Source organism: Mytilus edulis, chromosome 13, assembly GCF_963676685.1.
Source record: "Mytilus edulis chromosome 13, xbMytEdul2.2, whole genome shotgun sequence".
Classification (NCBI taxonomy): Eukaryota; Metazoa; Mollusca; class Bivalvia; order Mytilida; family Mytilidae; genus Mytilus; species Mytilus edulis.
The window spans coordinates 33,832,531-33,889,134 of record NC_092356.1 but is presented as its reverse complement, the minus strand read 5'-3'; the positions used below and the strand labels follow the sequence as shown (position 1 = coordinate 33,889,134).

Here is a 56,604-nt window from a genome sequence, read left to right as displayed (position 1 = left end):
ATGAAAATGAGGTCAAGGTCAGATGACACCTGCCAGTTGGACATCTACACCTTACAGTCCTTCCATACACCGAATATACTAGCCCTATTGCTTATAGTATCTGAGATATGGACTTGACCACCAAAACTTAACCTTGTTCACTGATCCATGAAATGAGGTCGAGGTCAAGTGAAAACTGTCTGACAGACATAAGGACCTTGCAAGGTATGCACATATCAAATATAGTTATCCTATTACTTATAATAAGAGAGAATTCAACATTACAAAAAATCTGAACTTTTTTTTCAAGTGGTCACTGAACCATGAAAATGAGGTCAAGGACATTGGACATGTGACTGACGGAAACTTCGTAACATGAAGCATCTATATACAAAGTATGAAGCATCCAGGTCTTCCACCTTCTAAAATATAAAGCTTTTAAGAAGTGAGCTAACACCGCCGCCGCTGCCGTAGCCGCCGCCGGATCACTATCCCTATGTCGAGCTTTCTGCAACAAAAGTTGCAGGCTCGACAAAAACCACTTACATTTTTCAAATTTTCCGGAATTGCTTTCCCAGTCAGCAGGAAACCTTCCACTAACTTTGACCACTGAACCATGAAAATGAGGTCAAGGTCAAATGACACCTGCCAGTTGGATATGCACACCTTACAGTCCTTCCATACAATGAATATACTAGACCTAATTGCTTATAGTTTCTGAGTTATAGACTTGACCACCAAAACTTTATCTTGTTCACTGATCCATGAAATGAGGTCGAGGTCAAGTGAAAACTGTCTGACGGGCATGAGGACCTTGCAAGGTACGCACATACCAAATATAAGTATCCTATTACTTATAATAATAGAGAATTTAATATTACAAAAAATCTTAACTTGTTTTTCAAGTAGTCACTGAGCCATGAAAATTAGGTCAAGGACATTGGACATGTGACTGACGAAAACTTCGTAACATGAGCAATCTATATACAAAGTATGAAGCATCCTGGTCTAAAATATAAAGCTCTTAAGAAGTGAGCCGTATCCGTCGCCACCGAATCACTATCCCTATGTCGAGCTTTCTGCAAATAAAGTCGCAGGCTCGACAAAAACCACTTACATTTTTCAAATTTTCCGGAATTGCTTTCCCAGCCAGCAGGAAACCTTCCACTAAATGAACACAATACTCTACAGATGATCCTACCAGTATAGACAGGGATATAGCTTCTACTCCGCCCATCTCCCAACCAGCCAGGTAAAATATACCAGCTACCAGGCAAATCATTTCTGTAATACAAAAACAAAACAATGTATAGACTTTTCATATATCCAATTAATCTTATCTCTTATCTTCATGGCAATTTTTTTTTTTTTAGATAAATGGGGAATGCGTGCATGGGACACAAATGATGCCCCCACTTGCATATAACATTTTAAAGAGACATAACTCTTGTTTTGCAGTTATAAGTATTGTGTGTTAGTTTCATAACATTTGGTTGACGGTAATTTTGAGTTAGAGAATGAAGACCAAAATTAGCAATTTTTCAATTGGTAAAGAGGCATAACTCTAAATTTAAAATAGTGCCACCAATATTCAAATCTGATCTGTATTTTGTGTAAATAAGCATTGTGTATAAAATTCATAACATTTGGTCAGGGCATACTTAAGTTTGAGAATGGAAAAGAACAATTCTGCTTTTTTTTCCATATGTAAAGGGGCATTACTTATCAGTATGGGCACCCTAGATTTAAACCCATTTTATCACAGAACCATCTATTATATAAAATTTTAACTTTACTTGTAACACTTAGAATATTCTAAAAAAAAACAACCTACCACATATTTAATATACAATAAAGAGATGTGGTATGATTGCTAATGAGACAACTTCCTTCATTGACAACTGACTTTTGTTGAGGATTTGTTCTCAGTGTAAGTAATAATATTGAAATGTTCAATTGACAAAAAGGTATATGGCTCTGATGTTTTTATGAAAAATCAATAAAATCATAATAACAAAGTCATGAAATTATGAAGCGTCAAAAATTGATAAGTCTACTGTATAATAGCACATTTACCTAATATGGTTATGAATACAATCAGTAATAAAGTCACATGACTTGTAAAGATGGCTACTGCTACTAAACATATCACCATCGAGAAGACCAAACTATAGATGGCGCTGTTTACTGCTACAACTTCCATCATTACCTAAATAAAATATTTAAATTCGAAATGTAATGCTCGGTTGTAATTAAATGAAGTTTGGTGCAAAATTAAAATGAATGGTACAAGGCAGGAGGTACTTTTTAGGCATTTTGTTGACAGGTTTACAACTAGAGGCTCTAAAGAGCCTCTGTCACTCACCTTGGTCTATGTGAATATTAAACAAAGGTCGCAGATGGATTCATGACAAAATTGTGTTTTGGTGATGGTGATGTGTTTGTACATCTTACTTTACTGAACATTTCTTACTGCTAACAATTATCTCTGTCTATAATGAACTTGGCCCAGTAGTTTCAGAGGAGAAGATTTTTGTAAAAGATAATTAAGATTTACGAAAAATGGTTAAAAATTGACTATAAAGGACAATAACTCCTAAATGTAAAGGTCATGTTGACTTATTTGTAGATCTTACTTTGCCGAAATTTATTGCTTTTTACAGTTTATCTCTATCTATAATAATATTCAAGATAATAACCAAAAACAGCAAAATTTCCTTAAAATTACCAATTCAGGGGCAGCAACCCAACAACGAGCTGTCCGATTCATCTGAAAATTTCAGGGCAGATAGATCTTGACCTGATAAACAATTTTACTGCATGTCAGATTTACTTTAAATGCTTTGGTTTTTGAGTTATAAGCCAAAAACTGAATTTTACCCCTATGTTCTATTTTTAGCAATGTCGTACATCTTGGTTGGTTGGCCGGGTCACCGGACACATTTTTTAAACTAAATACCCCAATGATGATTGTGGCAAGGTTTGGTAAAATTTGGCCCAGTAGTTTCAGAGGAGAAGATTTGTGTAAAAGTTAACGACGACAGACGCAGGACGACGACGGACGACGGACGACAGACGCCAAGTGATGAGAAAAGCTCACTTGGCCCTGTGGGCCAGGTGAGCTAATAAAAAGGTTCAATTTTGTGAAACAGTTTTTGGCAGGAAAATGCATATGTATGTGTTACTTTACTGTGACTTAAAAAATAAGAAAGAAGTTTATGTCACAAACTGGATGAGTCAATGAAGAAATCAGAAACTAATCTGAAATCTAGAAACCAACCTAGAAATAAGAAACTAATATTGAAAAAGAAACTGCTGTAAATTAAAAAATTGTTGCAATGTTTTTGTTATTGCGATTGATGCGAAAGGGTTATAATCACAATAATTTAAACTCGCATTTTGAATTTTTGTATATGATAAACAGGTTTTTTCTCAATACTGCAAAAATAAAAATTGTATTTAAGTCTTACATTACTAAATCCCAATAATTTCTGAATTTACAGTAATCTGGAAATCATAAACCTAATCTAGAAATTAAAATATAGTCCATGAACCAGAAATTAATCTGAAGTTAATCCAGAAACGACAACTAATAAGGGAACCAAAAACTAATCTGGAAAACAAAAACTAATTAAACACCAGAAACTAATCAAAAAGCCAGAAACTAATCCGAAAATAGAAACTAATCTAGAGAATGCTTTTAAAGACCTGTAGAATAGCAATTTGTTTTCTCATCTAGTAAACTAGGTAATGAATTTCTCGAATTCCCTATTGTTTTTCAAATGTAAGTAGAGAGGACAGATTTTATTAATGTTGCCATTTGATGGCTTTGATGGCAGAGTGGTCTAAGAGGTTGTGATTTGAATCCTACACATGGCAGGTGTATTCCACTCCAATATTAACTGTCTTGAATTTTCAGTTTTCCACTTGAAATAATGGTTCTATCTGGAGGATTCCATCAATTAAAACTGACTAACACAATTTTCATCACTGATAATACTTACAGATTCAAAAGCAAATGCCCACCACTGTAGAGAATTGTTCTGAAAACCACCCACAACATGAGCTTGTGCTTGTCTACCATAAGATGTTACAGGCTTAGGTAAATCATGGCAGGCTGTGATACGATTAAGTATATATTGCACTGAAAAACAATATTATTTTTAGGTTTTATATGTTTTATTGTTGTGAAATACACCAATAGTGAATAGCAAATATGTAAAGTTTAAAAGAACCATAATTCATTGAGGCTACATGATTTGGAATTGAAAATGCATGGTAAGATTGAAATTAAATTTAATTTGATTAAATTCACGTGTAGAAAATAGATCAGCGGTTAGCATTAAACCCAGCTGATGATGAATTTTAATAAAAGCCCTCATGTTCGATTATTTGTTTTGTCAATGCATTTAGCAATCTCTTCAACTATAATTTAATTAACATGTGTAAACAGTTTTTTTAGTCGTACACCTTGCACAATCATGCCATTATAAACATTTCCTTATCATGCCATTATCATGATGTGGTATTTTTGTTTTATCATCGCAATTAAAGAAACTCTCTCAATGACCCGGATGCTCGTTAACATAAGACTCAACTGTAACGCATGAGTAGAATAACCACTATTTATATAAAATTAAGAATGGAACCCGAAGAAGAGCAGCAAAAAATCCCATATATGTAATGTTTTCAATTATAGTCGTTATATACAACTCGTCTAAACATCAACCCAACAATGTTAGATCTGGTAATTTGCTTTCGCAAATTTTTGGTTCTTCCCTCGCCGGGATTCGAACCCATTCTTCTGTGATATCGTGACACCAAATCGCCTGCACTGATGGCGATCCGATGGATACATCTGTTGTAGAGTTGTCACTGACTCAGACGTACTTACAAATCCCTATAAAGCCACAAACTATAAATAAGGTATAACAGGGTCTTTCTTTACTAAGGAACGTATTGACTGTCTCTGGGTGTAATCGGTTTCGATCAATCTAGTATTATATTTAAAGGTATACTGATGTGTTAATATTTGTAAAATGTTGATAACGTGTCTATTAGCTTTCTATTCTACATATTCTTTTTGATTAGATGTCTAGTCTCAATATTCTTTTATACTTGCCTACAAGTTTGTAAGGTACATCCTTCTAAATATGATTTTGGAGCATGGTTCAATTGAAAACTGCTATAAAACCAAGAAAATCTGACAAGGTAAAAATGTTCATAATGTTGAGTTCTACCAGGACCATTTACACATGGATAAAAGTATTGAAATTTAAATTAAAAAACGACTCTTTATTTTTTTGTGATAGAATTTGTTGAAATAGAACTAGTTAAACATTATTTAAATATCATCTGAGTTTAATCAATAAATATCGACTCGATAAGTTCTTATCTGCGCATGCAGCTACTGAACTCGTAAACAATAAAACAGATATTTTAATCCTCATTGTTTTCAACACTTTAAATAACCAAGTTTATAAAGTTATGTGATTGACACCTTGTAATTGGTCATTTACAACTCATAACTGCAGCAAGATGGCAGATAATCAGCATGAGAGAAGCAGGTATGTCGCTGTGACAATTGCATGTATTGTTGGTCATCCCCATTCCGCTATGAGTCATTTTGAGAATAAAAATCAGGCAACAAACGATGTTAAAGACATTCCGAGATAAAGAAGACCCCATATAACATCTGCTAGGGAAAATCAAGCATAATGAAGGTTGGTCAGAAGGAAACCCATTGCAAACAAGACAATCCTAAAAAGAGAGTGATGACCATACAGAAGCCTTTAAACAAGAACTGTTCGAGATCGGCTCATCGCTACTGGTTATTGTGCGATGTGCGATAAAACCATTTCGGGGACCTTCGTCTACGAACAGACACACAATTGTCCGTATCAAATATAGGGCAGAGCTCGCCAAAGTTGGAAATTAGCATTGTGGAGGAAGATCCATTGTTCCAATGGAATTCGGTTTATCTTCCTTGGCCCGATCGTAGACCAAATTTGAACCATATCGAGCATATATGGGACACTATTGGACGTAAAGTGCACGACAGGACACCCCAGTTCAAACAAGTCATGAAATAAACAATACCCTTCGTCAGGAATGGTTGCTGCTACCTTTGTAACAAATTAGTCGACTTATGGCAGGAATCAGAAGACGTTAAGATGCTGTTATCCGTTTGAATGGAGGCTGCGCACAAAGTACTAACTCTTTGGATTATAACGATCAACCATAATGTGAACAATCATCTAAAGATTAATTTTGAAATGTTTGACGTTGTAAAGTTCGACTCCAGTAAAAGTTGTAAAATAATTTTTTTTGTAATAAAAACACTTCTTTTTGTTATAAAACTTTTGGTTAGATAAAACATTTTTTTTTTCATATTTTTTTTGTTCGTTTTAATGCCAATGTTATTATTAACTACGTTTCAATATTATTTTACAAACATTTTATCATATTCCATCCAAAATAAGAGGCTGATTTTCAAGTCTTAAAAAATACATTTTTCCATGTGTATATATACTGACATATAGATATAATGTTCCCAGGTTCTACCTCATTCATATTATTTTGTTTTTTTTATTCTTTAAATTTCGTACTGTGTCTTCTCTGAAATATTTCCATGTCTTTAATAGTAACAGGCAGATATATTGTAAATACGTTTCATTTATTGCAGAATTAATTTGTCTGAAGCCTTGAATAGAAATGTGAATACAAGTTGATGGAGTCAGACAGAACAAATAAATTAATTATCGTCTTAATATCTAAACCGGAGTGTCAATCCAACATGTTTAATATTTAAACATTTTGACTTTCGGCTTTATTTGATCTTTGGTCGTGTTGTTGTTTCTTTGACATAATTATTCCCCGTATTCATTTTACATTTTATGTTGTTATCTTTTAACGATTTAAGATTTGAACCGCGATGTTGAAGTTGTATAAATGGCATTGTTGTAAATAAAGGCAACAGCAGAATACCGCTGTTCCAAAGTCATAAATCGATTGAGAGAAAACAAATCCGAGTTACGACAAACTAAAAATGAGGGAAAACATCAACTCAAAGAGGATAACAATAGAACAAAAGAAACCATGAAATGCACACAAAAAACACACGCCAATTTATTGAAATGTGTTTGGTTTTCAATGATCCTAAGAGGAATTACATATATGAAAGGATTACACAAACTATCTTTTGGCCTTTTTTTATTCATTAAAAATTTCAATGATGCCCCTAAAATGACACATTTTTAATACAAGGTTCAAAAACTCCAACATCTGTGATAAGAACGTCCAACATATATCGAATCATCCTTTCAAGTAAAACACTGTTGGATTTGATATATTGTATATTTCATTTCCGATTGAAAAAAGTATACAAAGTTCAGATTCGGAACTGTTTGAAACAATAAGTTCTCAGTGTTTTCCACTTGTATGTTATACATGTGTGTTGCAGTATAGAAACTGTTTGATTATTCAATACACAACACAGTTTCAATCATTTATATCTTATGATAATTGATTTTCATTCAATTTATTTTAAAAACGGTTATAATCATGGACACCAGATGATAATTTTATTAAACGTACTATAATCTCGCTAAACAAACAGTTTTATCAGATTGTACATTACGTATTTGACTAGATAGTTATACTATTAAAATATTAAGATAAAATCATTTGAATTGCTTGACGTTTTAAAGCTTTGATATGAAACTGAAACTACGGATTGTTTTGCGAATGCAGTGGAATTATAATATATACAACCAAAACTTCATAAATTAGTTGTTCACTTCAGGTTTGTACATAACTATGACAAAAACCTTACTAATAATCCTTATTGCATGAGCGCATTTATATTCATTTGTTCAGATTTTCTCTAATACCTCTATTGACATACCCTAATCTTGATACAAGAAAACATTCCCTTACTATTGAAACTGAAAAATATTAAAAATAGTCCATGTCCTCAAAGACTTTGTAATAAGTGCAAAGTTATGGATGATGAATAAAGGCAACAGTAGTATACCGCTGTTCAAACTCATAAATCCATGGACAAAAAACAAAATCGGGGTAACAAACTAAAATTGAGGGAAACGCATAAATATAAGAGGAGAACAACAACACAACACTACATATATAATATATACTATAATTTATGCTTGGTCCGTTTCTGTGTTACATTGTAGTGTTGTGTTGTTGTTCTCCTAAAGGATCAGACAAAATCCCACGAGAATAACAAATATAACATCAAAACCAAATACATGAATTTGGGATAGACAAGTACCGTGACACGTCTTATCGCAATGTCAATTTACACTCAAAAATAAGAGAAAACAAACGACGCAACGTTAAATTGTAACACACACAGAAACGAACTATAATATAACAATGGCCATATTCCTGACTTGGTACAGGACATTTTTAAAGGAAAAAATGGTGGGTTGAACCTGGTTTTGTGGCATGCCAAACCTCGCACTTTAATGTTAAATATAACATAGAAATGACAACATAATATTACAGGACTACAATACAAATAAATAGGAGAATATATTAGACAAATAAACACATGATTAATGAATAACAAAAAGCATCAGGTTTAAAATTTAATACGACAAAAACGCGCCTCGTCCGCACAAGACTCACCAGTGACCCCCAGATATAAAAGATCGAAAGCGAAAAAAAGTACAAAGTTGAATAGCACTGAAGATCAAAAGTTGAAAAAGGTTGTGTCAAATACGGCTAAGTTTTTATGCTTGGGATAAGAACATCCTTATTATTTAGAACAATTAATGCTATTGCAAACAGTAAATGTTATCAAATGAATATAACAGATATACATAATGAAACTGAAGTATTAACTCATTACATAAAACAAACACGAATACATAGTGCATAACCAACACAGAATAGACACACCCGACTCAGTCGAGGCCTCAACGCAGTAAATTATGAAAATGACGTCACATAAATGGTGAAAATGCATTAAAAATTACGTCACATACGATGGTGAAAAGGCAATACAAATTACTTCACATTTGAATATATGAAATTTCTGAAACAGCAGAAAAATTACGTCACATATGAAAAGCTATATCTCAAAAGTAAGATAGAATTTCCATTTCTTTCTAATATGTAAAATAAATGATGATCATCATAATGTTGTTGTTATTACATGTAATTGTCATGCCTTTGGTCCTTTTATGGATGTAATTTCTGCTTAAATAAAGTTATAATAATTAGGGGAAATGATTGTGATGATCAAATTGAGATATATTAGAGGTGAAAAATGCAATTAGGCATTGACCTTGAAATGTGTTTAAATGTATATGAATATCAATAAAAAAAATCAAATGTATGGCGAAATCTGTAATCGACTGTACCTGTTGCTCAATCCTTTTCATATTGTAATGTTTTATGTTTCCCACGGTTTTGTTTTGTAACCAGGATTGGTTTTCTCTAAATCGACTTATGACTTTTGAACACCTGCATACTACTATTAACTTTATTAAATGAATAACATATGTTTAAATTTTCTCAAAAAGCAATAACAAAACCCTTTTAGTTTAACAAATCAACACTAAGCACTCTAAGGCATACCAACTTTTAGGTGGTTGAAGTGTTTTTGTTAACAGTATTGTTTTGCATCCTGATGATGCTGGATGCGGTTTATAATACCGGTATCATAACTTCTTTAAAATTCAAATTTTACTTCATTAGTTTATTTTTGTTCAAATGATCAGTTGATATGTTTTTACATAGTAAACAAAACGACCGATGAACATGTGAAACAGGATTCGCTTTCCTTCCTGAGCATCTGAGATAACCCCCACATTTTGGAAGGGGTTCCTGTTGCTCAGTTTTTAGTTTTCCATGTTGTGCTTTGTATACTATTATTTGTCTTTTGGTCATTTTCGTGGTTTTTTTAATGGCATTGTTAGTATATTCTCAACTTGTGAGTTTAAAAAGAAATTGAATGAATATTTTTATTTCAAAGGTTTGTACAAAGATGCAAAATGAAGAAAAACTGGAGACTGTCTCGCTTAGACTATACGAATACTTATGTGAAGAAATAGTTGGTTCAAAAAACATTGTCAATTACAGACGATTGTATTACAAACTTCACGATGACATCTCCAATGAAACCCAGTATGAATTGATTAGCAGTGGAAGCAAGGCTGAAGGTTTGGACCTTCCAGGAAGCGATTTTGATTTGATGATACTGTGGAACTCATGGGAAGTTTATGAAGATAAGCCTAAAGACAAAGAAGACATTCTATTGCTTGATACAGAGAATGCGTTACCAGGTTTTGCATTATTGAAGAAAGCAGATAGTTCATCTTTTCCACTTTCTCCAACACTAACTGATTATGGACATCTTATTTCCAACAGTGATTTTTTTATGCTTACCGTAAGCGAAATAGCACTTATAGACCACACTTATAAAACTCATGGACCATGTATTTCGAGTTCGTTTCTGGTCGATCTTGACGTTTTGAATTGTTTAAAGTGTCATTCATGGCCAACGGTAGCAAAATCATGGTTGTTAAGATTTAGGCCTTCTGGATGGCCGTCACAGGATATCATTTCGAAAATAGTTTCACAAGGATGCTTATTAGTACCCGTTGGAAGCAAGTCATCATGCAGCGAAGGCAATCCTTTTGAATGGCGATTTTCTTTTTCCATTTCCGAAAAACTATTGATTCATTCATTTAATCACACTCAATTACTTTGTTATGTGTTGCTGAAAATCTGGGTAAAGGAAATTGTAAATAGTGATAACAAACTTAACAATAAGTTATGCTCCTATTTTATGAAAACTGTGCTTTTTTGGATATTAGAAGAAGATGAAAATTTGAATTGGATTCCCCAAAATCTAATGCACTGTTTTCTTTTATGCATTCGTCGTCTTCATTATTGGATTGTTTGTGGTTATTTTCCAAACTATTTCATTCCTGACCATAACATGATTGATGGGAAACTCTCTCATGACGACCTAGCAGATCTTTCGTTATTTTTTGAAAAAATGAATATACATGCAATTTGGAAAAACATGTTTTCAGCTCCGTCATTACGCAATTTTTGTAACCTTCCAATAATTATTCGAAGAAAGCCCCACCATCGTTTAAGTGAATTTGACGGAGTGATGTTGTCCCTTAAAACTTTCGGCAGTTTTATGATATCTTTATTGGACGGATGTAGAGACAGTTTATCTGCATGTATTATTTATAGAATGGTCAATAAGCATCTACCAAATTCTGCAAGAAAAATACTTATTTTAATGTTTCTAAAAGAGAATAAGAATATAATAGCGTTTCTGGATATTGCAAATCGTAAAAACATGCAAAGCTATGTCGATAACAAAGAATGTTTATCTCGCATTTTGTTAAATACTGTTTTCGAAACCGAGTCTGGCTGGTTAATTCTTGCAGCTTTTTTTTACTCCACAAAGAGGTATCATGAAATGTCATGTATATTACAGCTGTCATCGAACTACTTATCGTTGAAAAATCACTTCGTAAAAAACGATGTTAACATGCAATCGTTCAGAGAAATATCAAAATTCAAGAGAATGGTATACAGTGGATCATTTATCAAAAGGATGAGATATGAAAGTTCAAGAGTTTTTGATTTAGATTATAAAAGTTTCATGAATGAAAGTTATCCATTTTTATCTGCAGACATTCCTAACGCAGGAATCGTTGGAGGAATTCAATCGTGTACCTTTTTCTTTTTTCTTAAATTTTTGAATGGTCGTAAACATGGAAACTCGCTTGAAACACAATCTGCCTTACAAATGCTTAAAAAGATCTTAGAAAAAGAATGCGATAAATCGACAAATATTATATCTTCATTTACATCCAATGTACTTCTAATGAAAGCGTTTGAACTTATGGATGATGCAATAGGTTATATAAATTGCACTTTAAGATTTTTAAAAGCATTTAAAAGATATATATTTAAATCGGATGGTTTTAAGGCAATCATGCAAGCTATACAAGGAAACGAAGATTTAAAAATGATATTGGATAATGTGTAAAAATTATATGATTTGCAGTACATCATATAGACAATCAAGTAGCACAGCTTACACAAACTATGTAGTGATCATATTCATGATTTCTTAAAATACGGTTACTTCTGTAACTTCTGCCTCGCATCATAAGATGAATATAAATACTATTTTTTAATATTATTTCGAATCTTTTATTGGTAAAAAGATAAACGTTTTGTTAATTTTTTTATTATGGTAAAATGTACATTATCATGTGAGATTTTTGGATATTGATGAAATTGTGTATCCACTTAGAACTCGTTGAGATGCATCTGGGTCTTTAAAAATGTATGACAACATCCAAAAGTATATATAAAAATACATAACAGTATAAAAATATATTAAGTTATAAATATATGTACCTTGAACTAGACCGACAGTCTGAAGCAGAGTTTTAGCTTACTATTATACAATACAGTAAACCACAGCAAGACATATCACCTGTCCCAAACACATTATACTTACTCCGATCTGACAGGCATATGATCTTACTTCTTGAAGCATCAAATACCAATTGTTTCGTCTTCGGTTTGTCCCGGTAAGGGGTAAAACCCTGATATCCCACACTCGAATTGAGCGTGTTATAAATATTTTGCATGTTGAGATTTAGCATTTAAGATCACCCTTTAAGTTAGTGTATTGTAGAGTTCTTGTTGCTCAGTCTTTAGTTTTCTATGTTGTGTCTTGTGTACTATTGTTTTTCTTTTTCTTTGTTGACCCATGGCGTTGTCTGTGGTTTAAGTATTTAATAAGTTTTAATAACTTTCTTAAACGATCCTGGATTTCTACCGAACTTGGAAAGAAGCTTGTTTGTGTTCAGAAGATAGTATCCAGAAGTAAATTTTGTAAAAACAAAATGCCATTTTTTTCTTATTTTACTTATAAATGGACTTAGTTTTTTTCTGCCAGGAAACATTACATTCACTCGTTGGATAAAAAAATTTAAAATTCAATAACGTTCTTAAACTATCCTGGATTTGTACAAAACTTGGACATAAGCTTGTTTATGAGTATAATATAGTATACAGAAGCAAATTTTGTAAAAAAAAAAACAATCCTTTTTTTCCATATTTTATACTAATAAATTTTTCTTCCAGTTAACATTACATACAATATACAATTAAAGTTTTTAAAACATTTATAGGATTCATATAAACTATCCTGGATTTTTACCAAACTTGGACAGAAGTTTCTTACAATCAAAAGATAGTATCAAGAGGAATATTTTTATTGATTTTTTTCCTCATTTGTATTAAGTGTGCGATTAACAGCAAAAGTGTGCGAGACAATGGGTTCCGCGGAACCCTTACGATTTTTTTTATTAATCCTTCAAATATATTTGTAGGATCCTTTAATATAGATATTTCAGCTGATCTGTAACTATTCCATCTTCATGATTTATATATCATGTACTGTATTAGGATGCTAGAATAAAACTGACGAGGAAAGGTAACACCCGGCCACCAAAAGCTTTATTTTTGTGTAGCCAAGATGGTCGAGTGGTCTAGTATGTCGGATGCAATGCAGGCGATTTGGTGTCACGATATCTCAGTAGCATGATTTCGAATCCCGGCGAGGGAAGAACAAAATATTTGCAAAAGCAAATTTACAGATCTAACATTGTTGGGTTGATGTTTAGACGAGTTATATATTTATATACGAGTCTAAATTGAAAACTACGTTCAAACCTAAAACAAAAACTGCAATTTTTATACGTGTGCATGAAAAACAAATTTCGTTGTAGAAGGGTCTAAATACAACACAAACAACATTTTCCAAAAGACCAAAAAAGATAAGAAGTATATTTAAACAAAACCCATTTGACTAACAGGTCGAACAACTGATGTTCTTTAACCCTGCTGACTGCCATTGGCGATTGCCAAATAACATTGATCACAAGATGTAACCAAATGGATCTTAATATCAATTTAATACTAAACAGAAAACAAGTAACTTGTGGTCACGATGTTATGCCACAAACATAAGGTGTTAATATTTTTTTGTACACCAGATCCGTATTTCGACAATAAATGTCTCTTCAGTGATGTTAGGGATCGAAACGGTATTTGGAAGGCAATATAAAATGTACCCTCATTTTAAGATAGACTCTTGAATTTGAAGAGTCAATAATATAGGATGAACGGATCATATAAACCGGAGGGAAAATATGATACAAGCTCAGACGAAAAAATATAAACGAGTCTAAATTGAAAACTATGTTCAAACCTATGATTGCGTTGGATAAAAACCGCAATTTTTATACGTGTGCATGTAAAACAAATTTCGTTGTAGAAGGGTCTAAATACAACACAAACAACATTTTCCAAAAGACCAAAAAAGATAAGAAGTATATTTAAACAAAACCCATTTGACTAACAGGTCGAACAATTGATGTTCTTTAACCCTGCTGACTGCCATTGGCGATTGCCAAATAACATTGATCACAAGATGTAACCAAATGGATCTTAATATAAATTTAATACTAAACAGAAAACAAGTAACTTGTGGCCACGATGTTATGCCACAAACATAAGGTGTTAATATTTTTGTTGTACACCAGATCCGGATTTCGACAATAAATGTCTCTTCAGTGGTGTTAGGGATCGAAACGGTATTTGGAAGGCCATATAAAATGCACCCTCATTTTAAGATAGACTCTTGAATTTTAAGCGTCAATAATATAGGATGAACGGATCATATAAACCGGAGGGAAAATATGATACAAGCCCAAACGAAACCAGATGTTCCACAGGGCGCAGCTTTATACGACCGCAGAGGTTGAATCCTGAACGGTTGGGGCAAGTATGGACACAACATTCAAGCTGGATTCAGCTCTAAATTTGGATTGTGATTAAATAGTTGACACAGCATAGGTCTCTGCCACAGAATGAATGTGGCCTAATGAACTTAAAATATTTGTTTTGCTTTTGAGCAATTCACTATGCTGTTGAATATTAATCCTCCCAAAAAAATGTTTGAAGAAACTTTCTTTTTATTTATGAAATCTGAAATGAGAAAAATTTACCCCCCCCCCCCCCCCCATTTTTATTTCACATCCCCCTTTTCCTTTTTCCAAAACTGATCTCAATTCAAATTCCTAAAGGAGTTTGCAACAATAACTACTCATTTAAATACATCATAAAATATTAAAATGTAAAATAAAGTGTTTGTTATCACTGAATGGTAAAGATTGATTTAATTTATCAGTTGGTAGTAAAAGTAAATACATTGTATATTGTATAAAACAATGATTTAAGTTGATTCAACTACTATTCTGGACAAAGAAAGATAACTCCAATTGAAAATTTCTTGCTATTGCACAATATTGTGCAATTAGATATTTCTTGCTATTGCGCAATACTGTGCAATTGAAAATATTTGCTATTGCACAATACTGTGCAATTGAAGATTTCTTGCTATTGCGCAATACTGTGCAATTGAAAATTTCTTGCTATTGCACAATACTGTGCAATTGAAGATTTCTTGCTATTGCTGAATACTGTGCAATTGAAAATTTCTTGCTATTGCACAATACTTAATATAATAATTTTGGATCCTGATTTGAACCAACTTGAAAACTGGGCCCATAATCAAAAATCTAAGTACATGTTTAGATTCAGCATATCAAAAAAGCCCAAAAATTCAATTTTTGTTAAAATCAAACTTAGTTTAATTTTAGACCCTTTGGACTGTAATGTAGACCAATTTGAAAACTGGACAAAAAATTAAAAATCTACATGTCCCAAGTCAGGAGCCTCTAGCCGTTGTTAGTCTTGTATTATTTTAATTTTAATTCCCAAAATCAATCCCAACCTTCCTATAGTGTTCATAAACCTTGTGTTTAAATTTTATTGATTTCTATTTACTTATACTAAAGTTATTGTACGAAAATAAGAATAATGCTTATTTGGGCCCTTTTTGGCCCCTAATTCCTAAACTGTTGGGACCAAAACTCCCAAAATCAATCCCAACCTTCCTTTTGTGGTCATAAACCTTGTGTCAAAATTTCATAGATTTCTATTTACTTAAACTAAAGTTATAGTGCAAAAACCAAGAAAATGCTTTTTTTGGGCCCTTTTTGGCCCCTAATTCCTAAAATGTTGGGACCAAAACTCCCAAAAGCAATCCCAACCTTCCTTTTGTGGTAATAAACCTTGTGTTAAAATTTCATAGATTTCTATTCACTTTTACTAAAGTTAGAGTGCGAAAACTAAAAGTATTTGGACGACGACGCCAACGTGATAGCAATATACGACGAAAAATTAATATTTTTGCGGTCGTATAAAAACACATTATAAAATATCAATTGGAAGGCTTACCTCAATCAAAAATCGCAAATTAACACACAATGAACGAATAAATTTGATCTTCGATACCTGAATGCAAATTCATAGTTAATAAAATGTATAAGGGATAAATAATTTTAAGGTCAAAAGAAAATAAACAAGTAAGATACCACTGTGAAATTTTAAACAATTAATAGAAAATTGTCAACTTTGAAAAAAGCTGTGTTATATCCTACACAATCAGATAGATGAAAATAATTTTGTCATTACGTATACTTGATCATCTGTGTGTATAAAATCTTTTGTTTAGGAATACCAAGAAATTTCTTTAATATCAATAAAACTAATCTTACACTTGGTACATATGGGGTGAATATCAACAATAAAACTATACAATTAGAGCTAGATAAAACTTCCTTCCTGTATACCTGTGAACCCGTTTTACCCAGATTCTTAAGCCTTTAGACTGATTTCATAATTGATTTACATTTGAAATTCTTCCTAGACAAGAAGTTCAAATGGCTGTGTTAACTGACCTGAGATTATTTTTCTTCAATGTAGTTCAATACAGGTCATGACCTGCATTTTCATTTTCATGTTGACAGGTATGAAGATGAAATACCTCTATAGACTTCCTTTCATATATTGTGTTACTGGACATGTTATATTGATGTATACTGTACTTCTCCCTTTATTCAGTAATCAGTGTGAGTAAAGGCTCTGTGTTGAATGCTTTACTTTGACCTATAATGGTTTTCCTTTTACAAGTTACAACTTGGAAGTAGAGTTGTCTCATTCGCAATTATACCACATCTTCTAACATATACTAGAGAAATAATTACATATTCAACAAAAGCAACTGTTTATTTAACAAGACATATAAACACATTCACAAACATACTTTACCATAAAGTATAGCATATGTATAAACAGCAAGAAAATATTCAGATGCTAACAATTAGTAAGATCAAATAATGTCATGATATGAAGATTCTGAAGGAATAAAACATGACACTAATTGAAACATTTAAAAAAAATATTTGTAAAATAAACCATCTATTTCATATCATAATTATATTATGTCATAAGCTTGCTATCAGGTTAATTCCTGACTAAAACGTACTTCAAGCATATAAGCAAAAGCCAAATAAATAATAAAACATTAAAATATAAGGATAAGAGGTGATCTCAAGGTTTATTGTCCATACAACAAATTAAATTAGCCATTTTCAAGAAATTTGGAGCAAATATTATTAAATAATGTGTGTCCTATAAGTCACAAGCCATTTCCATGATTTTCCATTCATTTCACCATATTATGACTATCATTTTATCATCCTGAATATGGAAGAAATATTTGCCACTGGACATTCAGTAAGAAAAAATCAATCAATCAATGTGATGTCAATTAAAACAATACAGTAGGAATTATTAAAATATATATAAATATCTATCAATAAACAATACATCAAAATAAAATTATTCTAAGAAATAATAACCATTATAAATTAGAAAATGGTATTATAAAAAGAAAACTAGCACAAAATATCTGCCATAATGCATATATAGCTACAAACAAGCGTTTTCAAAGAAGCATGTTTTGATTATGCTCATATGAAAAACAAAAATACCATTTACTACAATTTTGGGACTTTTTTCGTGTCGTATATATATACAATTAAGCATCTTTTCTTAATACATGTGTTATAATTTGTAGGTTTGTTAGCAAACTGATTCAAAACTATGAAAAAAAATATCCAGGAAAATAAACAATTGTTCCTCATTCAATAAATTTGATACCCACTAAAATAAATGAATTGACAGTACTAGAGTAGCTAGCAAATCCTAAAATTGAGCTTTTTTTAGAAAACATTTGCAACAGCTTTACTATTGTACTGCTTATTTTGCTATCAAAATTAACAGTAAAATAGAGAATGGAAATGAGGAATGTGTCCAAGAGACAACTACCCGACCAAAAGAGCAAAATACAGTCAAAGGCCATCAATTATTCTTCAACATAGCGAGAAAATCCTGCATCACAAGGCCAGCTTTAGTGATTGTCTCTTTTAATGTAATGAGGAGAAAAAAATTTAAATATGGTTCAGGGAAAAACATCAAAAATGTTTTTTTCAATATCAGAGCATGAAATTGACACATTGAGTGTTTCATCTTTAGAGAGAGAGAGAGATTCCTAGTGTACTCTAGTACTTGTTGCCATCTTTATTGATTACCAAAGTACATCACAAAACTAATACAGACTTAATCATCGTTTATAGGTAACACCTGCCTCATATCATGCCATAGAATCAACATTGCAAATTTAAGTATATATGTAAATGCTAGTGAAATTTATATTGAAAAACAACTACCTGTACTCAAAGATTCAGAATAAAAAATTAAAAATATAATAAGAGATACATGTATGTTAGACACATTAAAATCCATATACTATAAACAAAAATATATTATGGACACATGGCATTATGTAAATCTTTGGTCCTTCTATCAGTATCAGACTTTCACTTAAAAAACACACTTAAACATATTAAAATATTGTATTCTGGGTTTGAAAACAGTGAAAAACATTTTTAGAGCTAATTTCCTAATGCTTGTAGAGTAAGACTTTGGTTGGCTTATTTGCTTTGCTCAAGCAAATGTCATTAAGATAGACAAATGAAAACAATATATGCAAGTGGAGTTTAACTTGTTTACATGTACACTTCAGTCTTACTAGCTTCTAATCAAATTTAAGTATATATTGTTTACAAGTTTAACTCAAATAACTTACAAAAAATGCAAGCAAGTAAAACAAAGTCTTACTCTACAACTATTAGAAAATTGGCACTGAAGATTCTCTTTTTGAAGGATGTAGGTAGGTCTTACAGAAATAAAAAAATAGGTGACTTTATTATTTAGTCATGTTAGGGTTTAGAAAAATTAGAAATAGTACATTTCTTATCTATAAATGTCATTGATGTAAAAAAAATCTACAATTCAGATCTTTATTTTTTCAGAAGATATGATGCACAATACTGTTATAAGTCTTTAATAAAAACAAAATGATTATACATCACAAAATTATTGTATGACAACTCTCACACATTAGAGATCACAATCAAGAATTCAAGGTATTTTTTGCACTCACACAAATTTCACCCTACCACACAATAACCCACATCATGTGTTGGTTTGTAATTAACTAAATTATCAAAGAATTTTCCAGGAACATTTGGAGGCATTTCTAATAAGATATGATTGATGTAGATAAAAATTCTTTAAAAAGAGGTAAAGTAAATACCCATATAAAATTCAATGCATAACAAAAATAAAATATTAAGTACCTCTCATTCTAAAAAGCCCCTCTACTTTGTCTTCCTCCCCTTGTCATTTCTTTTTAAAAGAAATCATACAATTTAAGTATAAAATTATGTGAATAAAAAAAAATATATATCATTTATAAGTAAACTTAATTTGAAACATCAATTTAAAAGGGAAACAATCTATTAATTTATGATTTTTTTCTGTTCTCAATTTGCAAGAAATAAGCATTATACAAATAAAATAATGAATGTGACTGTTTGTTGAAAAAATTATATTTGATATAAAATATTAATCTGATCAAATGTTTCATTAGAAAACTGAAAATTAAAAGTTTTTTAGAATCCACAAGTTTAAACCATCATGCTGTACTGAGACTGAAACAAAAAACTTATAAGTGAAAAATAATTGCATAAATTGAAAACATGAAAACAAATTGATAAACACATAGGTCATGGAAAATGATAATGAAGCATTTTAAAAACAAACATCATATTTAAGATTTTGTTCATTAATGTCCATCAGATTTTTTATCAAAAAGGAAAAACCTTGTAATAAACACTGAGCTACTTTAAAATTATGCAGAACATGGAAGCATGAATAATTGGAGGTATCAAGACACTTAAGCCATTTGTATTTATTCAAATAACTGAATAATTAAGATTAAAACATAAACAAGAGTGCACACGCTGAAATGTCTCGCCTTCTTTACTAATCATTGATATTATGTTGATAGACCTAAATATAAAGCTTTGTTACAACTGTCACATAAACTCAACATTAACCAAGAAAACAAAACATTGATCAATGAACCATGAAAATGAGGTCAAGGTCAGATGAACCATGCCAGGCAGACATGTACAGCTAACAATTCTTCAATACAACAAATATAGTTGACTTATTGCTTATAAATTAAGAAAAACAGACCAAAACACAAACACTTATCACTTAGCAATGAACCGTGAAAATGAGGTCAAGGTCAAATAAAACCTGCGTAACAGACATATAGATCATGAAATATTTCCATACACCAAATATAGTTGACCTAATGCATAAAGTATTTGAAAAATAGACCAAAACTCAAAAACTTAACTTTGACCACTGAACCATGAAAATGAGGTCAAGGTCAGATGACACCTGTCAGTTAGACATGTACACCTTACAATCATTCCATACACCAAATATAGAAGACCTATTGCATAAAGTATAAGAAAAACAGACCAAAACACAAAAACTTAACTATAACCACTGAACCATGAAAATGAGGTCAAGGTCAAATGACACCTGCCATTTGGACATGTACACCTTACAGTCCTTCCATACACCGAATATACTAGCCCTATTGCTTATAGTATCTGAGATATGGACTTGACCACCAAAACTTAACCTTGTTCACTGATCCATGAAATGAGGTCGAGGTCAAGTGAAAACTGTCTGACGGGCATGAGGACCTTGCAAGGTACGCACATACCAAATATAGTTATCCAATTACTTATAATAAGAGAGAAATTAACATTACAAAAAATCTGAACTTTTTTTCAAGTAGTCACTGAACCATGAAAATGAGGTCAAGGACATTGGACATGTGACTGACGGAATGTTCGTAACATGAGGCATCTATATACAAAGTAGGAAGCATACAGGTCTTCTAACTTCTAAAATATAAAGCTTTTAAGAAGTTAGCTAACGCCGCCGCCGCCGTAGCTGCCGCCGCCGTAGCCGCCGCTGGATCACTATCCCTATGTCGAGCTTTCTGCAACAAAAGTTGCAGGCTCGACAAAAAAATATGTTCATTTCATTTCATACTCGTTGGAATGTATTAATACTGATCTTCTTCAATAAAAATTTTACCGGTTTCATTTGTCCAAAATAGAAAAAAAAAAATAAACCAATAACCTATTACCCTAAAAAATATTATGAGGTAAGCTTATGATTACTCCTACTTAATGACATCACGATTTGCCAGCGTATTATAAAATTTCTATGATAACATGTAAACCTCAAATCAAGAATTTAAAACTCTCAATAAGTTCAGCTAAAATTGTAAAAATTTCACACTCACAAGTTTAAATTTGACTATATGGGCTAGAAGGTTATCACATGCATCAATTTATATACTGTGGATTCACTTATTTTCGTGGGTACCAATTTTCATGGATTAAGGAACACTTAAATGTTTGTGGATATTTAATTTCATGGTTCACATTTACCCACGAAATCAATGAAAATAGGTATCCATATTAATGAATCCACAGTAGTAAAATATTATTCAGGAAATAAAGCACCACCATTTGGTCCTGGTATGAAAATACCACATTTGCTGATGATAAACAATCCAAGGGCAGATAAACCTATCACTACACATGTACCGATAGTCATTTTCAATGTTGATTTCCATTTACATACAAATTTACTTGGTCCCATAAATGCTAAAAATGCGGCACAAATAGTCAGGCAGTAAACAATGGATACAGATGAATTAATGGCAAGAATTTGTCCAAATTTGGAAAATGGTAATATTGTTGTCTGGGTTAAAGGTATTGCAGCAATTATGGTTGTCATGGCACTGCTAAATATAGATACTCCAATATGGCTAATGGCAGCTTTTGTTCTCCACTGTCTAGAACCAGCATGATCCTGGATAAAGTAAAATATGATCTTTATCATAATGCAAAATAAATAGCTTAAAGGGTGACTAAGATACAATACAATACAATACAAATACAATACAAATACAATACAAATACAATACAAATACAATACAAATACAATACAAAGTTTTTTATTGTCAATTATGACGCCCAAAAATTTGAGCAGTACAATTAAGTTCAATATCGTACAAGTGATTACAAATTAATTACATTGATTATTTAACAATTAAACAAAATCAAGTCTTTTTTTTAGCCGAATAATTTCTACAGGAATAATATTTATAGTTTTACAATATAATATAGATGGACAAACTACTGGTGACAAAACTGTATCTAGAATTAAATTTCTCTCTTTGAATAAAGTACGCAATAATAAAGATGAGAAGAATAAAAATAAGAAGATATGGTATGATTGCCAATGAGATATATCTCCACAAGAGACCAAGAGATCAAATGACATATTAATTAACAACTATAAGTCACCATGCTGCCTACAACAATGAGTATAACCCACACCGCAAAGTCAGCTATAAATTAAATTGCTTTCTCAAGGATGATTAAAAAAAAATCCAGAATATGAACATTTAAAAAATATTAATTTAGTGCAACTCTCTCATGAAGAGATTAAAGATGCTGCAAGATAACCATTTACTCTAAGCTCAAGAAAGAAAGATGATAATATACCCCAAATACTACATAGACAAGAAACCATCCATAGAACATTACATAGACAAGTGGCAGTCAAAATGACAGAAAACTATATTTTAAATAGATTTTTTTTTCAAGCATATAACACAAAAAAATTGGCATAACTCTATTTGCCATTAGAAACAATATATTTGAGTTTGAAAAGGATTGGTGAAATGGGTTTGACTTATGGCAAGAAAACAACATAAAGTGCTTTTTGGTGAATTTATGACAAGGAAAAAAAAATATGTGACATTTTTCAATCAACTAAGGACATGAACTACTGTAATACAAACAAGAATGTGTCACAAGTACATGGATGCCCCATCCACAGTATCATTTTCTATGTTCAGTGGGCCGTGAAAATGGGATAAAATCTCTAATTTGGCATTAAAATTAGAAAGATCATATCATAGGAAACATGTTTACTAAGTTTCAAGTTGATTGGACTTCAACTTCATCAAACACTACCTCGACCAAAAACTTTAACATGCAGTGGGACACACGGACGAACAGACAAACAAACGAACGAATGGAGGTGCAGACCAGAAAACATAATGCCCATAAATGGGGCATAAAAAGTGAAGATAAAAAAAAAGACTTACATTTTTCAAATTATCAGGAATAGCTTTCCCAGCCAGCAGGAAACCTTCCACTAAATGAACACAATAGTCAACCGACGATCCTACCAGTATAGACAGGGATATAGCTTCTACTCCTCCCATCTCCCAACCAGCCAGGTAAAATATACCAGCTACCAGGCAAATCATTTCTGTAAACAAAAACAAAATAATGTAAAGATCTCTACTCCTCCCATCTCCAAACCAGCCTAGTAAAATATACCAGCTACCAGGCAAGTCATTTCTGTAATAAAAATTAAATTCTAACAAGACTTCCGTCAAATGCTTTGAGAACACACCCGTGGTAAAATTTGAATATATTGTTTGGGCTGTTCCAATCGCACTCCCACGTCATATGCTTTTTCATATGAACAGCTACCCGACGTCATAGAACAATGATGTCAGAGTTCATTGACGTCATGAATTATTTCTTAAATAATGTATAGATTTTTTGTTATATCTAATTAACCTTATCTACATGTGATTTTTTTTTTTTTTTTTTAGATAAATGGGGAATGCATTCATGGGACACAAATGATGCCCCCACTTGCATACAACATTTTAAAGAGACATCACTCTTGTTTTGCAGTAATCAGCATTAAGTGTCAGTTTCATAACCTTTGGTTGATGGTAATTTTAGGTTAGAGAATGGAGACCAAAATCAGCAATTTTTCAACTTGTAAAGGGGTGTAACTCTAAATTTAAAATGGTGCCACCAATATTCAAACTTGATCTGTATCATGTGTAAATAAGCATTGGGTATAAAATTCATAACATTTGGTTGTGGCATACTTAAGCTAGAGAATGGAAATGAACAATTCTGCATTTCGTTTTTCCATTTGTAAAGGGGCATAACTTATCTGTAAGGGCATTCAAGATTTAAACCCATAAAGGAAGGCAGCTTTTTATGTCCTATATGCCCTAACCATCTATAATTAAAAAAAATCATTTTATTTAAATTTTTTACAAAATTCTAAGGAAAATGCAACCACCCACATATGTTTATTCTAATTTAAAATAAAGAGATGAGGCATGATTGCAAAGAAGACTTTGGATTCGTTCTGATAGAAATAATATTGAAAGATGGTTATATGAAAAATTGATAAAATCATAAATATGCTTATTTCTTGTGAAAAACAGTCATGAAATTAAGATGCATCAGAAATCAATAAGTCTACTGTATCATAGCACATTTACCTAATATGGTTATGAATACAATAAGTAATAAAGTCACATGACTTGTAAAGATGGCTACTGCTACTAAACATATCACCATGGAGAAGACCAAACTATAGATGGCACTGTTTACTGCTACAACTTCCATCATTACCTAAAATTTAATAAGAAAATAAGAAAATTAAATCTCCCTCTTAATAAAATGAAATTTTGCAAAATTAAGATGAATGAAACAAGGCAATAGGTACTTTTTATTTTCTGTCTATGTCATCTTAGGCATTTTGTTGACAGATTCAATTTTGTGAAACAGTTTTTGGCTGAAAAATGTATGTGTAACTTTTCTGTGACTTAAAAAATAAGAAAAAACTTCATGTCACAAACTGGATGAGTCAATGAGGAAACCAGAAACTAATCTGAAATCTAGAAACTAACCCTGATATGAGAAACTAATATGGAAACAAGAAACTAATCTGAAAATCATAAACGGATATATAGAAACTATAATCTAATCTAGGAACCAGAAACTAATCTGAATTTAATCCAGAAACTAGAACTAATAAGGGAGCCAAAAACTAGTTTGGTCAAGAGATACTAATCCTAAAACAAGGAACTAATCTGAAAACAGAAAGTAATCTAGAGAATACTTTCAAATATAAAAAAGAAGATGTGGTATGATTGCCAATGAGACAACTGTCCACAAAAGACCAAAATGACACAGAAATTAACAACTATAGGTCACCGTACAGCCTTCAACAATGATCAAAGCCCATACCCCATAGTCAGCTATAAAAGGCCCCGATATGACGTCCTGCAGCATAGTAATAAGTATTCTCATCTAGTCAACTAAATAATGAATTTCTTCTATATTGTTTTTCAAATGTAAGTAGAGAGGAAAGACTTTAGCAATGTTGCTGTTTGATGTTAAGACATGATTAGCTCTATTTGAACAAGTAGGAAACTCAGTGGAACATGTACATGTTATAGTATATAAAAATAACTCTTAAGGTGGTACCCAACACTTTAACTAAAATTAATTTGGCTCGTTTAATTTTCTTAAAATTTTGACAAAGTATTTACTTTGACCCTTTGACAAAAATATAAAAATTTTAAAAATTTTGAACCAACCGTTTTATCAGAAAAATTACACTGGTTATATAGCAGTTTAACAAACACTCATTTTGATCATTGAGAAGCTTAATATCCCTTTAACAACAAAACGTAATTAAAACGTTTAGCTGATTTTACAGAGTTATCTCCCTGTAGTGTTAGGTACCACCTTAAAACTAAACCAGAAAATAGTTTGTATGCGTTATGACCTGACATTTTTATCTTGAATGTAGGAACCTGCATTTTCAATTTCAGAGGATGACAGGTATGAACAACTAACAAAACTTTTAAAAGCTTGTGTGAAAACAAAACAGTATTGACAAGTTTATAAATTTATAATTTTTAGGAAAGTAAGTTCCAACTACCTCAGGCAAAGTTGACTTTAGATAAATTTCAATTTAACTAATCATAAGAGACTCATTTCAGTCATAAAGATATTCCAAGTACAGATACATCCTTTACTTTTAAACTTTCTAGTATTGGAATTGTTCCCAATTAATGGGAATCCAGAAAATCACTACTGATGCACGAAATTTATAAAAGAGAGATGAAATATACCAGAGGGACATTCAAACACTCATTTGTTGAAAATAAATTGGCAGCCCTGTGGGTAAAAAAAGACCAACAGACAAACATTAGTACACAAAACACAACATAGAAAACTAAGACTGAACATTACAAACCCCACTAAGAACTGGGGGTGATTTCAGGTGCTCTGGAAAGGGTAAGTTTATACTTATAAATTGTGCACATTATTTTCATGTGCAAGAAATTAGTAAACATATATAAGTTACCAACCTGAGGCCAAAATTGTGATGTCTGGAAAACATTCTGTACAAATTGTGTACTCTCATAATCCTGTTTGATTTTCTTCATCAGTTCTTCCCATTTCAAGTACTCCTTGTAGGCTTCAAAGTAAGATTGATCTTTTGATGTTGTCTGAAAAATGTAAAATTATCTTTAGTGTCTTCCAAATACCTGTCTTAGAATTTGAACAGTGAAAATGTATTTCTTACAGAACTTTTTGATATGCTTAGAAAGTTACTTTAAGCTTTTTATATGTTTGTGGAACTTTAAGTGCTTGTTCAAGCTCTAAGTCTTTAATCCTAGGGTTGTTATGGTTATCTCCCTTTAAAGTATTTGAAAAAATCAGGCCATTGGTTTTCTCTTAGAATTGTTTTACATGTTATCATCACATAGCCTTTATAGCTTACTATAAGCTAGGGTTATCATCACATAGCCTTTATAGCTTACTATAAGCTAGGGTTATCATCCCATAGCCTTTATAGCTTACTATAAGCTAGGGTTATCATTACATAGCCTTTATAGCTTACTATAAGCTAGGGTTATCATCCCCTAGCCTTTATAGCTTACTATAAGCTAGAGTTATCATCACATAGCCTTTATAGCTTACTATAAGCTAGGGTTATCATCACATAGCCTTTATAGCTTACTATATAAGCTAAAGCTTTTGTTTATTTCTGAATTAAGGTCATCGGGTGAACTATAATATAGTAAGGCATGTTATAGCTTACTATAAGCTAGGGTTATCATCCCATAGCCTTTATAGCTTACTATAAGCTAGGGTTATCATTACATAGCCTTTATAGCTTATTATAAGCTAGGGTTATCATCCCATAGCCTTTATAGCTTACTATAAGATAGGGTTATCATCACATAGCCTTTATAGCTTACTATAAGCTAGGGTTATCATCACACAGCCTTTATAGCTTACTATAAGCTAGGGTTATCATCACATAGCTTTTATAGCTTACTATAAGCTAGGGTTATCATCACATAGCCTTTATAGCTTACTATAAGCTAGGGTTATCATATAATATAGTAAGGCATGTTTGAACAGAATCAAGGTCTAAAGTTGTGACTTCATATTTTTTCTCTTTATAGAACTCATATCTGTATTCAATTGGAACCTGGCTTTGGTGGCAGAGTGGTCTAAGAGGTTGTGATTTGAATCCTACACATGGCAGGTGTATTCCACTCCAATCTTAACTCACTTGAATTTTCAGTTTTCCACTTGAAATACTGGTTCTCTCTGGATAATTCCATCAATTAAAACTGACTAACACAATTTTCATTACTGATAATACTTACAGATTCAAAAGCAAATGCCCACCACTGTAGAGAATTGTTCTGAAAACCACCCACAACATGAGCTTGTGCTTGTCTACCATAAACTGTTACAGGCTTAGGTAAATCATGGCACGCTGGGATACGATTAAGTATATATTGCACTGAAAAACAATATTATTTTTAGGTTCTATATGTTTTATTGTTGTGAAATATATCAATAGTGAATAGCAAATATATAAAATAATGCCAACATAACCAAACAAGAAGTCTTTTTATCATTTGAATGTTATTATGCACACAATGTTTTTCATAAACGATTTATGACAACAGATTTTTATAGCTTGGTACATGTATGTTGTGCTCTTACACTTCTATGGTTATTGGAGGATTTAGCACTCCCAAAGATGTGGTATGTGCCAGGATCCTGTAATTCAGAGGTTGTTATTTGAGGATTTAGCACTTCCAAATATGTCTTATGTGCCAGGATCCTGTAATTCGGAGGTTGTCATTGGTTACTCACTTGCAATACCGTAATTATGCTGTTGGTTTTCTTGTTTGAATTGTTACATATATTGTCATGAAGGGGCAATTTATAGTTATGGTCTGGGTTTAGCTCATAGTTTAAGGCCTTACTGTGACTATATTTGCTTACTTTCACAAAAATTTTATAAAGTTCACATTACGAAACTGATTTGTGGATGAAAAATGATGACAGATGCCATTTTAGTCAAGGTGAGACAAAATAATGGGTAGTAAAATTTAGACAAATACTAACTTGCTATATAATCAGGGAAGCACTGAGCACTACCATTTCTCACTAGATTTGGCATGGATGATACTTGTTTACAAATATTACAGAGTGTTGAGATCCCCTTCTGATAACTACTTGAAAAGTTGAAATTCATCTTAAAACTTGGATCAAATATAACCTTTCCCTGAAAATAAAATAACATTCATTTTTGTAACCATAAGTTAAATTAAAGATATCAAAAACCAAAAAGTTTGAAAAATATTGTCCTTGTTCGAATCTTAAATGCCTAATTATTGAATTACCCAAAAAGTATTGTTCAATTTCTGCTTCAATATTATCAATATGAGATAACTGTGAAACAATTTTTAAAAATGTTTGCCTGCAAACATGTTTAACCCTCCCACATCCTGTATCTGCCTGTCCAAAGTCAGGAGCTAGTAATTTTTTTTTCATAATTCAGGCTGTTTGTTTTCTTGTTTGAAGTGTTACCTTTTTCAATTTAGGGCCTTTATAGCTTGCTATGGGGTTTAAAGGCAGATTCCATATAAGAAAGTGAAACAACTCCCATAAGCATGTTAGACATAAATCATAAGCAATGAACTTCTGTTTTTAAATACATGCTTTACTAATAAAGATAAAGACAATTTGACCAAAAAAAAAATTATGAGCATCATCCTTTTTGAATAAACGAAGCCTTAAATGTTATGTTTCTGACATAAGATTTGACAGACTTTATTTTTTTCTGACATAAGATTTGACAGACTTTATTGTTTCTGACATAAGATTTGACAGACTTTATTATTTCTGACATAAGATTTGACAGACTTTATTTTTTCATACATAAGATTTGACAGACTTTATTTTTTTCATACATAAGATTTGACAGACTTTATTTTTTCATACATAAGATTTGACAGACTTTATTTTTTCATACATAAGATTTGACAGACAAATTGAGTTTCTGACATAAGATTTTGACAGACTTGATTCTGACATAAGATTTTTCATACATAAGATATTTTGACAGACAATATATATTTGGTTTTTTTTTACTGACATTGGAAATCAAATCCTAGTTGAAAGTCATTTTTAAAACTCCTGGAAAATACTGCAGCCTAACATCTAACAAGATTTCACCTCAGGTCAAATAATTTTAACTGTTAGCACATTCAAATGTTTCAGACATAAGAAAACAAGTTTGACAGATCTTATGTAGGAAACATATAAGTTTAAACTATTGCTTGAATAAAGTTAAATAAAAGAATCAACATGTGTTTTTTCTTATGCACAGCATGATTTACAGTTTTAACTGGCATAAATTGGAACCAACAATGATTTTGAAAGATTTTACAGCGATGTTCCTGACATAAGATTTATTGACAGACACTGAGCTATAAAGCAAGATATTTGAAAGTGAAAAAAATATATATCACAAATGTTTTTGACTAAAAAAAGTAACAGATTTGGGAACAGGGATGTTTGAATAACCTGACTACACTATTAAATACCAGTATACAAGTGTCAACATAAAGCATTGTGACACATAAACATTGTGTAAAAAAATGGGAGTTAATTCTGTCAAATTTTTTGCATTTTTTCAACTTGTTTTAATCATTTCTACTTTAAACAGAAACAATCATATCCAAAAATTATTTTTATAATTTCATCTAACATAATTATTCATCAAAACATTCACAGATTATGTTTCAAATAACAGTAATTATTATTTTTATCTATTTATTCATTTTGACAGACATTTCCATTTCTTACATGGAATCTGCCACAAGTGGTATGGATTTTACTAATTGTTAAAAACGCTGTACAGTGACCTATAGTTGCTCACCTGCTAAATAATAAAGTCTCTCATTGGCATTCATACCATATATTCTTCTTTTTATTAAATTTCTACATCTTTTTCTAGTAGGACAATAGAAAAAATGTTAGTGACATCACTTCACATGACAAAATTATCTCTATGAGGTGATAGACAAACTTTCTGTCTATCACAATATGTGTTACATCCAGAATATAAATTATTCTAAAATAAGCTGATCTACAGTAAATAGATTTAAAGTACAAATAACTCAGAATGCTGCATGTGTAATTTTTCTCTCATAGAACGATTCAACATGATGAAAAATGACCTCACATGATAAATCTTTTCAGTTATCTCCCCTTTCATTTTTTTGATAAAAGAATACCTTATCTTTCTGCATGACATGACCAGGTTCTATACCACTTTGGTCAAGGCCAGATATACCAAACACTACATAAACTGTGGCTCCTGTCTCTAGCATGGGTCGATCTTTGGTCTTGGTACAATCAGCTTTCTTACACATGTCAAAATTCTCTGGTACTGACTTAGGGGTAGCTACTGAAGTTTTAGCTATAGGTGGAGGTAGTTTTGTTGCTGGAAATATCATTGCTGTTGATGAACCTGAAAATACAAATATACAATGTAACTTTTCATTTATATATATGGTATAATTGGTGTTGATCGAATGCTGTAAATTCAAAAATATTGCAAGGTTTTCATTAATGTGAATAATGCACCTGGATGATAATCAATATAAGAACTCATATTCTGACACATAAATATGCACAAAGCTTTTCCTGAAAAGTGCAATAATTAATCTCACATTTTTTTTCAGTCTTCAAAAATCGCAATAATAAAGAAGTTCACTACTCAGTTTCAAAATAACAAGCTTTTCATAACACTAGTATATATTGATAGGGGATTATTATAGGAACCAAAAGAGCAAAAAAATAGTATAGGTCAATGTGCTTGTTTTCAAGATACAAGCTATTGAAAATTTGGCGGGAAAATGTTCTCTTTTGATTTTTCATAGCTTTACCATTGACAAGTTAAGGTGCTCAAAAACTATGAAAAAATAACAACGATTTTATAAGACTTTTACAGATGGCTTATAATGATACATGTAAAAGATTTATAAAAAGAAAAATGGCGGTCAATGGGCAATTTTTTTTCTAAGGCATTCAAATGGATAAAACCAGAGGATTCTGAAAATCTGACAATAATTCCAAAACATGACAAGCGAACTTCCTTAAGAAAAAGCTTAGACTGGTCTTCCATATATGTTAATCTAAGATGGATTTAACAAAAGTTTAAGTTCTTCTGGTCATAATGCTCTTTGACAGCTGTTTTGATTCTTAAACATCCTTAGCCTTTTAGGAATTCATTTTTTTCTTTTGCTTTTTCTAGTGTTATTTTCAATAACATTTTAATATGGATGGTTTCAAAAACTTCTTATTTCTGTATCCCTATTATTTAAATCTAACCATACCATTAACAGTCAAACTAGCTGATGCCCTTATTACTCCTCTCTCATTAGATGCTATGCACGTGTATATCCCCTGGTCTGTCTTTTGTACACCATCTAACTTTAATATTCCTTCCTCTTTTAATATTATGTGCCTTTGTTTCACTTCTCCTCTTGTTATTCTTTGACCATCTTTTTCCCAGCTCAGAGAAGGGGCTGGATATCCTTTCACAGAACAATAAAAGTACATGTTTCGACCAGCTAAGACTGACTGATTGCTTGGTCTCATGTCAAACTCTGGAGGTTCTGAAATTTAAAAAAATTTACTTTTGGAAATCTTATGGGATAACAGTATTTGAAAATCAATACTTGTTATTACTGCGTTTCAAGATGTATACCCCTTCTATACAATTTAACAGAGTTATGAAGGATACATGTAAAATCATTTATCATATGTTTAGTAGTGAATACAGTAGTTTTGCATATGTGATAAATAGCCTGCTGTTTAATCCATATCGCGCAACTTTGATGCGCACCCTTTATCGCATACCCTTTATCACACCCCTATTCTTTATCGCATACCCTTTATCACACCCCTACTTTTTTTTTTTTTTTTTTTTTTTTACATAACAGTCAGTTTTGGTGTTTTTTTTCTTAAGAAAAATTTTCCTCAAAATAGGTAAATTTTTTGAATGACGTCATTGTTTGGTATGTGACGTCACGAACGTCGAGTTTTCACATTGTATGTGACGTCACGAACGTCAAGTTTTCATATTTTTTGGCACACTAAATGCAACTATGAAAAATAAAAAACACACAAATTAATACAATAATAAACAAAATATTTTTAAAACAACAGCACGCAAATTGTAAGGTAACCCAGGTGCTTCGGATAAGTAATTGAGCAGTTCTTTTACGGCCTTTCAAACAAGACAAAAGTAGAACTGAAGGTAACCCAGTGCTATGGATCAGAAAACAGTTCATATAATATAATACTCTTCTGTTGAAATATATGATAAAGCGTATAATACATGGCAAAATCCGTATCACATGCCGTATCACCCTCCACCAATATCATCCCTCGGGCCTAAAGGCCCTTGGGCTGATATTGATGTCTCGGGATGATACGACATATGATACGGATTTTGCCATGTATTATTCTCTATATATCAACTGTTTAGTTTCTAATGCATTATGGCTTTCAAATATTGGGCTTTTAGCAAAATCCAGAAAACACTTTGGATATATGAAATATTTAAAGTGTTGTTTTCCTTTTTTAAAGAATCATATATATTATATTCTTTTGGTGAAAACTATCTTAAAGGTCTGTGAAGTGCACCATATCCAATAAATAATTTAAGTCAATTCTCAACTCAGTATTTGTGGCACAGGCACCATATTACATAAAATAAACCATTTCTAAATAAAATATTTGTGATCCTGATATTGTGTTATATTTCATAAATTAAGACTATGCTATTAAACTAAATACTTGTGACATTGAAGTTGTGATATATCAAATAAAGTAAACCTTTTCTAAAAAAAAAATATTTGTGACCCTGATATTGTGCTATGTTCCATAAAAAAATTTGTAAAATAAAGCCTATATTAAAAATATATTTGTGACCCTGATATTGTGCTATATCCCATTAATTAAGCCTATGCTAAACTAAATATTTGTGACTATAATATTGTGCTATATTTCATTAAATTAAGCCTATGATTAACTAAATATTTGAGCCCCTGAAACTTTTATATGATATCTCATAATATAAGCATATGCTTAACTAAATATTTGAGGCCATGAAACTGTACTTTATGATAATCTCATAAATTCAGCCTATGCTTACCTAAATATTTGTGACCCTGATACTGCACTATATCTCATAAAATTAAGCCTATGCTTATCTAAATACTTGTGACCCCTATACTACTCTATATCTCATTAATTAAGCCTATGATAAGTTAAAATATTTGTGGCCTTGATATTGCACTGTTTCCCATAAATTTAGCCTATGCTAAGTTAAAAATTTGTGGCCTTAATACTACACTGTAGCCCATAAATTGAGCCTATATGCTTAACAAAATATTTGTGGCCCTGATACTATGCAATATCCCACATATCTTATGACAAAATACTTACTATAAGACATTGGTCTGGGTGTTGTCATAGGATTTACATGCTTTGGTCTTAGTGTAGTAGCCATAGGGACCACATGTTGATGATCATCTTTTGGATTAGGTAAATGTCCATTGTTAGTGGTTGGCTTGTATTTATTATGCTTGTGAACCTGCAATAAAATGTATGTTCTTGAAATTTACAAACATATCTTCTTTTTAAATGCAACAATTTCATGTTAATATATAGAAAATGGAAAGAATTTGATTTACTAAAAAAAAAAAATGAAAAAGAATAATAGGAAACTGTTTTCTCTCTTTTTATAATCATTTAAGAAACAAAGTAAATTAACTGAGATTTCTAAATTGGGCTTTATCAAAGAACCGTAGGACTTTCAACTGTGATGGAACGTCAAACCTCAACGATTACACTGAAATGTATTGGTTAAACGCTGATTTGTGTTCAGGTTATGCTAAAATGTGATGGTGGCATTGTGACGCTATCTTAATGAAGGCAACCCTAAAGTGCATTTAAAGTACTGCTGAAGTGTGATGGATTACATTAATTTTAGTTTCATTTTTTTTCATGTTCACAATTCAATTCAATGTTTTATTTTAAAAGTCTCATCTCTCAACAAGTACAATCAATCTTTATACATTGTAAAATAACACTAAATAAAATGAGATCCATTCTATACAGAATTATAAGAGACTATTAAAATGCATAGATATAATACACAATATGAAATAAAATACTATTTACAATATATATAAAATTTCTACGCCTTTTTAAAATCAAATGACAGGTTTTGGCACACACACGTATCATATTTACATCTGAGAATAAAAACACTAACTTTTGGTTATCATCTAAAGTATTGAAATTATCATTAAAAGTTTCAGCAACATAACATAAATGGTTTCTAAAATCGTCATAAAGAGGACATCTTAATAAAACATGTGCTTCATCTTCAATAAAAACGTCACATATATGGCACACTCTGTTTTCTAAAACAATATTTTCATATCTCCCTGTTTCAATCCTTAGGGGAGCAACACCACATCTAAATTTGGCGAAAGCACTTCTGTGACTGAAGGGTAAAGCTATTTTGCAGTATTCACATGATGATGGAGAAATCAATATTCTTTTATTAAAGTAGCTTTTCCGTATTTGTCAGTAAATCATTGAGAGTAAAAAAATCTGTTTGATTTAATCAGTCGTGATACATTATACTGTAAATTCAGAAATCATTGTGATATTTTTATTGTTGCGAAAAAATGCGACAGGTAGCAATTGTTAAAACTTGCATTTTGAATTTTTTTATATGAATCAAACAGGATTTTTCTGAATATTCCAAAAATTAAAATTGCATTATAGTCTAAATGACAAAATCACAATAATAAATGCACGCAATCATTTCTGAATTTACAGAAGTTATTGCATTTCAGTCTGAATTAACTGTAACATTGAAGTGAACTTATAGAAAAATTAGCAGCAATTCATACAATAGTGCAGAAATTTAATGCTACAGACACTCTTTACAAATTGTATTTCCTATTACAGCCGATTTTAATGAGTGTGTAGCTAAAGGTAATATCTTTAGTTAGTTTGCTTGTTAGGTGAATCATGAAGTTATTGTAAGTTAAGGTATACTACCCTCCTTTCGAAGTAGCTTAGTCCTACAGACAGATAGATTGGTTACCTGTCGGACTAGTCTACTCTTTAATGAGAGTAGTTTGCCTAACCTAACAATGACTTCATGGTTCAGCTAGCAAGCAAGCTAACCAAAGATAATACCTTTGTCTACACACTCATTGAAATTGGCTGTAAAACCAATTGCAATGACTGTAAAACATGGTAGTTGTTTAAAAAGCTACTACACTTGATTCTACAGAATGAAACCAGCAAAAAATCTGTTTCCGTCCAACAAATCTGAAAAGCTCCTTCCAGCTGCTGAAATATTTAAAGTGATTCCGCTTATCAGCACCTGAGAAAAGTGTGATGGAATTATCAGTTGAGGTGGAAAGATTTTAAGCATTGCAGTATAATAATTTCATGAATTCTAGTAATAAGACTTACATCATTTATAGCAGAACACTGAGAGCAAGATATCTCGTCAATAACACCCATACTAGATTTCAGATCCAATAGCATTTGGAGGTTTGTATCTTCACGGAATATCTGTGGTGGTTTAGTCGAGGGATGAAGTCGTGTGATTAAAACTATGGATGCTATCATGATTAGTACAGAGAATCCTGCAAAACAGATATAAAAAAAATATAATTTTTTTATTCCATTTTTTTTTTATTTTCATCTGAAACTTTATAAAACTAATAAATAAAAAGAGTTGCTCATTAGGTGTCTAGTAAATATAATATGTATTTCATAATCCACAGTAACTCTATTCATAACATTTTTCTTTGATTGGAACAGTTTTGGACATTTTTGTACTAATCTATTGTTAATACATTTTCTCTGCCATCAACCAAAATATATGTACAAATTGTGTGTGTTTAAACTGCTAATATAAAGGTAACTTTTAGCATATTATTTTCTTGCATCTTCAATACCCTGTCCCCCTTTAAGTCCCTCGTTAAAGTGCTATCAGTCTCCACCTATACACCCACTGACTGTAAAATGGTTTATTTCTTCAAACATTAGGTTTTGCTATTTCTATACCAAACCTACTCATTAGGTTTTATATTTGTGTTTTTCTTGCACCTTCAATACCCTGTCCCCCTTTAAGTCCCTCGTTAAAGTGCTATCAGTCTCCACCTATATACCCACTGACTGTAAAATGGTTTATTTCTTCAGACATTAGGTTTTGCTATTTCTATACCAAACCTACTCATTAGGTTTTATATTTGTGATTTTTCTTGTTCCTTACTCTTATTTAAAGTTAAACTTCAGGAGCTGCAATATTTTCTTGATTTTATTTATAAAACAAATTATTGAATTATTTCCCTCTCTATGATACTAACCAATGAAAACTCTTCTGAACCTAATCACAGGCAATGCCACATAATGATACAGAGCTATCTGTAGTAACTGTATCAATGAAGATTCTTTAACCTGGTTTGCACTGTTTGGTGGTGCTCCTTGGCGATGGAGAGTATTGTCTGGTATCAGAAGGACCTCATCATCTTCATCTGCTCCATAGCGTTCTGTAAATACAAAGTTTTTTTTTTATTATTCTATCAATTTCAGAAATGTTTGGCTGTACCTGTAAAAAAGATTTTTTTAAAAAGATAGCACAACCTAGGTTTAACTATGATGTGGTGTATCAGGCCCATAAAGGAGTATGTTCGATAAGGTCCATAAATGGCCCCCTTTTTTAGCTTAAATTTCAAATTCGGATTTGTTTAACAATATCACGATAAATTATAGCTAATACATTGACTAGATAGGATATAAACCATTTTATTGAAAATTTCACGTTTCTGCGTTTCATTATGACGTCACAAGTTGTACTCATATTGATTTTTCACGAAAAAATCAATGAAAATGGGTAAATTTTCATAGATTATTGGACAGGAAACATAGAGCGCATACGTCGACAACAAAGATCTTTTAAAATAATGTTTGTGAAGACATTTCACATGTCTTATTTGAATATTAAGCTTGTCGACGCCTGCGCTCTATGTTTCCTGGTCCTTTATTTGGTTGAAATCCAGCTGATTTTGTCAAATTTCACAAAAATCCCTTATCTTGACCTTTTTGGGATGTAAAAATCAACGTGTTAGAATTAAACTTTGACAAAAACAGTTCTGTTTAACTTTCTCACATGTCTTTAAGGCAACTAAAAGCATTTATTGTCTTGTAACTATGAACTTTATAATTGGGGCCAAATATGGCCCTTACCGAACTTACTCCTTTAGATATGTTCTTAAACACTGCAATAGGTTTTTTGAATATTATTTTTATTTGTTTAACCTATAGTTGCTAATTTTTATGTCATTTGGTCTCTGGTGGAGAGTGTCTCATTGGCAATCATATCACCTCCTCTTATTGTATACAACCTTCTAAAAGATTTAGTTTATCATATCTCATTATCAACTGCTTTGATAAAAATTTATATAAATCTTCCTTGTTTGTTAGTCTAACAGCTTTTAGGTGTAATACCACCAAATCATGGTACGTCACATCCGGTTGCATACGAAAGTAGGCCTAAAAAAATATTCCCTTGAATTTGACAGTTGTAGAAAATTAACCCTGCATTTCAATGCACTTAAATTTTTCTGAGTCGTAAATATGTATGTTGAGTGTCTGAAAGCATCATTCTTTTTTTATTTGATGGTCTTATAAAATATTTTGGAACGTTAAGGTTACATAGTTACCAAAGCAGGTAACCAGTAAATAACAGTGTAAAAATTGGGTTGTCTACCCTCGGCGGTGGTTACTTTCTTATATGCAATGAAATGTAGTGTGAAATTTTCACTGTATCACTGGAAAGGATTGAACTTTACACATGCAAAGTATTTCTTTGGTTGAAATAAAGGTAAATACTGTACGATTTTTTTAAAAGTGCCAATTTAACAAAGACTAATAGGTAAAAATCAATGGTGGTATTACACCTTTATAATAATAATATTGTATTTGAAGAAAACTGTTAACTAAGATGCATTACCAATATAATATTCCATAGGATCATCTAATGAAAGAAGCTGTACATCATCTTCTTCTTCCTCATCTGTTGTTGGGAGGTTTCTTCCTACTTGTAATTCCCCTTCAGAAGTTTTACCACCAACAAAGTCCACAATGTCATTTGGCAAGCTTCGAACTTTGAACTTACATTTTGTGCAAATTCTAAAAAGTAAAATATTCATACTTTAAATTTATAACAAAACTTATATTGACATTGGGTAGAATCTATATTAGGATTTCAACAGTTCTTATTTTTCTAAATAGTCTGTTTTATAACAACACTGATAGTATTCAGTGGATTCATTTTTATTTGTTTGATACAAATATTCAAGGATTTCGTTGGTTAAGGTAAACCGACAATTTGAACTTAAAAGTTCAACAAAGAACAAACTTTCTATAACCTTGTCTGCAGACAAGGAAAAATGTCAAAGTCAAATATCCACTCTTTTTTTTTTTTTCAATCCATAAAAATAAATGAATTGACATATATCATGTCATTGAAAGAAAATATGAACCAAATCTGTATGGATATGTATTTTAATCAAAATATCAAATGTATATTTTCATTTGATTGGTGCATTTTAAAGCAAATAACAGAGAAAAAGAATAAACGTAAAATTAGTGAGTAAAACATTTTACAAAAGTAAAAAATGAATTTACATTTATTGTCAATAATTTTTTTACTAATCAGGCATATCTATTAAAGGTATGTACATGTTGTTATTACTTATAAGTTGAAACCTTGAACAAGTAATAAAGACAGATGCCACATGGCTTACCCTTCAGGAGCACCCAAAAATCACCCATAGTTTTTGGTGTGGTTCGTGTCGCTCAACCTTTTTAATGAAGTTATTTAAAATAATATTTTTTTAAATCAAATGTGAAAAAAACATGTACAACTGTATTGTATACTGTGGATTCATTATCATTCGTTGAATTTCAATTTCTATTGGTTTCGAGGGTACAGTAGAACCACAAATTCAAATATTCAACAAATACATTTATTCAATAGACTTTGTATACAGATTTTGGGGAAACCACGAAATCAAATATCCACGAATATGCAAATTTTCAGCAATCTACAAAAATTGATACCCATGAAAATAAATGACTCCACAGTAAATTCTATTTTTGGATAGAGATGTAATTTTTTAGTCATAAGTTAACAACTTAAAGATAATACATACTTTGAGAGAATGTGTTCTTCCCATCTTTGTATTCCAACACCCCAAATATACAATGCTGGAGGCATAACTACTAGAACTGTTACCCAACAACAAGAAACAATCAGGGACATAAACAATCCAAACTGGTGCACTGCTGGAATCTGAAAATATATAATCAAGACTGTTAACAAACTATAATGAAATGTGTTACATTTAATTCCAAATCACCAAACTTTTGGCCTTCTGGCACCTCAAAAAATTATGTACTGGTATTTAAGTCTAAGAATACCATTTCCTTTGATTCACACATATTTCTCAAACTACAAATTTAGGATATAAAAGTCTTTTTCTATGATTTTGAAACTGTTTCAAAAACTCATATAGTTCTGGTACATTGTAATTGCAACTGTCCATCATAATATTCAGGAAAAACAAGCATTATTTATAGTTTAAATGGTTTACCAAAATTTATAGTTAGGAAAGATATTTAAAGTATAATTCACAATCTACCAAGAATCATAAGATGCTAATAAAAGAGTCTGAAGAAGCAATAAATTTTCTTCAGAACCTTAGTCTGTTTATACCAAATACTTCATAATTCAATAAAATTCTAAATAGGGTAGGTGTTTACACTTGGACTGGCACCATGTTTTCACAGTCTTAGATCTTAGGATACCAATATAATCGTCTAATTTGTAATTTCAATGATTGTATTATTTTGACTAGCTGTAAATTTGCATTGCAGCCAATTTGCGGGTGATGCTTGCATCGCAGGACTGTATCTTGGACAACACACCTGGTCTGGCTCCTTATGTATAGTATGCATTTCCCTAAATGTCTGATTGTTACATTGATTTATTTCATTCTAATGAATTTAAAAGATTTAAACATGGGTAAACTACTGTTGCCCTCATTCAGGCAAGTTTCACTGTAATAAGAAAACTTACAGAAGATGCAGTGTTTGCAGCAAAAGCTGCAGCTGTTGTGAATGAAGTAAAGAACGTAGCTTTCCCAGCTGTTATTAGTGTATGTTTGATTCTGGCTTCCGGTGTCTTCATATTGGTAGCCTGGCGATATATGTTGATAAAAACAAACACATCATCCACACCTACAAACGGAAAGTTTGATTATTTAAATGAATTATAATGAGAATGTCCATTGTCTTGAAAAGTTTAATATAGATTCTTTATAGCACAGTCGCTTGAATTTAAGTGATACATGTATGAATTTTTTTTTTTAAAATACTGTTATAAGTATAATATTATACATATAACAGTATTTTTAAAAAATTTTGTTCATACATATATCACTAAAATTCAGGCGACAGTGGTTATAGCCAGTAGGGTACTCGTTTTTGTAGATTTACAGTGTTTGTAAATCATCAATTTAAGAAATTAAGGAGCTTCCATTAAAATTGCAAAAAAGTGACAGGGTTATAATCCCAATTTAAACTCGCATTCTGTGAATTTTTTTATATGAAACAAACTGGATTTTTCTGAACATTGCAAAAATTAAAATCGCATTTCAGTCTGTGTTTGACAAAATCGCAATAATAAATTAACATAAAAATTTCTGAATTTACAGTATTCAGCAAATAATTAGTTTTGTGATATTAACTCTTACCATGCGGTGACTGTCGTATGACAGGCGTACCCAGACCACCATTATTTGGCTCCAATGGTGTTTCATACTTTTAGAAGTCCACTTTATGATACTTATTGTAAAAGTTATGCATATTCCGTCAACCTGAGGCTATCCATATTCATGTTTCTCATGAATAAGTTAAATTTTGCGCACAAATACAGACTTGGAAAATTGAAATCGGCGGTTTTCTGGAGGGGTGGGCCTCACATCTGTGTCTTACACAGGAAGTTCAGAGGCAAACTTGCAAAAAATAGTCCAAACCCACGGCCATATAACTACTGATCATTATTATCATTGAAATACGCATAGGAAACGATTACTTCCGGTTTCGGGTCCATTTGAAGTAAAAAATCGGAAAAAATCGTGAAATTCCGTATTTTTGGTCCAAATGACCTTCTGTAGACTGCTAAACCAAGATCAGATTCTTTCCCACCTAACAACTATTGGGGTCAATTTGTTAACTGGGGTCCACTCTACATGCAGGCTACAGCTGGATACCTTTACCAGCATCCCTGGGTCTTCTGGGTCAAGGGAAAGGATGAAAAATCGTCAAAATTGATGCTTTTTGCACCTGATGACCAACTTTTTTGATATCAACATTTCATGGGGTTTCTAATTTTTGTGATATAGCATTTCATGGGGTTTCTAATTTTTGTGATATAGCATTTCATGGGGTTTCTAATTTTTGTGATTTTAACATTTCATGGGGTTTCTAATTTTTGTGATATAACATTTCATGGGGTTTCTAATTTTTGTGATATAACATTTCATGGGGTTTCTAATTTTTGTGATATAACATTTCATGGGGTTTCTAATTTTTGTGATTTAAACATTTCATGGGTTTTCTAATTTTTGTGATTTTAACATTTCATGAGGTTTCTAAATTTCATTGTTTGATAATTTCTCTGTACAAAAGGAAAATATTTACTCTGTTTAAAACCTGAACAATTACCAAATGAAATGTATGTAGCCTTTTTTCAGGTTTGAAACACATTTTAAAATTATCTGATCATTTCATATATATATGGAAACAACTGAACTTTTCCAGATAGATTATAAAATGAACCAGGTGCTCCGCAGGGCGCAGCTTTATACGACCGCAGAGGTCGAACCCTGAACAGTTGGAGCAAGTATGGACAAAACATTCAAGCATGATACAGCTCTGAATTTGGATTGTGATCAAATTTTTGACATTACATGGTTTTTTTTACACAAAACAAATGTCAAGATTTTACAAATCAATTAAAGATTTCTTCTTATTTAAATCTAAAATTAAATAGTTGACACAGCATAGGTTTCTGACACAGAATGAATGTGGTCTAATGAACTTAAAAGTTTTTTTTTGCCTTTGAGCAATTCACTATGCTGTTGAATATTAATCCTCTCAAAAAAATGTTTGAAGAAATTTTCTTTTTATTTATGAAATCTGAAATGAGAAAAATTTAACCCCCCCCCCTTTTTTCACATCCCCGTTTCCCTTTTTCCAAAACTGATATCAATTCAAATTTCTAATGGAGTTTGCAACAATAACTACTCTTTTAAATACATCATAAAATATTAAAATGTAAAATAAAGTGCTTGTTATCACTGAATGGTAAAGATTGGTTGGTAGTAAAAGTGAATATACATTGTTTATTGTATAAAACAATAAAAAAAACTTCATCAGCAACATTTTATATTGGCAAATTTCCAATGAAGTTATTTACATAAAGTTATTGGCAAATAAAAATAGAAAATGACATCATAGTCATGTCTGGCAAATTTCCAACATACATTATCTAAAACATTTTAGATAAGATAAGGAAAAAAGCTTCATCAGCAACATTTTATATTGGCAAATTTCCAATGAAGTTATTTACATAAAGTTATTGGCAAATAAAAATAGAAAATGACATCATAGTCATGTCTGGCAAATTTCCAACATATATTATCAACTACTATTCTATACAAAGAAAGATAACTCCAATTGAAAATTAATTGCTATTGCACAATATTGTGCAATTAGATATTTCTTGCTATTGTGCAATACTGTGCAATTCAAAATTTCTTGCTATTGCACAATACTTGATATGGAATCCTGATTTGGACCAACTTGAAAACTGGGCCCATTATCAAAAATCAAAGTACATATTTAGATAAAGCATATCAAATAAGCCCAAGAATTTAATTTTTGTTAAAATCAAACTTAGTTTAATTTTGGACCCTTTGGACCTTAATGTAGACCAATTTGAAAACTGGACCAAAAATTAAGAATCTACATACACAGTTAGATTTGGCATATCAAAGAACCCATTTATTCAATTTTTGAAGAAATCAAACAAAGTTTAATTTTGGACCCCCATTTGGACCAACTTGAAAACTAGGCCAATAATTAAAAATCTAAGTACATTTTTAAATTCAGCATATCAAAGAACCCCAAGGATTCAATTTTTGTTAAAATCAAACTAAGTTTAATTTTGGACCCTTTGGACCTTAATGTAGACCAATTTGAAAACGGGACCAAAAATTAAGAATCTACATACATAGTTAGATTCGGCATATCAAAGAACCCCAATTATTCAATTTTTGATGAAATCACACAAAGTTCAATTTTGGACCCTTTGGGCCCCTTATTCCTAAACTGTTAGGACCAAAACTCCCAAAATCAAACCCAACCTTCCTTTTATGGTCATAAACCTTGTGTTTAAATTTCATAGATTTCTATTTACTTATACTAAAGTTATGGTGCAAAAACCAAAAATAATGCTTAATAGGGCCCCTTTTTGGCCCCTAATTCATAAACTGTTGTGACCTCAACTCCAAAAATCAATCCCAACCTTCCTTTTGTGGTCATAAACCTTGTGCTAAAATTTCATTGATTTCTATTTACTTATACTAAAGTTATTGTGCGAAAACCAAGAATAATGCTTATTTGGGCCCTTTTTTGGCCCTTAATTCCTAAACTGTTGGAACCAAAACCCCCAAAATCAATCCCAACCTTCCTTTTGTGGTCATAAACCTTGTGTCAAAATTTCATAGATTTCTATTCACTTAAACTAAAGTTATAGTGCGAAAACCAAGAAAATGCTTATTTGGGCCCTTTTTGGCCCCTAATTCCTAAAATGTTAGGACCAAAACTCCCAAAATCAATACCAACCTTCCTTTTGTGGTCATAAACCTTGTGTTAAAATTTCATAGATTTCCATTCACTTTTACTAAAGTTAGAGTGCGAAAACTAAAAGTATTCGGACGCCGGACGACGACGACGACGACGACGACGACGCCGACGCCAACGTGATAGCAATATACGACGAAAAATTTTTCAAATTTTGCGGTCGTATAAAAATCAGACATTTCATTATACCAAAACCAGTCCCCTAAGTAAGAGATAAAAACACCTTTTAATGAAAAATTATTGATGATATATACAACTATTTGTTTTCATAGGAAAAAAAACAGTGCAAGACTCTCCTGGGTAGTTTAGGTCATTAAACACCCTGTAGTAGTAAATAGGGAAATTAATACAAATCAGACAATCTTACTTTGACATTTAAACCAATGTTACATGACACATTTTGCAGCATACACAAATTAAAAGTTCCTATACTTTCAATTTAGAAATGTAATGTAAGGTAATTTTTATTCAAACAACCAGAAACATAAAAACAGGCTTCTTCTTAAAATTTGACACCAAGAAATGTCTCTCCTTTATATAATTTTGATAGTATAATGCAAATGTTGTAACTAAAATGGAAATACTTGTCAACTAGAATGCAAATCATTCAAAGTCAATGAACCATGAGGAGTGGCCAGCCAGTATGGAAATGAGATGTGCCTATGCTCATACTGCAAACCAAATATCTTTGACCTACCCCTACTGGTTCCTATAAAACTGGCATTAGAAAGATGGATATTTTTAAGGCAATGCAAGAAATATAGTACTGAAGATATATATATATATATATGTATATATTTGTAAATTTTCATGGCTAAGCTGAGGGTTATTAAACTTCAATTATCATAAGTTGGAAAAGACTATTCCCTTTCTATCTTACCAATGCCAATAATTACAAAAGCGGCCACTCCATTTAGTATCCCAAAGGCTGCTACACTAAATACTGTGTGGTAGAAAAACACAGCTAACGGGAAACAGAGGAGAATACTGCATAATCCAAAGAAAGTCAACCATACAGAAAATGATGTCAGGATTAGCATGAAGATAAAGATGGCCGCCAAGCTGAAGGATGCCAGTTTGACATCATTCCAAAATACACTGTTAACTTCATAGTCGAATATCTCATTACCTCCATATAAAATCGTCACTTTTCTGAAAATATAAATTCATTTTGCATTTAAAAACATAAAAAGATCATATGATTAAAATTCAACAAATAACAAACATTTAACTTGCCAATTTTGTCATCAAATTCACACATTGTTTAAATAAATGATCTTTGACTTAGGTTAAAAGGCTTTGACCACAGACTACTTTTTTCATTAAATTCTAGTACTTTTGCTGAAGATGCTATAGAAATATATGTTTAGATTTGGTGTGTGTATATTTTTTTTAATGTGTTCAAAGCAATTTAATATATGACGTAATATGAAAATTTGTTTTCTGCACTAATAAACAAAAAATATAACTTGCAAACTTAATCAAATCTTGAAAATAGGAGAGGCAAACGCTGATATCTGATTCTTTCCATGTGTATTAATGATTGATTGATAGTTGGTTTCTTAATGTCCATCTGCAAATATTTCATGCACATTCAGGACAATTTGTGTATTCAGAAATTGGATTGTTGTCTTGTGTGTCTTAAATCCTTTGTTATCTAATACTGTAGATTCCTTTATTTTCGTGGGTAGTCGGTACCAATTTTCGTGAATGAAGGAAAACTTGCATGTTTGAGGCCATTTAATTTCAAATTTTGCTAAAGGAGTATGTTCGATAAGGTCCTAAAATGGCCCCCATTTTTAGCGTAAATTTCAAATTCGGATTTATTTACCAATATCACGATAAATTATAGCTAATACATTAACTAGATAGGATATAAGCCATTTTATTGAAAATTTCACGTTTCTGCGTTTCATTATGACGTCACAAGTTCTACTCATATTGATTTTTGACGAAAAAATCAATGAAAATGGGTTAATTTCCATAGATTATTGGACAGGAAACATAGAGCGCATACGTCGACAACAAAGATCGTTTAAAATAATGTTTGTGAAGACATTTCACATGTCTTATTTGAATATTAAGCTTGTCGACGCCTGCGCTCTATGTTTCCTCGTCCTTTATTTGGTTGAAATCCAGCTGATTTTGTCAAATTTCACAAAAATCCCTTATCTTGACCTTTTTGGGATGTAAAAATCAACGTGTTAGAATTAAATTTTCACAAAAACAGTTCTGTTTAACTTTCTCACATGTCTTTAAGGCAATTTAAAGCATTTATTGTCTTGTAACTATGAACTTTATAATTGGGGCCAAATATGGCCCTTACCGAACTTACTCCTTTATAAAGCGTTTAGAAACTTTGTCTTTCAATGAACATGGTTTACCTATACCAACAAATTCCACGAAAATTGGTATCCAACAAATAATAATGAATCCGCAGCTAACTAAATATTTACCACTTTCCTAAATAACCATTCTTACAAGTAACATTGTGTCTACTTACTCATTAGAAGCCTTAGATAACATTTCCACGTATGACAAAACAAAATCTTTGAACTTGTCAGATTGTTCATCCTTCCTTTCATATGGTGAATTGTATCCTAAACAATAAAAGATTTTGGTAAATTCTCAAACAGTGTTTATTAATTATAAACATACACATTTGGCTGTTTTCTGCTCTTTGGTCAAGTTGTTGTCCCTTTGACATATTCCCAATTTTCCCAAATTTTATTTATCTATTCATTTTTATCATTTTTTAACTTATTTTATAATTCTGTTAAATTGGCATTTATGAACATGTTGTACAGGTTGAAAATTAAGATGATGAATGGCTGTTTCATCTCCAGCAGAAAATTAAATGCACACCGTAATGCAGGACAAGAATATGTTAATGTATTAACAGTAAAGAATATTAACCCTGCAGTGAACTAAACTGTTACACTGAGCCGGATTTCTAATGGTGTTAGTTCACAAAGTCCTAAAAAAAAAACATGTCACTCTTTCAGAACACATTATACCAACTCCTTGGCGACTAGTTTTACTTCATAATGCTGCATGCTAAGCAAAGAAGCAGCAAATAGCAATTTTAGTCTATGGTTTGACCTGGTTGGGGTTCAAACCCATGACATCCAACACTTGTCATGCTTGTTGAGCCCTCTGTCAGGCAGTAAAATTGAGAGGATGTTATGTTAACTATGAATTCAGTTAAGGAATTTCTTACGAAAAGAATCCGGAATCTGAGGTCATGTCCCTCTCCCACTTAAACTATTTGTACCAAACAAAATACTGAAATTTCACAAACCTTTTATTGGTGATCCAAATAAAACTTCAGTCCTCAACAGCCTACTCTTACGATGTGTTTTGTTGATGTTTTGGTCCACAAAATAATAGAAATGGTCTGACGTGGACATGGCAAATCTGATTGTACTTTCTATATCTGCTAACTCAGATCCTAAACCATCGAAATGTGTGTTGTTACTTCCATCAATAGTGGGATAAAAATACTGCATTAGGGAATTTAATGGCGCACAGTCATGTATCCCTTTAAGTGCAGGGTCAGTAATAAGATGATTTTTAAAACAAAACTCTTTAAATTTAGTATGATTCATTATCCTTTGTTCTATTCCATGAATAAATTCCAATCGTTCTTTTGTAAATATATTTTTGTCTTCATCCCCTTCAGCTAAGAAAACGACCTGCATTTTCCACTGTATTTTCCATTGTAGGTTATAATTGTAAATGTCACGTTTTTGTCTTTTCAAGTTTGAAGTAGCGTCACGCTTTGGTCGTTTCAAGTTTAAAATAGCACGTTCCATAGAACTATAGAAACTGGAACCCATCACACTGTTTTTGGCAGCCAGTTTAAAAGAATCATAATTCATTGAGGCTACATGATTTGGAATTGAAAATGCATGGTAAGATTTATCTAAAACTGGACCCGGTTTTAATACAAAGACACTTAAACAGCCAAGACCTATACAGAATCCATTAAATACAACCAGTATCACTATGGCAATAATTATTTTTGAGGTTTTGGAACATTTTGAGCAGTAGTTGCAGCGACATGTTTTCAAGTTTGGTATTTTACAACAGTATCGTACTGTGCTATCACTTTCATTTTGGGTTTCATGATTTTCTTGTTCGTCATTTTGATGGAGTTGTCTTTCTTGATCAATAAACTCCTCATCAAACTGGTCATCTAACGGAACACTGGAGTATCTGTGATTTGATGGCATTCTGCTAGTTCACATTCTGAAAAATACATTTAAACATATTCAATGTCTCAGCTGCTCATTCATATCAAGAACATTAGTGCAATACATTTGTAATAAACAAACAGTAAGTATATTATGCACCCACAAGGGTGTTACCCTGGTTAGAAGTATCTTATTTAAAGGGCAAAAGCTATGATTTAGACAAACAAAAGCAAATCAGATTATTTTTTCTCAAATATTTATAAAAGTGAATATTAAAATAATATTTCACTATTAGCTGTCAATTGGTACAATTTGGTGAAAATATACTCTAAGCTCTCAAAAACATAGCTAATACCTTGTCTTGCAAGTCAATTATTCGATCTTATTTGAATCTGTATTCATTTTACCTTTTCTTTAACTTCAGCTTTATTTAAACTTAATGGATAGAAGGTTAAGCATTTTGAGACTAGATGTGTTTTTACTCTACAAAAGACTCACTTCTAAAACAAAAAAGTTTAAAAAAAAAAAAAAAGCAAAATAAAGTATGAAGTTGAAGAGTACTGACATAACTGAAGACCCAAAATTCTAAAAGAAAATAAATTACCCTTGTTCTACGCATGTTCATTAACAAAAAGAAAATTATGTCAACATAAAAAAGTGTAAACAGGAAACAAACAGGAAGAAATCAACTCACAATAATAAGGATTTTTATACAAAGAAAGGGATGATCAACATGTTTTTTATGACCTAGACAAATTATCATCGTACAAATGCATGTGCTAATTTGTCTGTTTATATTTATGTTTTAATCAGGTTATATGGCAGTCTTTGATGGTCTTCTTGATGGTTAATTAGATAGTGTCAAGTTTAACAATCCACAAGAAATGCTGATACATTATAACAAGTCCATGCATTGTTAGTTGTTTATTTTGAACTTCTTATTAATTTGATATACATTTTAGTATGGTATAACCAAATTTGAGAATTTCGGTTTAATCAGTGAAAATGAACTTGACAGGTATAACCCTCTGCACACAAAGATATGATGATTAATGCACAAAGATAGATCTAAATCATTTAGGAAGATGTTTTTTTTTTAATTTGACCTTATTTTGTGAAAAAGCATAATAAATACAGGAAATTAAATGACATTTAACGACATCCTGGTATAAATAAGCATTAGACCGTTGGTTTTCCCATTTGAATGGTTTTACACTAGTAATTTTGGGGCCCTTTAAAGCTTGTTGTTCGGTGTGAGCCAAGGCTCTGTGTTGAAGGCCGTACATTGACCTATAATGGTTTACTTTTTTTTAAATTGTTATTTGGATGGAGAGTTGTCTCATTGGCACTCACACCACATCTTCCTATATCTATGTTTACCTGGTATCTAGTTTTTATTTGTGTATTTTTTTTCAGATATTAGAAAAATGAGCAAACAAGTGGTAAATGAAATGTATGCCACCTGGTCTAAATATTTATTAACCTTTCAAGTTTTCTAATATAAAAATAAGCTGAAGTAGTAAAAATAAATGATAAAATCCTTCGTTGAATATTCCTCAAAATAATTTAAGGCCAAGTAAACATATTTTGATGATAATTCGGATTTTGATAAAAAATTTTGTATACATGTAAAACTGTAACTCTTTTCACAAAAAAATCTTTAGAGTAAAAATACTTGTAAGTCATACAGTACACATATAATTTAAGAATGACTTACGAACAGGTTTAATCGTAAGATTTTTTTTAAGGAGTCACAAATTCTGAATATCTGAAAAATGACATCACATGTACTATATGGAAAAGTCTCATTTATCATGTTTACATAATGTCTACCTTTAAACCTGTGTTGTAGACTTATCTGTGAGGATATAACCCAACATTAACAATTAAATAGCTCAAATTACATCTAAGTATATATATGTACTTTAAATCCTTCGCCATAACCTTTGTAAGTACAATACTATTAATGTATTGCATTTATCATAGTGTAACACTTTAGATGATTGAGTCTTTATGCATTATGAAAGTAGAATTTTAATTTAGAATGAATTACAACAACTTGTCATTATAACACCTGTAAAATGTACATCATTAATTGACAAGACAATCACATGACAATCACATGTTGGACCATGTTCATCATTATTCTAAACATGATTTAACAAATGTACTAAATTTTCAAGTTTATTTGATAAAGATTCAATGTCAAATTATATACTGGATTGTTTTGAGGAGAATCACCTCTTTCATGGTTGTCAAAACGTGGAACAAATCCATGAAAAAAAATTTCTGTAAAAATTATTCAACTTTCTCAATAATACTGTGCATTATAAGATAAAGAAAATAGGCAGTACTTTATGAGAAAACACAAAAGGTGCAACACAAGTCTATGGGATTCATTAAGTGAAAAAAATGTTTTGTTTATACTATAAGATAATGGTCTTACCATCACATTCCATTTATAAATAAATGATAGTTTATCATGATTATGGTCATGATTAAACAAATGTACTGAATTCTCAAGTTTATTAAAAAAATACAATGTCAAATTATATACCTTTACTGGATTCTTTTAATAATAAGCACCTCTTTCATTATCTTCAAAATGAATTCTTATCTTAAAAAGAGAAACTTTAAAAATATTATAGGTATTATAGTACATGTATACCAGTACTCTTACTTTTTTGGCTATCACCTGGATAATAGCAATGTTTGATAAGCCAGAAAATAAGTATTTTTATAATACAGAAAATAAGGGTAAATGTTTGCTTCCATTTAATAGTTATTGAAACTATTAACCTTTTAATAGTATTTTAATGGGGGAAATGTTTGCTTCCAGTAAATAGTCCATACCTAGTAAACAGATTTTGAAACTTTTAACTGACATTATTTCTTTTAAAATGTAAACCTATAATTTTATAAATTAAATACATACTTAGGTATATTAATAATCTATAGTTGCTTACATCCCTGCCTTTTAGATTTGGTAAAAGCATGTTATTGTCACATTGCAATTGGCAATCTTACTCAATCGAGATCTTATATATTCTTTATATCTTATCATATACAACATGTAATAAGGAAATGGGAACTTGCATCACAACCCCCAACAACAGACAATGTTAGTTCTGTCATGAACAACTGTAATAATGTATTGTGTCATCTAAATGACAACTCCCATGTTAATTATTGGGTTGCTAACAAATTCAATAAAGGTTGCATTATTACAGATCCCCTCTAGGTCCGAGTACACAGTTATCGTCCTTTGATTTTCGTTGTCCACGAATATAGTCCTTAGTGTGGACAGTGTGTTACTTGCCAATTTTTGTTATACCCCTTCCAAATTTATTTCTCCATGTTTTATGCCTCATATAGCAAGTTGGGGGGTGAAATGACACTGTAAAAAAATTTGGGTCATAAATATTAATGTAAAGTAGTGATTAGGTCCAGCTGAAAAGGGTCAAAAATTAGCACTTTGGAAGCTGTCAAAAGATTTCAAGACCCCCTTAACACAAAATTGTCCATATTTTGAGTTAGAGCTGATGAAGTTTTCTATAATTTTGATATAATTTGTCCCAAAAGTAGTACAACACACTGTAAAAATATTATTGAGAAAGCGCAGGTGGGATTTTTTAAATTTTCATTTATTGTCTAAAAGAAATGCACTACGAAATAACTGTGTACTCGGACCTCCTGTATTATGTTGTAGCAATATTTCAATGTATATTTTAAAATTAAAATTCAGTCTTTAAACCACCAAACAGCTTTCAGTTGATCGTAGTAAAGAGGGAGGGACAGTTATTGGTATACTATAAAAAAAAAAATTATATGCAAATGACTAGGATTCTTTTGCATTTTAAGGGGAGGTAACTCGAAAACTGCATTTTCTGAAGGAATCTAAATGATATTTTCAGCGAAAATTAGGGGGGCGGAATGAAACTTAAGCTTGACCTATAACTAATTATGGTTAACTCACATACTAAAAATCAGCCCAATATCTGTAAGCGTTTAGAAAAAAACTCCGTATTTAACTGTGATTTTCAACAATTTCTCAAAGTCCAAAGCCCTTAATTTCGGCAAAAATAAGGGGAGCGGAATGAAACTTACACTTGATCTGTAACTCATCATAGTTAACTCACATATCAAAAATCAGCCCAATATCTGAAGGCATTTAGAAAAAAAGTCCGTATAACTGTGATTTTCAACGATTTCTCAAAGTCCAAAGCCTGTAATTTCAGCAAAAATTAGTGGAGCAACTAAACTTAAACTTGATCTGCATCTCATCATGGTTAACTTACATACCAAAAATCAGCCCAATATCTGAAGGCATTTAGAAAAAAACTCTGTATAATGGTTTGTTGTGGAATGACAGAATTACAGAATTATGGAATTTCAGAAAGACGGACAAGGATAAACTATATGGCACCGACAACTTAATTGCGGGGCCATAAAAAAACATAATTCCCTTCTACTATTATAGTTGGGGCATTATGAAAAATAGATAATTATCATGATTATGATGTCACATATCTGATGCCATCATTTTGTATACTTTGTCTTGAAGACTCTGATCTAAATGGCTAAAACATTTTAACCAATAAAAGATGCAGTTAAGTGTTGTTTTAAATTCAGCGGTCTCCAAAAAAATGTAGATATTGTTCAATTTTCAAGATGTTGGTAGTGAGTAGCACTTACAATAATGTTTCTCAATAAGTTGTTTCCGCTTAAATACTTAAAACACTTTAACTAAACCAAAAGTGCATTCTTCACTGTCATTTTATATTTCATACATGTTATATTTTAGCTGGTTATTATCATTATCCCATCAATTGACAAATGGTTGCTATTTTTTCAGTACCAAGAACAGTTTTTGAAAAACCGAACTTTCAAGTGATCTCCATTTTACTCTGAATTCATTGATTTATTTTCTTAGATACAAATTTTTCTGTGGATTAAGGGAAAGTTATATTTACCTTGATATTTCATTACATTTCTTGGAAATTAATTAAAGCCTGCATTTAGGCCCTTTAAAAATTTGTACTTGATAAACCTATAAATTTGTGATTCAATTGAACCCACGAAATCCATGAAAATTGGTATTGCACTTATAACATTATTAATATTTTTCTATTACTGTCTTTCATGTTCAACTCATTTAAACAAACAAAGAATTATTGTTGAGTAAAATATCAATTTTTAGCTGTTATCAATCTGACATGACTTATATATTTTTGCCACATTCAAACAATGCACCTGAGATAAGAATGATTTCTGACCCACAAGGAAGAAATTTTACAAAATTGAGATAAAATATTTTTTTACAGCAATTTGATAAAAAGAAAATGAAAAAATTATAATAATTCAAGAGACATATGATTTGCTTATCATAAATTTGAAGTTAATGTGTTCAGAACAGTTAACAGATGGTTAAAGAAAATGGTCAATTATTCTCCAATTAATGTCAATTATTCACAAAAAAACAATCTGAATATACCTTTCAGAAACTCAAACAGTACCGGTAATTATAATAAATCCTACTTTGAATTAACAATATACTAGTCCTTATAAATCTAACCTGAATTATGTTTCTACTCAGTCATACAACATTGTACAATACATTCAATATTAGATTGTTTTCTGACTGATAACACAAATTTAAGTAATAGACAAGGAAGGAAGAAATCTGACAAAATTCTAAAGTGCAGCTAAGTCATTGTATCAAAACCCTGCACAAAGGTTTTTCCGTTTTATGGTATAAAGTTTTTATAATTGAAATTTAAATAGGATATATGAGGTACTTGTATAAAAAAAATGTACACCATCATGCCATTTAATGTAAAGTAATTTGATATTTTGCATTTATCATGTTTGTTTAACAATGAAAAGTGATAAAATTACTGCACATTTTTTAAAACATATTAATAGATATATGGTAAACATTTCATAAAGGAATTAGTAATTCTGAAAGAACTTCTTGAAAAAAAGATTATTTTATACGGATTTATATATGTAAAGACAGAATTGGACTGCACTTGATTTTTTTTCATTTCTTAAAATTTGATATTGTATTTAAATAGAACCCACAATATAAAAAAGAAGAAGTGGTATGATTGATAATGAAACAAATCTGCACAAGAGACTGAATGACACAGTAATTAGCAACCATAGGTCAATGTACAGCCTTTAACAATTTTACTTATTTTAATTTATCTGTCAGATAAAAGACAAAAATGATCATTACAAACATTCTTTGGTGATGAAAATGTTTCAAAAGGGAAGTGACATTTTGTTTTCCATTGTAAATTAGGGAACATATACAACATTGTGTACAACATTTAGCATGTTAAGCTTCTGTCAAACAAAATATCTTTTTATTGTTGTTAATGAAAAATAGGTTTTAAAATAATTTTAATCAGTGGCGGATCCAGGGGGGAGGGGGGGGGGGGGGGGTTCCGGGGGTTGGAACCCCCCTTTTTTTGGGCCGATCAATGCATTTGAATGGGAGCATATAGTTGGAACCCCCCTTTACTCTGGGTTGGGAACCCTCCCTTTTAAAAATGGCTGGATCCGCGCCTGATTTTAATATTTGAAGAAAAAAAGCTTTGTCCCCAGATAAAAAAAACAAGCACCATGAATGATGACTAATGCAAATCATCAAGATCAAGATCAAATCATTGAAATCATGCTTACAAACATTCTAAATATGACTTATCAACAATTAACAGAAATTCTGACAAGTTTATTCCTATTTCATGTATTTTAAAACTCACTGTTTTGTCACAATGCACATGCATGTTTTGCTATTAAAGACATGCTCTGCTCAAACCAAACTTTTCTCGAAAAGCAAAGAAGTCTTTTTCTTAGAAAAATGAACAATTTATTAGAACAAATGCAAAAGGTTTTTGTTAAACTTTTAAATATGTACACCATTACCATTATGAAAGGGTTCTATATTATATCAACATAATATAGACTGACACAATAAAACCTACATGCTTTCAATCAAGGATGTAAATAATGTCTTTTTGACCTTATTTGAGCATGTTTAGTTAATTTTTTTAATGTCTATTTTTCATAATAAAATCACATCATTTTTGATCAAAAAATAACTTAAAAATCTTACCATTTTCTTTGTCACACTTCTTTTATAATAACTTTTTATCTACACATGACACACACCACTACACATGATCCATATTTTGACTGTCTAGAAAACAAAACATTTAAAATGTCAACATCCTGTTCATCATGAAATAAAATTAAAAATAGATTATTGATAAATATGAATCACCAATATTTAGACTTATTCCTTCAATATATAAAGGTTATTCTTATTTACAATCACTAGGTCATTGTCAAAATCATTTCACAAATCAGCTGATAAAATTGTTCTTTGTTTGTCTGTCACCAATCATGCAAATCTTCTATGATGTAAACAAATGGGAGATAACTCTATATTATTGATTGATGTTTGTCTACCATGGGAAATAACTTTACTTATCTATTATTTAACCTCTAGTCATACATACTTACAAATACATTAAATCAATTCAACCAAATCAATGTTTGGTGGTTTTTATAATGTAATCATACATAAAATGTACATCTGATTACTCATGTCTTAACTTAGTATAGAAGTTATACACATTTTTTTTAAAATTTTAATTTATATC

At 31.2% G+C, this 56,604-nt stretch overlaps 2 protein-coding genes across 5 annotated transcripts in view; both read right to left on the bottom strand.

Annotated features, from left to right (window-relative positions):
* LOC139500255 (protein dispatched homolog 3-like) overlaps positions 1–6,221 on the bottom strand; it is a 13,279-nt gene extending 7,058 nt beyond the window's left edge. Inside the window, exons 1-4 of the mRNA XM_071288995.1 lie at positions 6,197–6,221; positions 3,984–4,123; positions 2,056–2,188; positions 1,097–1,263 (exon numbers count right to left, since the gene is read on the bottom strand). Coding sequence (XP_071145096.1) covers positions 1,097–1,263; positions 2,056–2,188; positions 3,984–4,123; positions 6,197–6,221 — 465 coding nt within the window. The remainder of the gene's footprint in view (positions 1–1,096; positions 1,264–2,055; positions 2,189–3,983; positions 4,124–6,196) is intronic.
* A 15,207-nt stretch (positions 6,222–21,428) lies between these two features.
* On the bottom strand, positions 21,429–56,374 carry LOC139500894 (protein dispatched homolog 3-like). 4 transcript variants are annotated; one of them, XM_071289785.1, is made up of 18 exons: positions 56,055–56,374; positions 48,037–48,986; positions 47,239–47,335; positions 45,616–45,887; positions 40,885–41,045; positions 39,959–40,098; positions 38,755–38,933; positions 37,109–37,291; positions 36,207–36,382; positions 34,152–34,299; positions 32,033–32,314; positions 30,929–31,164; positions 28,752–28,911; positions 27,998–28,137; positions 26,684–26,824; positions 24,800–24,932; positions 23,588–23,754; positions 21,429–22,281 (listed from the first exon to the last, which is right to left on the bottom strand). In XM_071289785.1, exons 2-18 carry the CDS (start codon positions 48,968–48,970, stop codon positions 21,910–21,912), a joined length of 3,921 nt encoding a protein of 1,306 aa, XP_071145886.1. In that variant the 5' UTR covers positions 48,971–48,986; positions 56,055–56,374; the 3' UTR covers positions 21,429–21,909. The 4 variants fall into 4 exon arrangements, 2 of the variants coding, with proteins under 2 accessions (XP_071145886.1, XP_071145887.1); XM_071289786.1 differs by lacking the exon at positions 56,055–56,374 and adding an exon at positions 54,507–54,620; XR_011658397.1 differs by lacking the exons at positions 21,429–22,281; positions 23,588–23,754 and having other exon boundaries at positions 26,684–27,105; positions 27,683–28,137.
* Positions 56,375–56,604: the final 230 nt, after the last annotated feature.

Excerpts from the sequence above, each read along its gene's own strand:
- LOC139500894 (XM_071289785.1), bottom strand. The coding sequence starts at position 48,970 with ATGCCATCAAATCACAGATACTCCAGTGTTCCGTTAGATGACCAGTTT. Across the intron at positions 34,300-36,206 it reads AGTGTTCTGCTATAAATGAT|GTTCACAAGCATAATAAATA; the intron begins GTAAGTCTTATT and ends ATTTTATTGCAG. Across the intron at positions 28,912-30,928 it reads ATGTCATGCAGAAAGATAAG|GGAAAGGTTATATTTGATCC; the intron begins GTATTCTTTTAT and ends TTTTATTTTCAG.